Source organism: Gopherus evgoodei, chromosome 2 (assembly GCF_007399415.2).
Source record: "Gopherus evgoodei ecotype Sinaloan lineage chromosome 2, rGopEvg1_v1.p, whole genome shotgun sequence".
NCBI lineage: Eukaryota > Metazoa > Chordata > Testudines > Testudinidae > Gopherus > Gopherus evgoodei.
In genome coordinates, this window is record NC_044323.1 from 131,297,110 (window position 1) to 131,364,692 (window position 67,583).

The 67,583-nt window shown below is 45.9% G+C and overlaps 2 protein-coding genes across 5 annotated transcripts in view; both read right to left on the reverse strand.

The window, feature by feature from the left end:
• LOC115646157 (carboxymethylenebutenolidase homolog) overlaps positions 1–21,508 on the reverse strand; it is a 23,497-nt gene extending 1,989 nt beyond the window's left edge. Inside the window, exons 1-5 of one of the 4 annotated variants that reach the window (XM_030551700.1) lie at positions 21,412–21,508; positions 11,150–11,372; positions 9,646–9,753; positions 6,104–6,246; positions 5,493–5,584 (exon numbers count right to left, since the gene is read on the reverse strand). In XM_030551700.1, coding sequence (XP_030407560.1) covers positions 5,493–5,584; positions 6,104–6,246; positions 9,646–9,753; positions 11,150–11,364 — 558 coding nt within the window. In that variant the 5' untranslated portion in view covers positions 11,365–11,372; positions 21,412–21,508. The other 3 variants (XM_030551697.1, XM_030551699.1, XM_030551698.1) reach the window with 3 other exon arrangements.
• Positions 21,509–26,528: 5,020 nt separating this feature from the next.
• On the reverse strand, positions 26,529–53,033 carry LOC115646158 (carboxymethylenebutenolidase homolog). Its single transcript, XM_030551701.1, is given in 7 exon segments — positions 26,529–26,836; positions 34,663–34,754; positions 36,333–36,448; positions 36,450–36,473; positions 41,366–41,473; positions 42,373–42,595; positions 52,899–53,033. Coding segments are annotated over 6 exon segments (735 nt in total). The 5' UTR covers positions 42,588–42,595; positions 52,899–53,033; the 3' UTR covers positions 26,529–26,656.
• Positions 53,034–67,583: the final 14,550 nt, after the last annotated feature.

The following is a 67,583-nucleotide window of genomic DNA, read 5'->3' on the forward strand; positions in this document are numbered from 1 at the left end:
GAATTCTCATGGAAAAACTCTAACAGACTCTACACCTGAACTGCCTATTAGACTATAACCCCTTGAATTGATTCCAGAGAGACTTTTACAATCTAGCAGTTTATTCCATCACTGCTATGATCCTGAACTATTAATACTGAAAATCACTTGTATGTATATTATCCTTTAACCAATCAATAAACTTCCTTTTTTTCCCCTTTCTTTTTATATTATTAAACCTTTAGTTTTTAGTTGCTAAAAAAAATGGCATCAGCTTGATTATTGGGTAAGATCTGAGACTCATGCTGACCTAGGGCTGAGTGTCTGGTCCTTTGGGATTGGTGACCTTCACATATAGTGAATCCGGTTTTCAGTAACCTCTCACTATATTAGACTTGTTTGCCTAGATAAAGGCCAAGGGCTGGAATGCTTAAAGGTTTCTTTGGTTTCTTGTTAACCAGTGTGGTGCTACAGAAGCTCTTTTGTTACTGGCTTAGTGAATCTAAATATAGACTAAACCACCATTTGGGGGATTGTCTGCCCTATTTCTTGCACTCTGCCCCAAGTGTGGTGTTCTCAGTGCGGCCCATGCAGGCATGGGGTCATACATACAAAACATACTGACAAGTCTAACAGCCTCTGAGGAGTTAATGTAAAGATCACATTGTTATTTGTTACAGGTGGGATATGTACCAATGTTTAAAGTTAAAGCTGCAGAAGCATTTTCATTCATGAAAATTGCAGAACTACTAAGTGTGGTATGTAACTGTAATGAGGTGGAGTGGCCTTATTCAAACACCGAGGGGATTAATTCACCCTGTTGGACACAGCTAGCCCCGCTCCTTCCCCCTTGCAGGAAGTGCAGGGGCAGGACAGAAAGTCTAAGGGCAGGGCCTGGCAGTGCAGTGGGGGTTAGATGAGGGAAGGAACCAGATATCCTTTCCAGGAAGCTGAAACACCCACAGAGCTAACAACCAGCTGCGGCAGGCAACGATGCTCGTAAGTCAGCCTGGGGAAAAGGCAAGGCATCCAGACCAGACACACAGAGAGAGACATCCAGCGCGCAGACAGGGAACCAGGCCCCAGAGACCATGGAGCAATTCAAGCAAACACCAGTAGGAAACAGGTCAGGGAAAGGAGACACTGGACCTGTTGTGTTGCCAGGAGGTGAAGCAGCGACCTCACATTGCCCCACCAACAGGATCACCCATCACTTCAAGAACCCTGGGCTTCGAGCCAGGGGAGCAGGGTGGGCCCAGGTCCCCTTACCCTGCTCCACACTCTGCGCTCGTCCAGCCGCTAACCCCTAGGCCAAGGGGCCTGAGCCATTGCCTGGTTATTGCTCAGCCCACACTCCAGGGGTCTGAACTATTGACTACTTACTCAGGCCATGCCCAGAAGGCCTGAGCCCTTGGGTATTTATTGCCTCAGCCAGGAGCCCAGAACCACAGACTTCTTACTGGCTGGCCCAGCATCCATCCAGGAGGCCAGAGCTAGCATATACCCAGATGCTTGGCCACAAACCAGGATGACTAACTGCCCCACTTGGAACAAGCACCAAGTTCCCACTGCCACCGAAGGGGGCGCCCCAGAGGAGACTTGAGAAACCTTACCGTAACCTATCACTTAAATCAGCTCCTGTACTAGATGTCTGGAAGATAACTAATGTAACACCAATTTTTTTAAAAGGCTCATAGTCGATTCTGGCAATTACAGGCAGGTAAGCCTAACTTCAGTACCAGGCAAAGTGGTTGAAACTCTAGTAAAGAACAGAATTATCAGACACATAGATGAACACCATTTGCTGAGGAAAAGTCAACATGGCTTTTCAAAAGGGATATCATGCCTCACCAATCTATCAGAATTCTTTGACAAGGTCAACAAACATGTGGACAAGGGGGATCCAGTGAATACAGTGTACTTGGACTTTCAGAAAGCCTTTGACAAAGTCCCTCACCTGGCTCTTAAGCCAAGTAAGCTGCCATGTGATAAGAGGGAAGGTTTTCTCATGGATCAGTAACTAGTTAAAGGAGAGGAAACAAAGATTAGGAATAAATGGTCAGTTTTCAGAATTGAAAGAGATAAATACTGGTGTTCCCCAGGGATCTGTACTGGGACCAGTGCTGTTCAACATATTCATAAATGATCTGGAAAAAGGGGTAAACAGTCAGGTGGCAAAATTTGCAGATGATACAAAATTACTCAAGATAACAGTCCGCTTTGGACTTAACTAAGAGTTACAAAGGGATCTCATAAAATTGGGTGACTGGGCCACAAAATGCCTGATGAAATTCAATGCTGATAAATCCAAAGTAATGCACATTGTAAAACACAATCCCAACTATACATACAAAATGGACTCTAAATTAGCTGTTACCACTCAAGAAAGAGATCTTGGAGTCATTTTGGATGTTAGCAATCATTAGGAAAGGGATAGATAATATAATGCCACTATATAAATCAATGGTATGCCCATACGTTGAATACTGTGAGCTGTTCTGGTCATCCCATCTCAAAAAAGATATATTAGAATTGGAAAAGGTACAGAGAAGGAGAACAAAAGTGAGTAAGAATATGGAAAACTTCAATATGAAGAAAGATTAAAAAGACTGGGACTTTTCAGCTTGGAAAAAAGACACCTTTAGGAGGATATGATAGAGGCCTATAAAATCATGAATGGTGTGGAAAAAGTGAATAAGGACATGGTATTTACTCCTTCATATACACAAGAACCAGGGGTCACCCAATGAAATTAATAGGCAGCAGGTTTAATACAACAAAAGGAAGGACTTCTTCACACAACGCACAGTCAGCCTATGGAACTTGTTGGCAGGAATGTTGTGAAGGTCAAAATTATAACAGGCTTCAAAAAAAGAATTAGACAAGTTCACAGAAGATACCATCAATGGCTATTAGCCAAGATGGTTAAGATGCAGCCCCATGCTCTAGGTGTCTCTAGCTTCTGACTTCCAGAAGCTCAGCATGGATGATAGGAGATGGATGACTGGATGACTGCCTGTTGTATTCATTCCCTCTGAAGCATCTGGCATTGGCTCCTATTGGAAGGCAGGATACTGGGCTAGATGGACTATTGATCTGACCAATATGGCCACTGTTAGATCCTTATTCTAAAGGGTTTTCTACAGACGTTTATAATGATGGGCTGCAGTTTGGCACATCTGACAACTTGTGAGTGAACGATACCGAAAGCTTTAGGCAAAAACATTGCAGCCAAGTTTTAGTATGAAGCAAGTGCAACTGAGATCAGGGAGAAACATTTGAGACTTTTTTTGAGTAGCTCACCAGAAGGTGGTAGAAATGGGACATTTGGCTGTGACTCAATTCCTAAATCACCAACGTGAATGCCAGTAGTTCTATGAAAACCAGTTTTAAATTTTGAAGGCTTTTAGAAAGTGTACTTTGTGCATGCACTCTGGTTTGTATTATAGGATAAACTAAAACTATCAGATAACAGTATGAAGCTGGAGCATTTGCAATGACATTTGAAGACAAAACACCCGGTGCATGCGAGTAAACCAGTAGAATATTTTCAAGGAAAGCTTTCTGAGTTCCAGACTGGCCAGCTTAAAATTAAAAAAAAAACTTCAACTATTTCTACAAAAGCATTAAAAGCTTCATATGCTGTCTCCCTTCTTGTAGCAAAAGCAAAGAAGCCATACACAACTCCACATGATCTGATTCTGCCTGCCACTGTGGCACCTGTAGGAAACATGCTTGATAAAAAGGCAGAGAATACTCTCAAGAAAGTACCCTTATCAAATGACACTGTGTCATAGAATAGAAGACATGGCTGAGGATACTGTCTCAACTTGTAGAGAAACTTAAAATGGCAAAAGCATTTGCCCTTCAGCTTGATGAGTCCATGGATATTAGCGGAGAAGCCCAGTTGATTTCTTACATTCGATACCCTGAAACCACATATCAACAAGCACATACCATGCCACAAAAGTATAAAGGCAAACTCAAGTGGAGAGGACATTTTTAAACTGACTTATTTTATTTTTTTTTGGGGGGGGGGGGGCATGATTTGAGTTGGAATTTATGCAAATTCATCTGGGACCACGGCAATGACTGGGAGAGTGAACAGACATGTCACTGCCTCCCACAAGGAAAAGGCTCACAAGTGAAAAACAGGCTCAGGTATCACACTGAAATGTAAGTACGATATTTATATTGCAATCAATTTATTTTATATTGATATGACAAAAATGAGAAAGTACGCACATTTTCAGTCATAGTGTGCTGTGACACTTCTCTACTTGTATGTCTGATTTTGTAAGCAAGCAGTTTTTAAGTGAGGTGGAACTTGGAGGTACACAAGACAAACCAGACTCCTGAAAGGGATACAGTAGTCTGGAAAGGTTGAGAACCACTGCTGGAGTTGCACATGCCTGGAGAAGCAGAATGAGCAGAATTCCCTTTATAATGTATAGATATGTATAGAAGCATGCAAGGCTCTGAAGGCGTCATGCCTCCTTCCTCATGATATATGAAGATAATGTATGGAATGAGGCAATGGCTCATTGCCTTATTAAGCACCCAAATAGTGCTGGACAGGCTACAGCTGTCTAGAAAATAGTGGCACAAGAGATAATTTTCTTTTTTAAAAAGTCTTGCTATTTCCATACAAACACCCTTACATTCAAATAACCAAACTTTGAAAGTGAAGCACTCAAAAGCTAGGAAATGCAGATTTAAGGTTGCCCATGCAACAGTAACACTGCCCCCTTGTACTTATGCATCATAAAATAGTTTTAAATTAGATGATCACATACTATTTTTTCCACAAGGCCTCAGTCTCTTTCACCACATGGCTCTGATGGTGAATGAGGCTGGGGAAGAATACTGCATCAGTCACTACTGAAGCTATGTGTAGTAAATGAGGCAGGGGTCCACAGAACACAAATGTCAAATACATCTACAAAAACTAGGCCCCCCAGTCATTGTCACCAAACATCCTTCATCTCGCTGTCCCCTTCTCAGTCCCTATTCAATACCTCCATCCCCAGGGAAAGCTTGGGAAAACAGCCGAGTCTTTCAGTGTCATGAGGGTTGCCTAAATCCATGCTTTTGTGAACCAAGGTGGGATGCGAGTTCCATAGCCAGCGAGTCTGCTCAGAGAATGCCCCATTCCCGATTACAGCAGGGTGACAGCCTTAGCAACTCCAAAGGATCAAAAATGCTATGACATCTCAAGAGAGGGGTGAGATTTTGGAAAAAATTGTTACCTGTTTTACTAATACCAATTCGGAGGGGAAAAGGGCAAAAAACTTTTAAAATGTCATTTTCTGATTTGTTTTCTTAGTTCTCCACTCAGCTTAGATAATGAAAACACAGCTAGTCAATTTCCACTTTCTTCTCTCACTCTCTGGTTTTCATGCACTACCACCAGGTTGTTCTGTGTTTCAGCTTCCAAGACTGACGGGATGGGTTCAAGTCCAAAAAAGAAAACAATACTTATCAACAGAGGTTTTATTTAAAAAGCAACTTACTTGGTCAAGAGGAATGACATCATCTTTTTCACCAAAAATGAAAAACGTAGGCTTCAGTAAATTGTATCTGTCATCGGAGTCCCTGATTATTCCTAGGGAGAAAAAAAAATAAAATCAAAAAAAGTATTTAAAATGTAGTGACACAGCTTCCAAGATGAACTGTATATTCAAACACAAAGTTTCTCTTTACTTCAGCAATATTCATTTCTGTTTCATTATTCTAATGTTTCTGCACCAAACACTAGGTGTACATCAGCTTTAAAATCACACAATTTAGAACACAGCTAAAAAAACCCTTTGAGACATTCAAGAGACTAAATCCCCTTTGAACTAACCCCTCAAGCAAAAGACTGAATATCTGAATTAATAAGATTTGCAAGTTATCCTGTGGGCTCCATTGGATCAATGGGGGAAGAAAATTCTATTGGAAACAGCCAAAGAATTATAATCTGGGACTGTTAGCAAGGTTAACTCAGCTGACCTCAGCTTTTGGGATAGAGCATTTTGGGATAGAGCATCAAGTTGAAAGAAGGCACTGCTGGCCACCTTAGTTAGAACTATTACACATATGTAAGTGAGCCTGATTGCATTCCCATGCATTCTGCACTTACCATAGACAGACACACCTGCCTTTAACTCAGGATATTTCACCATCAGGTGATGTACGACAATTCCACCCCAGCAAAATCCAACAACACCAATCTTCTTTGCACTGCATTGCTGCTTTAGATACTTCAAGACAACATCAGCTTCCCTACAACATATAAACAAAAGTGAACTAAGGAATCCATAGCAGAAACACTTCTTGAAAATCAGAAAAGTACATAAAATTGTCCCCACCTTCTCCTAATGTGTTTTTAATTTATATCTGTTTTTTTTTAAAGACAGATATCGTAGCCAAGGATTAGGGGCTGGTAATCTAAAATGCGGTTTGACAACCATAGCTCAGTTTCCAAAAAGAGATGAGTATTTAATATAATTAGTTCATCCAGAAAGGGACAAATGAGAGGAAGACATGAATCACACACATTGGAAGGAAATACAAATGTGTGGAAACAGAATAATTTATTACACTACATACCTCGGAGGCAGAAGAATTAAAACTGATCTGTGAAGATATATACAAGATAAGAATTGAGCTAAGTATTTAAAAAAAGTGGTAGAGCAGTCTCCAGGGAATGCCCTTAACTAAACAATTATTACGTTGATAATAACTGTAATTTAGCTCTTACACAAAATGTCTGTTGTACTGCAGGAAGGGAAGTGTAACAAATCTGGAAAAGGTCTGCATATTGCTCTATCAGGTAGTCCACCAACACCAGCTAGCCCAGAGGGAGACATGACCATTGCAGAAGTATTACAGGGAGCTGATATTGTGGGGGAGGGGGAAGATGTAACATATGAGACTACACCCTACCCAAACAACTCTTTACTTCAGACACTATCCGTACTCCCCTGCACCTGGGCATGTGAAATATATATGAGACCAACACAAAACTCTACCACCAGCTCCTCAGCCCTAAAACCTCCAGTGAAGAGCCAGACACCCTGTCTGTCCAATTGGGAGCAACATTTAGAATATGTAAGCTACAGGGAGGAAATGCCAGGCAGAGCCTAACACAGGGGTCAGCAACCTTTCAGAAGTGGTGTGCCGAGTCTTCATTTATTCACTCTAATTTAAGGTTTCGCGTGCCAGTCACACATTTTAATGTTTTTAGAAGGTCTGTCTATAAGTCTATAATATATAACTAAACTATTGTTGTATGTAAAGTAAATAAGGTTTTTAAAATGTTAAAGAAGCTTCATTTAAAATTAAATTAAAATGCTGAGCACCCCTTCTCCAACCAGTGGCCAGGACCCGGGCAGTGTGAATGCCACTGAAAATCAGCTTGCATGCCGCCTTTGGAACACTTGCCATAGGTTGCCTACCCCTCGCCTAACACCTCTTACCCTGAGCCATTGTCTTGTGCAGAGGAGGTGTGATGCTCTCCTGCAAGCAGGTAATGACAGCAATGAGCCAGGAGTATGCTGGATGTGGATCAGTTGTGTCTTCCATAATCCCCGCACTGCTTAACAAAACCCTGACAACCCTCACCCCCTCTCAAAATCCCAAGAGAGAGATGCTTTTCATTGTACCCAGAAGAGTAACAAATCTGGGCTCTGAGGAAACAACGGGGAAGTGAATTCTAAGGCCAAGGACCTTCATGGAAAGCACCCTGCCAACGGCTCCTTCTATTTATACTCCGGAGACATCAACTCCAGCACCTTTGCTGATCACAGCTGTAGCAGTATGGCATGAGTGGGGACGAGAGTGGGGGTGGAGGAAGAGTCTCGCAGGCAACCAATAGAAACTAACACCTTGAATTCCCTTTGAAGCTTATTAGAAGCTAGTGCAGTGCACTGGTGTAGTTGTGCTTCCAACATGCAACTTAATAACTGCGGCATTCTGCACCAGCTTCAGCTTCCAAATGGTCCCAAGGTGTAGCCCTAAATGTAGCATATGACAGGAATCTAATCCTGAGGTGACAAAGGCATGGATATTTGTGGCAATATCCCCTTCATCAGAGAAAAATTTCTTGCCAGATGCAAATGGAATAAAACGCTGTTGGTTACTGCCAGTACCTGGGCACCCAGGAGCAGCTCAGAATCTAACAATGCAACAGTTTTATAAATAGTGGTCACGCTCTCTCCACGAGAGGTACTGGTACAAGTCCTGCCAATTCTTCTGGCTGCTTCCACTGGTCACCAACATTCTCTCATCTTGTATGGATTGGGTTGCAGCCAACTAGCTGTCATTCAAGACCCTTTCTAGTCATGGAGTAACTTGTCCTGTTGTTCCAACCATGTCATTGAGATGCAGCTCTAAGCATCAGCAACACACTGAATAAATCAGACTCCATATCTCCTCCCATAGCCCCCATGTACACACTGTACAAGAGAACTGACAATACAAACCCTGTGGTACCCTGTAGGAGAGAGCTTTTGAGGCAGAGGAACAATTCCCCAAAACTATTCTTTGAGATCTCTCAGAGGTACGCACAGAGTCGTACAAGAGCAGCTCCATCCACCCTGCCTGGACGCATAAACTAGCCAACAAAATCTCATCATCAAAAGACTGTTAAAAAAATTGGCACAGAGACTATCAACTAATGCTTTACCCAGATCCAGACTGACAGAAGTCAAGGCCAACTGAGGAATCAAGAAACTGCCACAGCAGCCCCACCACAAACTTCTCAATTACCTTTCCACAAAAGTGGGAAAAGGGACACAGCTCTACAGCTCAGCAAAGTTGATATCAAGCGTAGTTTCTTGAGCAGTGGCCTCAAAGTAGCATCTTTCAGAGCTACTGAAGCTCTGTCTCTCACCTCACCTATCACAGGGATACCCTGAAAATCTTAACTGACAATGTACCAGTGCTTTCCTATTGGCCTTACTCCGCCAAGGAGAAAAAGGGTCCGACTCACAGGTTTTAGCATGGAGCGCCTCAGCATCTCCATTATCTCAGTGAGCAATGCTAGCTGAAACCCAAGCAGAGAAGACTCAATGTCTGTCCCCTCAAGTTATTTTCTTTCTTCCTTGCAATAAACAATTGAATCCAAATCCAAGCAATTTTGTCTGCAAAATAATATGAAAATTCTTGACAGTAAAAAAAGATTGTATTCTAACTGTACATACTAACTCTTAGTGAAGATTCATCCAGATGTCAACCACTTGGGACAGTTATGCAGTGCACAGCTTTTCAGAAACTGTGGTGGAACTAAGGAAACCTTTCCACACCACTCTGGCATATAATCTTAAAATACTGATATGTTTCAATTGGTCAGTCTCAGAAAGAGACTTCTGCCTTTAGCTGTCTCCTCTCTCACAGGTCATTTATAAGCCCTGGTGACCTGCGAGGAGGACACAATGTTTAGCAGCTATTGCATCAACATCAAAAGACTACAATAAAGTCCTACCAATAAATGATAGAACTCTCTCCTGGAAGAGCAACTTCAACCCCCCTAAAGCAGTCTGGCCCCTGCCACCACCAAAGGTGGACTGGTTTAAATGATCCGTCAAGCTGGTAGGCGAGGTGCACCCCAATCTCAGACCAAAGAAAAGAATAGATGATCCAAGACAAGGGAATGGAGTATCCATCCCTCTGACATCTTACTTGTCTATTTTTCTGGCATCTCGTGTTTTCAGCCATTCACCAAAGGTAGACCAGTCATCAGAAGGATTCCAAGGTTCTTTTCCCACAAAAAAGTCGGGGCAGATGGCTCTGTATGAAAAAATCAATAAGTTCACTTATCAAATCCTGAGATGTTTAAACATGAGCTATACGTAATGTCGCTTAAATCAGACTATTATTTGGAGACTGCACTACAAATACTAAACAGATTCCTCTCCACAGAAGCAAGCCTGTTGAGATAACACACGGTATTTTCCTTAATGAGGGCCCTGAAATTCAGACTCAAGGGCTCTCCGTCCCAGTGATGCTCTGGTGGGAGGAGCAGGAGGGTGGAGAGCGCTTAAAATAAACTCCTGTGTTCCTGCCACGAGATGGTAATGTGCCAGTCCAATTCTACATGGAATGCCCACCCTGCTCACATCTCTTTGTACGCAGCCAGTTACCTTACAGGAGAGAGAGCCAAAAGCTGCCTGCCTGCCAGCTGTCCACTCTCTCCTCACTTTGCGAATGAAGTGCAAACATCAGACGATCATAAATTAATGGGCAGTGGAGAGATACTGAGCTACAGACCCAAGGTGAACAAGCTCTGGAGCATACACAGAATTCAAGCAGAGAATTCTTTTCCTGCTGATTGACACATTCAACCACTAGATAAACCCCAACCAGCCTTTAGGATAGGCACTAGTTCCAAAACCAGATATCAGTTTCTTGAGATTAACAATTGTCCTTCACTGCCATTAATTTTAATACCATTTTCCTCAGTGGGCTGCAGCCACTGAAGGGGGCCAGCACTCGAAGCCAGAACATTACAAAATTTAGGTAAAGGCCCACTTTTCTGAAGTAGAGTTCAGGATTCAGCTCCCCAGGTGTGGTTGTAATTACACAGTAACTCCCTGTTTACAGCACATGGATTTGCTAGAAATTGGTACCCCACTGTTGGATTTAACTCCTATGAACCTCAGAAACTTGGGACAATCTGTTTCTAGCTGGGAGCAGGAGAAAGAAGGATTGTATGCAATGCACTAGGTGTGCATATGTTCCATTACATCATTATGGCAAAAATTAAAAGAAAAACCATCATGCAGATGACTGAAAGATGTTTTGTTTTAAAGAGAATCTGCAAAACCTTATATGAACATGCACTTATTATCACTGTTTAATTAAATTTCAATGAAAACTGTTTAATTTTTTTAATCACCCACATTGTTGTACATTCAAACACAACAGCCTTGATATTTCTCAGAACTCTGCTTGGTCAGCCACTATGTTCAGAGAATTGCTGCAGTCTATGCAGAGGAGACTCACTGTATACTGTGGTCTCTCGAAGAGTCCACTTTTTCTTCTTTGTTCTAAAATAAGTCATTCAGACTGAAAGTATAAGGTTGCTCCTTGTGTATGGAAGACACCATAGACCGGGTCATAATTTGGGCCCAGTGAATGTGAGAATGTCTCTTTAAGAAGAAAAGAATAAAAAATAATTGCTTACATGTATCCATTAGCTGCAAGCATATCAGCCATGTATCTGGTATTTGGGAGTTGCCATCCAAATATATCTTGAACCACAATCACAGCTTTTTCCGTGCTGGCAGATGGTTTGCAAACATACGCCTTGATGTGCTCAACTTGCACTTCATGCCCAAGGCCCCCATACTCAAACCTGTCTCCAATGTCACATGGACAAGGACTCGCTTCATTGGCCATCTGGAAATCTGATGCGAAGTTAAAAGGACAAAGATTCATATATCTCAAAGTACTGTAACTGACCTCAGTACAGGGCATCACTGCAACTGCCATAGTACACAGTGCCTTCTAGGTGTCTGATAACAGGGTGTGCTGTGTACCCCCAGCTCAGAGGCATATGGTATAGGCACTCCATGCACTAGGCTCTACTGTACAGTAACTCCTTGCTTAACGTTGTAGTTATGTTCCTGAAAAATGCGGCTTTAAGCGAAACGATGTTAAGCAAATCCAATTTCACCGTAAGAATTAATGTAAATGGGGGGTTAGGTTCCAGGGAAATGTTTTTCACCAGACAAAAGATTTTTTATATCTAGACACAGACACACAGTAGAAGCTTTAAACAAACAATTTAATACTGTACACAGCAATGGAGATGGGGTAAATGGGGGGAAGGTGCAGGAGCAGGGGGGAAGGGGATACCCCTCTCTCTTCCCCCCTGCACAGCAAGCAGGAGGCTCCTGGAGAAGCAGCTCCAAGGCAGAGGGCAGGAGCAGCACATGGCAGTGGAGGGAGGGACAGCTGAACTGCCGGCAATTGATAGCCTGCTGGGGGCTGCCTCGCAGGGAACTTAGGGGAGCGGAGAGCTAACAGGGAGACTGCCAGTTCACCCTGGTTCCAAGCCCTCACCAGCTAGCTGCAACAGGCTCAGGGGAGGCTCTAAGTATTTTGCTGCCTCAAGCATGGCAGGCAGGCTGCCTTCGGCGGCTTGCCTGTGGGAGGACCCCGGTCCCGCAGATTCGGCAGCACGCCTGCGGGAGGTCCGCTGAAGCCACGGGACCAGCGGACCCTCCACAGGAATGCTGCTGAAGGCAACCTGCCTGCCGCCCTAGCAGGGACCGGCAGAGCGCCCCCCATAGTTTGCCATCCCAGGCACATGCTTGGCGTGCTGGTGCCTGGAGCCGCCCCTGAATGGGCTGCTCTTCCTGCAAGCAGTGGACAAAGCAGGCAGCTGCCAAACGAAGTTATAAGAGAGCATTGCACAACTTTAAAAAAAGCATGTTCTCTAACTGATCAGCACCATAACAATGAAAAAATGTTAACCAGGGTGACTTTAAGTGAGGAGTTACTGTACAGAGGCCACTCATCCAGTACTGAACTGGGCAGTCCTCTTTTTGAGAGGTCTATCACCTGTCCAGTATTGGGACAAAACCACATTCGGTTTTGTCCAGTATTGGACAGAGATGCCACTCCGCACCCTCTGGCTCTTATACATGCCCATGTGGTATTCCAGAAATGTAAGAGTGGCCACCTTGCTTAACAGGCTGTAGCCCTCAGTGGGTCCTCATAAATGCTCATGAAGTCCATGTGTAACAGGAGAGAACTATATTGGGGGGAAATAAATACCATGAGTGAACTCACTGTAACAGCTACAAAATTCAACCCACAGTTCCCAGCTCTGTGCCTGGGGCAATCCACTGTAAGTGTAACTGTGTTTCATTGAGATCCCTCCATACCATGCTCTGGCTACCCATATGTGTAGCCATCTCACATCTCCTGCCTATAGGCTGAGGCCCTGTATCATCCTACTTTTGTGAGCCCATTGTCCAGCCTTCAGTCCCAGTTCTCATTCTGCCTGGCACTCACCCTTTCCTCCACACAGACGTCAGCCAGGCCGCTGCTCCTGCTCACTTGCCTGGTCCCTTCAAATCTCAGCGTGTTACTTCCTTTTCCTGTACCCAAGATATTACAGACAGGGGCAGATCCAGGCACCAGCGCAGGAAGTGCATGCCTGGGGCGGCCTGCCAGTCGCTGTGAGGGAGGCATGGCTGTGGGAGATCTGCCGGTCTCACGACTTTGGCAGCAATTTGGTGGATCACCCACAGAAACGCCGCCGAATCCACGTGACCAGCAGACTGCCTGCAGGAGTGCCATCAAAGGCCGCCTGACTGCCGTGCTTGGGGCGGCAAAAAACAGAGCCACCTCTGATTACAGAGCTGTCTTCTGGCTAGATCCTTTCCCGCCAACTCAGCCAGAGTGAGCACTAGGTACCCAACAATGAGCCAGCAGGTCTGTTACACTTTTCATCTAACAAACTGAGTAGAAATTAGGCTTGTGAAAAAGGAGTCTGATGTCATCAGCTGTGTCTCAAGGTCCCTGCAGAACCAGTTGGAGGGAAACACAGAAGCTCTCTCTAGTTGGCTCCTCTCAGGAGATGTCTCTTTCCCAAGTCCACATGGCTGGGAGAGAGAGTAGCAGGGCTACAGGGGCCTTTGGAGAGCATGGGGGAATCTCCCCTCACAATTCTGCCTTGGGCAATTTCTCTCTGAAGCTAATGAGGCAAATATAAAGTGAACCAGGCTTTATATCAGGGAAATAAAGAATTCAAGCACAAAGATGTGAATAGCCAAACACCTCCCTATCAGGGCTGGATTAACACAGGGGCTTTAGGGGCTGCAGCCCAGGGCCCCAGGCTAAAGGGGACCCGGCACAGCAGGGCTCAGGCAGGCTGCCTGATTGCTTTGGCCCCACACCTGGAAGCGGCCAGCTGCTGGCATGTCTCTGCAGCCCCTGGCGAAGGGAAGAGGTGGCTCTGCGTGCTGCCCCCGCCCCCAGCATTGTCCCCACAGCTCCCATTGTGCGTCCCTAGGGTTACCTGCCAGACACATGCCAGCAGCCGGCCACTTTTGGGAGCAGCGTGGGGCCACGGCATGCAGGCAGCCTGCCTGAGCCCTGCTGCACCACCTGCACCTCACACCTCCTACACCCCAACCCTCTACCCCAGGCCAGAATCCCCTTCTGCACAAAACTCCCTCCCAGAAAGAAAATATGGTAACAGCTGTAAGAAGTGGGCTATTCTGAATTAACTCAACTATATTCTACATGTTTTAAGACTGAAATGTAACCACAGAATGGCTTTATGTTAATTAAAAGGCAAGTTTAGTACAGCGTTAATAGCCTTGATGCCACAATTGTGATCGTTTTGTTTTAAATTAGGAAAAAAAGACTTGTTTACAGGGGCCCCACAAAATCTAATAGTCCTGGGCCCACAGGAGAGTTATTCTGGCCCTGTTCCCTATACATTTGTTTTCCCACAAACAATGGAAGAAGCCACCCCTCTTTATTACTTAATAGCTACTGAAAATCGGCTCCACCATCATACAGTATGGGGCCAACAGGGCCTTTGGGAATCCTGGGGGAAAACTGCCTCAAGCTCAGCAGCTGTGGAAGTGAACCTGAGCTGTGTTTCTGACTGGGTCAGTTGGAGAAGGTAGACCACTCAAATGGTGGGTGAACACCACCCCTTTAAAAATAAAACTAAACAGTAAATGGATTTTGGTGAAATCCAGTTTAGGCAGAGGGTGAACACCTCCTTTGTTCCACCCAACATGGAGTTGGGTTAGAGTCCCAGACTCCCAGCAATACTAGAAACTGGAATATCTCCTATCCCTGCTCATTCACCTCATTCCCTCTTCACACCAGTTTTACCCACCACGCCTTCCTTCAGCCTACTTCCCCTGCTCCACTACTCCAAGCAAGTAGTCCCCTCCCCCTCAGCCAATCTCTCATCACAGAACACTGGCCTACAAGGGATACAGGCCGGAGCACACAACAAACTGAGGTAGCAGCTGCCACCATTTGGGAAGAAACTACAGTCCCCAAGACAATCTGAAGACAGACTCCAAGTTGCTAGATAGGAGGCACTTCAAGGGTTCTCTTGCCTATTTGGCATGCTGCTGCTGCTCTTTGAAGCACTGGAGGAACATGTTTACTGGCTGCTAGCATCCATTTAATGCTGTTTCTTAATTGATGTGTATTGGAGTTGCACAGGGTGTATCTTCTGTTAACTACGTTTTTGTTTGATGAACTTAATTTTAATGTGAATTTGTACAATTTGGTTCATTAAAATTTAACTAACAAAAAATAAATTATTCCCGTGAGATAAATCCAGCCCTCTGAAATTAATGCTGACTTATGGAGAGTGGATTCCATTAAGTAGCCTGGTATACCACTACTTTTATTTGTTTCTATGGTAGAAAAAAAAATCGTATTTGACAATGAATACCATGCATATAATACCCACAGGATACACTTCACACCTTGCTTTTTAGAACTGGCTGGTTTATTAAATTCTAATAATATCCCAAAGGCATCATCATTGTGCAAGCTTTGGGAAGCGCTTGTCTAGCACAGGGGTTGGCAACCTGCAGCATGCATGCCAAAGGCAGCACACAGGCTGATTTTTAGTGGCACGCTGCTGCCAGCTGGGGTCCCAGCTGCCAGCCCCACTCAGCGCTATGCCGGCCTGAATTACAGAACCCCAGACCAGCTGCACGATAAACCGCTCAGCCCGCTGCCAGTCTGGGGTCCTGGCCACCAGCCCCATGCCAGCTGGGGTCCCGGACACCAGCCCCACTCAGCCCGCTGCTGGCCTGGATGGACGGAACCCAGGCTGGCAGGAGGCTGAGCGGGGCTGGCGGCCGGGACCCTGGCTGGCAAGGGCCAGCAAACAGAACCCCACAGAGCGGCTCAGCCCACTGCCAGTCTGGGGTTCCATCTGCCACCCACACTGCCAGTCTGGCACACAAAACCTTTTTCTGGCATGTACAACCTTAAATTAATGAAGACTTGGCACACCACTTCTCAAAGGTTGCCAACCCTGTCCTAGCATGTTGGATCTTGCAAATAAAAACTTTTATGAGTGTGAAAAAATACAGTAGGATCATGCTGTGTCCGTATTTGTTAGCCACAATCAAGTAATTGATGCTCACTAACCGTGGTGTTTCAAAGAGGGTCCCGAATTCTACATTTTCCACAGAACTGCTGACTAGATTACGACAATGCACTGTGCTTTGGTGTAAACTTAAACACAATTCAGTGGTTTCATCTGTTACAAAGAGCTGCCAGGAACCCTCTAGTCATATTATACCTATTACAGCCAAAGGGTTAGTTGTTATATTTAAAGCCCTGAATTGCTTATACTAACTACCTCAGGCCTGGTCTACATTACGCATTTAAACCGATTTTAGCAGCGTTAAACCGATTTAACCCTGCACCTATCCACACAACGAGGCCCTTTATATCGATATAAAGGGCTCTTTAAACCAGTTTCTGTACTCCTCCCCGACGAAAGGAGTAGCGCTGAAATCGGTATTACCATATCGGATTAGGATTAGGGTGGCCGCAAATCGATGGTATTGGCCTCCGGGCGGTATCACACAGTGCACCATTGTGACCGCTCTGGACAGCAATCTGAACTCTGATGCAGTGGCCAGGTAGACAGGAAAAGCCCCGCAAACTTTTGAATTTCATTTCCCGTTTGCCCAGCGTGGAGCTCTGATCAGCACGAGTGGCGATGCAGTCCCAAATCCAAAAAGGACTCCAGCATGGACCGTATGGGAGATACTGGATCTGACCACTGTATGGGGAGACAAATCTGTTCTATCAGAGCTCCATTACAGAAAACGAAATGACAAAGCATTTGAAAAAAAGCTCCAGGCTATGATACAGAGTCCATAGCACAGTGCTGCATGACAAGCGTAACAGAAAGCCAAAGAATCAAATGGATGCCCATGGAGGGAGGGGGTACTGAGGACTCCAGCTATCCCATAGTCCCCAGCAGTCTCGAAAAGTATTTGCATTCTTGGATGAGCTCCCAGTGCCTGTAGGGTCAAACACATTGTCCGTGGTGGTTCAGGGTATAGCTCGTTAATTTACCCCCCTCCCCCGCCGTGAAAGAAAAGGGAAAAAAATCATTTCTTGACTTTTTTATATGTCACCCTACGTCTACTGCATGCTGCTGGTAGACGTGGTGCTGGGGAAATGAATAGCAGCATCCTCTCCCCTTCCCTCTCTGATGGCACCATACAAAAAGACTGATAGCTGTCCTCATCATCCTGTGAGTGCTCCTGTCTGGCCTCAGGTGAGGTCAGCTGGGGGCACCTGGGTAAAAATAGGAATGACTCCCAGTCATTCCCAGTAGATGGTAACTGTCTTCATCATAGCAATAGGGGCTGAGTTCCATCAGCCCCCTCCCTTTCATGTCTAAAGAAAAGATTCTGTACTGCCTGGACTATCATAGCAGAGGGATGCTGGGCTCCTCTCCCCCGCACCGTTTAATGTCCTACCTGGACTATCATAGCAGCTGGAGGCTGCCTCCTCCTCATTTTATCTCACTAACAAGTCAGTGTTTCTTAGTCCCGCATTCTTTATTACTTCATCACACAAATGGAGGCACACTGCAACGGTAGCCCAGGAGGGTTGGGGGAGCAGGGAAGCAACAGGTGGGGTTGTTGCAGGGGCACCCCCTAGAATGGCATGCAGCTCATCATTTCTGCAGGATCTGACACAGAGCGGCTGTGCTTTCTGGTACACTGGTTCTCTAGTACACTTGCCCCATATTCTAGGTAGGACTGACTCTATTTTTAGATAAAACATAAAGGAGGGAATGATCCGGGGAGTCATTCCCATGTTTGTCTTTGCCCCACAGCTGACCTCAGCCAGGGGCACCCATGACAGCAGCAGATGGTACAGAACGACTGATAACCATCTCTGCTATCTTGCAAAGGCAAATGAATGCTGCTGTGTAGCACTGTAGTACAGCATCTGTTAGCAACATCCAGTAGACATACGGTGACAGTAAAAAAAAGCTGAACGGGCTCCATAGTTGCCATGCTATGGTGTCTGCCAGGGCAATCCAGGGAAAAAGGGAGTGAAATGGTTGTCTGCCGTTGCTTTCACGGAGGAAGGAATGAGTGATGACATTTACCCAAAATCACCTGCGACACTGTTTATGCACCATCATGCACTGGGGTCTCAACCCAGAATTCCAATGGGTGGGGGAGACTGCGGGAACTATGGGATAGCTATGGGATAGCTACCCACAGTGCAACGCTCCAGAAGTCGACTCTAGCCTCGGACCACGGACACATACCACCGAATTAATGTGCTTAGTGTGGCCGCGTGCACTCGACTTTATACAATCTGTTTTACAAAACCAGTTTATGTAAAATCGGAATAATCCTGTAGTGTAGACATACCCTCAGAGAGCCTCCTCCTGGCCAGTATATGATCTGTGGGTCCACCTTGTGGACATTTCTTGGAGTGAACAAACACATGACATGTTTGTCACATTGCTTAATGCACTACTAGTAGGTACTCAGATACTACAGTGATGATGATGGCCATAAGAACCTAAACTGAACAGAACAGACAGCTTTATTGTCCGAGACCAACAGCAAGGAATTATCATATGAAGGTCTTCTACATTATAGAATACGCCCCATCAGATGCTCCATCATAGCTCACGTTTAGCGATTGTTAGAACTCAAGGCATATTTATACCGTTACATGCAGGCCTTTAATGAAACACTGGCAATTTTAACTTTAACTAAAGTCCGATTTGCCACAATGTTGATGTGGACATGATTCAGGACTCCTGTTTTTCCATTGTTGCAACCAGGACAATGTGACAACACATTAAACAAAATCTTATTCTTGCCTTCAGGCAAGTCGTGCTCCTGTCTGAATAAAAAATGGAGTACAGGTAAAGGAATGCAATTTGGGGAACATGTACATGGAGTTTGCACACTGCCTGCAAGCTCCCGGACGGTCCCCATGCACAAAGTTTTGGGAGTTAGAGGTGGGGCAGGAAGGAAAGGGACCAGTGGATCAATCACTATGCAGATCCATCAGCCATTAGCACTTCCAGAGCTGGGACATGGGAGCAACTTCCCAAGGGCCATAGCAGCCATGTAGATGAGTGGACTCACCCCTGCAGCACCTCTTGCTGGTGACTTCCGGGAATTGGCTCAATTCAGCTCTGGAGCGCCCTCTGCAGGCTGGTGATCTGTCTGTCCTCTGGTCCCCCATGTCCCTCCCTGGACCCGGTACCCTTTTACATGGGGTGCTTCCCCCTGGCAGTAACCCCTTTCTCTCAGAGTCTCCCCTCCCCAGGGAACCCCCACCCTCTATTGCCACCTTGCCTCAGTATATGGCTACTGCCAGTCATTGTCTAGCCCCATGCCCTGGGGCAGACTGCAACATCAGCCTACTCATCACAGGCAAGGAGGGTTTGGACCTGCTGCCTTGGCCTAACCCTGGGCTGCCCTCTGCAACCCCCAGTACCTGTTAGCCCAATGCAAGGCTGCAGCCTGGGGCTTTCCAGGCTAGAGCTCCCCAGCCTTTCCCCAGCCCTGCTTCACTCACATACCTTGTCTCTAGCTCCCTGCAGCCAGGCCCATCTCCCTCTACAGCTAGAGAGAGACTATCTTGGTTTCTGGCTCACAGTCTCCTATGGGACCAGCGGGTCCTGACTGGAGCATGGCCACAGCTGAGCCCACTTTCCCCAATCAGCCCAGGCTTCTTGCCCCAGCCACAGCCCTCTCCTGGGCTGTTTTAAGCCCCTCAGGACAGGAGCAGGGGTCCACCCTGCTACAAGCCATTACACAGGAGCTCTGCAGCTGCTTCACAGTCTGGTAGAGGGGAAGGGGTGATAATTGCCTTCTCCCAAATACCTCTGGGAATCCCCTGCACTAAACCTGGCCAATCAGGCTCGGTGTGTGCAGGACGATTTAGCCCTTACAGCACAAATAGGTTTCACTGATTCATAGATTACAAGGCCAGAAGAGATCAATGTGACCATCCAGTCTGACCTCCTGTATAAAACAGACCATAGAACTTCCCCAAAAATAATTCCTAGAACATAACTTTTAGAAAAACCACCAACCTCAATTGAAAAACTGCCAGTGAGCTCTTCTGCAAAACTTGTTTATGTAACCTTACTGGTCAGTGCAAGTTATGTGTTGGCCTCTGTACCTGATCCACAGAAGATAGGAGTTTGTTACAGCCTCTGATTATAAAACTTGGATCTTAAGTGCAAGCCATAGAGACTCCTGCTTTTAGCTGTGGAGGTCCCCCATGATGGCCAAGGTGGAGCTGTCACACTTACAGCCCTTCCCACCACTGTCATTCTGCTGTGGGGATACAGACTGTAGGAAAGATACTATATTTATATTTCCAAGATGTGTTTTAAAGTGATAATTTAACAAAACTTGCCAACAGGAAGACAGTCTAAACTTGGGATTGGTAACAGTATGGACAGGCTGGCTGTCTCCCTTCTTCTGTGGATTTTGTGCTTAGTTGAAAACCAACAGAAACATTTTGCCAGTGACTCCTCCACACACACACACACTTTCTTAGGAAACCCATTTTACTTGCATTATTAAAAAGCCGAAAGAGATCAGGGGGCTGTTAAGAGACAGATACTGTTGTCCGGATCTAGAGGAAACTCTGTTCTCGTAGAGCCTATCTGGATAGCAGGGCTGATGATCAGGCAAGGCGCTGAGTGCCCCAGGGCCCAGTCACATGAGCGGGCACTGACATGCCGGTCCCCTGAAGGCCAAACCCGGTTTGCTGGAGGGAGGAGGGCACGTCTTGGTACCTGGGGTGGCACTAGGGTGACCAGATGTCCCAATTTTATAATGACAGCCCCGATTTTTGAGTCTTTTTCTTATGTAGGCTCCTATTACCTCACACTTGCTGTCTGGTCACCGTAGGTGGCACAGTGACCTGTGCTTCTCCCAACCCGCTTCGTTTTAATGTGAACAAAACGCAACAACACCCCGTTGGCAGCTGATTGTGTTTCCTGCCTGCCCCTGTGATCACAGCGGGGCTCCGTTCATACCCGCGCGTTTCCCTCGCAGCGCGGCGGCAGGCGGGCGGGATCGGGCCGTATCCCGGCTCTCCTGGGCACCCAGCCCACAGCCACAGCGACCTAGCTTGAACGTCGGACATCCCGCTGCGGCACTGCGGAGGGCGTTCCCAGGAGACGGGTCCAAGCCCTCGCTGGCCTGAATCTGCCCCCGCCCCGCAGGGGGAGCGGCCGCTGCGTGGCTGCCCCCTACCCTGGCTCCGGCCCCGTGGGGGCCTCGCTGCTGCGCCCCGCCACCCACCTGGAGCGCAGGGCGCCGATCGCCACTTCCACCGCCGAGCGCTGCCAGACTGCGCCCCGCGCAGCTAGCGGGGAGCGGCTCACGCACAGCAGCGGCCGGGCGGGAGTAGGAGACTTGCCTGGTTCCCTGGCGAGGGCTGCGTTTTCTGCGTGCTCCTGTCCACCCCCTTCGCTCCGTGGCCTCTGGCAAGGTGCATGCACCCCGCCCAGCACCCCGCCCCCAGCACCTCGGTCCCCACTGCCCGGCGCCTGCGCTTGCCAGTGCTTACGACACAGGCACCAAACCACCGAGAGAAATAGGAGGGAGAGGGCAGGGGGGCCCAAGCAGGGTGGAGTCTGCGGCTTCCCAGCATGGAACGATCTAGTAAGTAGGAATGGCCAGATCGGTCAGACCAATGGTCCAGCTAGCCCGGTATCCTGGCTTGTGAGGTGACTGCTCAGCTGTTTCAGAGGGAATGACCGAACAGGCAATCACCCAGTGAGCCACCCCGGGCAGCCAGCAGGCAGAGGTTGAGGGACACCCTTGTGCCCTTAACTGAATAGGGGGCAGCCTGTTACAGCCCTGCACGGCCATATAATCGCTGCTAGGCTCTGTCTTCGGAGCAGATGCTCATTCCTAATGGGGGCGAGCCGTGTCACCCTCAATCTGCTGCCTCAGTGATTATGGCTACCCCCAAATGATTTAACTGGGAAATCGCTTGTGAGTAGCCTTTAGTTCTCCATTTTCAGCACCCAGGAGAAAGAGCATGAGTCTGACTCCCACTGGTGTAAAAAGAAGCAGTATATACAGCCTAGAAAACAGAAATGGAAGCAGCAGTGAGTGACCAATAAATGAGGCAAGGCAGAGGGAAATGTGACTGAGCTACTGCTGGGACTGCATGGGGGTAGGATTTTCTGAAGTGCCTAGGGAATGTAGGCACACCAGGCCCGGTGAAAGTAAATGGGAAATGCTCCTGTCACCCATTGTTTGAAATTTCCTGCCCGAGGAACAAAGGGCTCTCAGTGGGAATGCTGGTGCATTAAGATGGAGTTGTACTTCATCTAAATCAAGATTTCCCAAATTTACCACACCAGTGCCTCTTTCCAGATCAAGAAAAGCTTCCTGACCCCTCTCTCCAATACCTTGTGCAGCAGAATTTTTTATGCGTTGCCATGCAAGAAACAACTACTAATTGCCTGAGCAAAGCTGGTCCCATTCAACTTGATGGCATTTTTCTGCTTGTCTATTTGTCTCGATGTAACACTATTTCCAAGATTTTTTGATAAATGTGCACATAGAGCACATTCATCTACCCCCCACTGAGGGAAGAGTTCAGCTGCTGATCACTCTAGAAATATTCCATTTCTACTCTGAATTCAAAGAGCCAAGTTAGCATTTCATTTTGTAAGAGATGCTTTGCTTCAGTATGAAGAGGGAGCTACTGATCGGGCCAGATTAACCTTTTGTGGGCCCAGCCTCAAATATATTTGTAGGCCCCCATGGGACACTACAGCAGGAGTGCCGGAACCTCTTCTCCCTGAGGTCCTGCCCCACCCTATCGTCCCCCGACAACAGACCCTGCCACTCACTACTCTCCCTCTTCCCCCTTCCTAATCACTTGATCCTCTCCATCTTCCTCCCCACCCCAGAGGTTTAAGCAAAGTGAATGAAGCCATTGTATGCTTTGCCTTTATATATCCATATACTTCCTTTCTGACAAACAAGAAAATTTAATCACATGGACCAACTTCCAAGAAATGCAGGCATAAATTTGCGTCCCCATAAATGAGCCTAGTTTGGTCCTTCATAACTCCATGCAATTTTTGACCATTCAGTGCGTAACACTTTCTAAAACCAGACCTTAATTACATTTATTACTAAATAATATCTTAATCTGATCAAAGAGTAGTATTTAATTTCTTGGGCATCCGAAAATCAAAGCCTTCTGGGCATGGTAACAAATTCTACATAATTATAAAACAAAACTGTATATTGTGTAACTCTTCTGCCCCTCTGAGCTGGCAGCAACAAGGGCCAGGTTCAGTATCAAGGGGTTCCGTTTCAATAATACAATGCAAAACCAGCTCGAGCCCCCACCCAGTGACCTGAAACAATTACATACTACCACCCCCGGGCACCTCCAGGAGGCAATACTTCCCCTCTCGCAAGCACAGAGTTTGAGTGTAGCAAAATCCTTTTAATAAAGAAGGGAAACAATGTGGCATCACATTGGGGAAACACCACAAACAGGATTCATAATATAAACCATGAGAAAAAGACCCACCAAGTAAGTTTGGTAATGTCCTTTTCCCCTTAGGGTCTTAAGTCCAATCACCCCAAAGTCCAACAACCCAAAAGTCTCTGTCCCTGGTCAGTGCTGCCCCAGAGTTCAAAAGTTTATCTGCAAAGTTTTACACCCCCCCCCAGCCTGGATGGAAATGTGGGGGAGCACACACACGGTGTTAAGTGGCACATTACGTGGGCCGGGGCCAACTGCCCCGCCTCTCCGTGGAGTTTTGCTGCAGCCTTCACCACGACCAGCTCCACTCCACCAGCTGTGCTGTTCCTCCAGCCGACCTACTCCAACCATCCCCACAAACTGCTCCACTTCGCTCCACTAATTTGCTGTTCCATGGGCTGCTCCAACTGTGCTGTAAACTGCTCCACTCTGCTAGCTGCTTAGCAATAGATCTTCTAGCTCCCCTACTCATTAACACAGCACTCAGCTTAGCAAGTTCAGCTCTTTTAGTGATTTCAGCTTATAGTAGGTGAGCCCCAGTGTGGTGTACTATTGGCCCTAAGTGAATTCAGCTCAGCAGCATCTAGATAGACTCCTAATGGAATCAAAATTAACTCTACTCTTCAACAGTAGAAGAAGGTGTAATTGGTATTCCAAGCCCTCAGAAGGGGCCCATACCATCAGATACACATACCAGTCCCTAACCTCTCTTAATTCACTGAGTTTTGGAACCTATGTCTCTTGTCTAGCGAGTGCTACTTAACTGATGGTGAGGTCCTCTGTCATAAAACAGGTTCATAGTCCCTCATTCACATAATCATGGTAACAACACTTTATTCCTCCTGCCCCAATAACAGAGAAATTGAAGATCCCACAGCTGTCAAAGTGACCATTTTAGGCTGCCATGGGCTCTGCTAGGCGGGTTGGGTGTGCCTATGAAAACAAGATCAGCCCCTGAAATTCTTTTCCACATTTGCCATAATTTACCACCAGATGTCAGGGTAGAGCTCATCCTGACTCTGCTTACAATTGTATATATACCAGAGCAGGATTATAGTTAAAAAACTTGCAATTTCAATATCTGCGCAGAGATAAAATGCACAACTTCCAGTAACTACAGTAGAAAAGTCTGATGCTCTTCTCACTGTGCTGTAAAGGGTGGGTTGGTTTTGTTTTGTTTTTTGTTTTTTGGCCTTCATCTATAACTATTCCTTAATTTCAGGATGGGGGACCCCAGGGTTGGGCTGTGGGTCAGGAGTGAGGGGCATCAGTAGAGCTGTGTGAGAGTCCAGGGCCTGGCTATCAGGGGGCTGTGGGTCCGGAGTAAGGAGCACCAGCAGAGCTGTGGGATCCCAGGGCTGGGCTGGCAGGGGGCTGCCTGGCTCAGCCTCTGGAGTGCGAAAGGGGCAAGCACAGTGGGGCAGGCAGGGGGTGTTAGTGCCCTGCCAGAGCAAGGTAGGAGTCAGGAGCAAGTACTGTGGGATGGTGGGGGACAGATAGGATCCCCCAAGGCAGCATGGAGCTGGTACCTACCTCTGTCCGCCAGAGCAGCGTCCTTGGGAGTGAATTCTCTCTCTCTCCAACTGAGCTGCAGCTCCTGCAGGCAACAGCAGCTGCTCTTCCCATCCTCCTGGTGGGGAGGCTGATTATGGTTACTCCTATAACTGGACTATTGACCAGACTTTCCAGTAAAAAAACAGACATCTGACAACAGGGGCACTGGAATGGGGTGGCCATGGAAGGGCACTTTTTTCCTGCCTTAAGTGCGACAGGATTGAGAGGCGGTGGAGAGGAGCAAGCGGTGGGCAGGCCTTTGGGGGAAGATGCAGAGCAGGGCTTGGGAAAGGTGGAGTGAGGGTGGGGCCTCAGAGGAAGGAGGCAGTTGGGGCAGGGCCTCAGGGGAAGAGGTGGAATGGGGGTAGGGCCACAGTCTGGGCACCTGTGTGGGCCCTTTCTGCAATGCCTGGCAGCATTGTAAACCCAGTACTGGCTGCTGATGAAAGATTCCTATGTCATCGTAAAGTGATACAAAAAGCAAAGAAGTATTGGCACTCTTTAAGGTGGTTCTTTAAGTCTTTAAGGCAATTCAGTATTTTAACAGCTTAAAGGAGAATTTTAATAAGTTTTCAGGCTTTCCTTTGGCAGCAAGAGTTTGACAGTGCATGAAACAAACAGTGAAGCTAACATGACATCTGATATATCTAAATGATTAAGGAGACCTTATTGTCACAATCAAATACTGAGGCACTTTTGAGGTGTCATTTTTAAGGATGCAAAATACTTTTACAGAATTACTAAAAAAAAAAATTGTGCACTAATGCTAGCTTCTGACTCAACCATGACATGAGCATATTTCTTAGAGTGGAAGAATTTTTTCCAGTGCCTTAGTGTTCTGAATGAATTTATAATGAACATTCAACTGGTGTCATTCATGTTTGCAGAACAACACCTTTTGACCGTGTCTGCAGTAATTTGATTTGTCTCTTCTCATCAGTCGCTCTCTGTTCACCATACTCGGTTAGACTGCTCCTTTCTGTTACACAAACAGCAAATTCTACTAAGTACAGCAATATGTCTTGTATGTTTTTTTAGTTGTTAGTAAAAAATGTTTTGAATTATTAAAAGAAAAAGTGGGTATTGCTGGTGTCCAAAAGAAACTTCCTGGGACATCATATAGAAAAAACGTGACTGTGCTGGTGAAATTAGGATGTATGGTCATTTTTGTCATGATAGTATAGGTCAAAGGAGTCCACACTCAATGCATGACCAATTTCCATCCGTATTAATTGTAATTAAAATATGATCATTAAAAGAATTTGCCCCATACAATATGGAGTACTTTTTCCAGCAGATTATAACTATATTAAGATATGCTGAATTTGAACAAGTTTTTAATGCTTAATGATTTCTTCATTCAACAATGATTCAGGATGAAATCAGATTATAAACATTAAGAACTACAAATGAAAAAGTTACTATTTTTAATTACTGTAAATTCTCTACAGACAGTGCAGATTTTCTTTTTCAAAGTTATAGGAATAGGACCTTTATATTTTCTGTAAAATATAATTCAATCAAGTACTACTTTTAAATCCCCCAAATATATTACTTTATTTTGTTTTACAGACCAGACTTTATATTTCTGTTAAACATATGTTTTCAGCCAGTTCATCATATCCTTTCTTGCTTCTTCAATGTAAGGTTTATCTCGAGGTTTCATATCATCTGGCTTTAACTCTGCAAAGCCATGAATTTGTCCAGGATAAACTTTAATTCTATATTCAACTTGACAGTACTGTTTCAGTTTCTTCTCCAGTAAGATGATCTGCAACACAGAGCATCCTTCCATTATTGTGTTAATTTTAATTTTTGTTTAACTGGTCAACTCTCAGTTTGTCCATTGTTTGGCTTTCTGGAAGATGTGATCAGTATCTTCTTTACTTATCTAACTCTCAGGCCAGATTTTATTACCCAAGCTCTTTATACAGGCTCTTTACTAATAAAGAAGAAAACTTATATTTGAAATATGACTGAGAGATATGAAATAAATGTGTTAGTCTTTAAGGTGCCACAAGACTCCTCATTGTTTTTGCTGAAACAAACTGACACAGCTACCCCTCTGAAATCTGAGAGACATGGCAATTTCCTCCCATATCCTTAAAAAACCTTAGTGAATTACATCTTTGTATTTGGTACAATGAACCCCAAGGATACTAAGTTTAGGTATTATTGTGGGCCAGGATTGTATGTAATCTCTGTAGGGGGAGATCTGATATAAGGCCTGATTGAGCAAAGGACTCTACTGAACAATGTGTCAGATAAGAATGAGCTTTTGGGACAATACATGTGAAGTGGATTTCCTGGGAAATAGCTCAGGCAAGGTGAATGCAAATTCTGCACCACCGGTTATGCAAAAATCTAGCCTTTGAAGTTACACCCTAAGGAGCAGGCCTTTGTAGATCACATGTTATGTGAGGCTAGTATCACAAGCCCACGTTGTGTAAAGGAAAGACTGAACTATTCATGGTTGTTCTGGCTCTGAATCTGAGACAGTTATGAACTTGTAACCATGGGGAAAACCCAGTTGTGAGTTTTGAAGGACTGATACCTACCAGATCCAGAGGCTGGAGTTGAGGTGATCTCTGGTGAGCTTTTTAGCAGTATGTAGATTCTTTTATTGTTTTTACTATGTTTGCTCTATAATGCTTTCACCATAAGAATAAATGTGCTTGATTAGAAAAAGATGTGGTAACTCATAATTGCTGGCAATTACATTGTTCTTAGCATTCAAAGAGAAACCAAAGCGCAGACTCTGTCCTATTTAGGCAATCTGGCTTGCTGGGAATGTCACTGAGTAGACCAGAAATGGTGCAGCTTGATGAACCCCTGTCAAAAGGGAGGGGCTAGCTGCCTTGAGTACAATCCTGTCTAAGACCCTCCTACTGCTCCCGCAATCACAGCTACATTCTATTTTTAGTGCACTAGCTTGATCAGAGCTAACGTGGGTATGTCTCCTCGAGCTGGAACTGTGAATGTACCTACAAAAGCAGCAAAGAATCCTGTGGCACCTTATAGACTAACAGACGTTTTGGAGCATGAGCTGTTGTGGGTGAATACCCACTTCGTCAGATGCATGTAGTGGAAATTTCCAGGGGCAGGTATATATATGCAGGCAAGCTAGAGATAATGAGGTAGTTCAATCAGGGAGGATGAGGCCCTGTTCTAGCAGTTGAGGTGTGAAAACCAAGGAAGGAGAAACTGGTTTTGTAATTGGCAAGCCATTCACAGTCTTTGTTTAATCCTGAGCTGATGGTGTCAAATTTGCAGATGAACTGAAGCTCAGCAGTTTCTCTTTGAAGTCTGGTCCTGAAGTTTTTTTGCTGCAGGATGGCCACCTTAAGGTCTGCTATAGTGTGGCACCATCAGTTCAGGATTAAACAAAGACTGTGAATGGCTTGCCAATTACAAAACCAGTTTCTCCTTCCTTGGTTTTCACACCTCAACTGCTAGAACAGGGCCTCATCCTCCTTGATTGAACTACCTCATTATCTCTAGCTTGCCTGCATATATATACCTGTCCCTGGAAATTTCCACTACATGCATCTGAAAAAGTGGGTATTCACCCACGAAAGCTCATGCTCCAAAATGTCTGTTAGTCTATAAGGTGCCACAGGTTTCTTTGCTGCTTTTACAGATCCAGACTAACACGGCTACCCCTCTGATACTTGACACCATGCAAGGCACTACATTTAGCCGTATGGAGTGGAAATCCATCAACCCCATGAAGAAGCTTGCACAAATACAGACAGATATCATCTTCCTTTCCAAATGCAAACGGATGGACATCATACCAAATGAACTAAAGGTAAAAAATCCACTGCTGTCTACATACTACACAGACCACAGTGAGAGATTATGCCATACTCTATCAAAGAAACTGAGGAACCACCTGATCAGCATCCTATACAGCAAACAGGAAAACATCAAAAAAGAGCTCTCCAACCTGGAGACTCTCATTAATAACCAAACTTCCATACAAACGGACTTCACTAAAATAAGACAGGAGATCTACATTACTCACTTCACCTCTCTACAAAGGAAAAAAGACTGTAAGCTGTCTAAACTCCTACCTGCCTAATGGGGCCACAGCCGTGGTACCCCCAACCCACCCAGCAATATCATCAATCCATCCAACTACACACTCAGCCCAGAAGAAAAGTCTGTCCTATCTTGGGGACTCTCTTTCTGCCCTGCCATCCCCACCAACATGATACAGTTCTGCGGCTATCTGGAAGCCTACTTTCGCCATCTCCGACTCAAAGAATACTTTCGGGACAACACTGAACAGCGCACTGATACACAGGTACCCTCCCACCAACAGCACAAGAAGAAGAACTCCACATGAACTCCTCCTGAGGGTCGAAATGACAGTCTGGACCTCTACATTGAATGCTTCCGCTGACATGCACAGGCAGAAATTGTGGAACAACAACATCGCTTGCCTCATAACCTAAGTCGTGCAGAACGCAATGCCATCCACAGCCTCAGAAAGCACCCAGACATCATCAAAGAGGCTGATAAAGGAGGTGCTGTTGTCATCATGAACAGGTCTGACTACCAAAAGGAGGCTGCTAGACAACTCTCCAACACCAAATTCTACAGGCCACTTCCCTCAGATCTCACTGAGGAATATACTAAGAAACTGTAACATCTACTCAGGACACTCCCTACACTAACACCGGAACAAATCAACATGCCCTTAGAGCCCTGACCAGGGTTATTCTATCTACTACCCAAGATCCACAAACCCAGAAATCCTGGACGCCCCATCATCTCGGGCATTGGCACTCTCACTGAAGGACTGTCTGGATATGTGGACTCTCTACTTAGACCCTATGCCACCAGCACTCCCAGGTATCTCCATGACACCACTGATTTCCTGAGGAAACTACAATGCATTGGTGACCTTCCAGAAAACACCATTCTAGCCACCATGGATGTAGAGGCTCTCTACACTAACATCCCCCACACAGATGGAATACAAGCTGTCAGGAACAGTATCCCTGATGATGCCACAGCACAACTGGCTGCTGAGCTCTGTGCCTTTATCCTCACATACAACTATTTCAAATTTGATGACAATATATATCTCCAGATCAGTGGCACCGCTATGGGCACCCGCATGGCCCCACAATATGCCAATATTTTTATGGCCGACCTGGAATAACGCTTCCTCAGCTCTCGTCCACTCACGCCCCTTATCTACCTACCCTACATTGATGACATCTTCATCATCTGGACCCATGGGAAGGAGTCTCTGGAAAAATTCCACTACGATTTCAACAGCTTCCACCCTACCATCAACCTCAGCCTGGACCAATCTACACGGGAGGTCCACTTCCTAGACACCATGGTGCAAATAAGTGATGGTCACATTACCACCACCCTATACCGAAAACCTACTGACCGCTATGCCTACCTTCATGCCTCCAGCTTCCATCCTGGGCACATCACACGATCCACTGTCTACAGCCAAGCACTGAGGTACAACCGCATCTGCTCTAACCCCTCAGACAGAGACCAACACCTACAAAATCTCTACCAAGCATTCTCAAAACTACAATACCCGCACGAGGAAATAAGGAAACAGATACAGAGCCAGACGTGTACCCAGAAGCCTCCTACTGCAAGACAAACCCAAGAAAGAAACCAACAGGTCTCCACTGGCCATCACATACAGTCCCCAGCTAAAACCTCTCCAACGCACCATCAGGGATCTACAACCCATCCTGGACAATGATCCCACACTTTCATAGGCCTTGGGTGGCAGGCCAGTCCTCACCCACAGGCAACCTGCCAACCTGAAACATTCTCACCAGTAGCTGCACACCGCACCACAGTAACTCTAGCTCAGGAACCAATCCATGCAACAAACCTCGATGCCAACTCTGCCCACGTATCTACACCAGTGACACCATCACAGGACCTAACCAGATCAGCCACACCATCACCGGTTCATTCATCTGCACATCCACCAATGTAATATATGCCAGCAATGCCCCTCTGCTATGTACATCGGCCAAACTGGACAGTCGCTATGGAAAAGGATAAACAGACACAAATCAGATATTAGGAATGGCAATATACAAAAACCTGTAGCAGAACACTTCAACCTCCCTGGCCACACTATAGCACACCTTAAGGTGGCCATCCTGCAGCAAAAAAACTTCAGGACCAGACTTCAAAGAGAAACTGCTGAGCTTCAGTTCATCTGCAAATTTGACACCATCAGCTCAGGATTAAACAAAGACTGTGAATGGCTTGCCAATTACAAAACCAGTTTCTCCTTCCTGGGTTTTCACACCTCAACTGCTAGAACAGGGCCTCATCCTCCCTGATTGAACTACCTCATTATCTCTAGATTGCCTGCATATATATACCTGCCCCTGGAAATTTCCACTACATGCACCCACGAAAGCTCATGCTCCAAAACGTCTGTTAGTCTATAAGGTGCCACAGGATTCTTTGCTGCTTTTACAGATCCAGACTAACACGGCTACCCCTCTGATACAATGTACCTACAGTTGCACATGCATGGGCCACATGTGAAGGGAAATTTCATTTTTAATGTGTAGACCTGTGCAGATGCCTGTGCAGTATTATCTATGAAGGTGAGTATGTAAGCATTGTAAAGAAGTCCTGCTTCCTTTTGTACTATATATATTACATTAAAAAAAAACCAATCCTATGTTAAAAGAACGTTAAGGTTGCAAAGTCAACCACTCAGAAATTAGAAAATTAAGGTCCCCTTTGCTATCTTAATTCAGCCTCTTTGTGCATATGCATTATGATACAGTTTCCAACTACATTATCACATACTATTTTTCCCACAGAACCCCTGCCTCATTCAGTAAACAGAATGAACCGTGCTCTGGGGCTGAATCAGGGTTGGGTAGCAAAGGAGGCAGTTGTCTCCTTTGTTGCAGAGTTTGGAAGGTCTGTTAGTTGGAAGGAAGAGAAAGGAGGGTCTCAAAATAATGTGTTTGTGTAATTAAAGAATGTAATTCCTGTGCACAAGGGGTCTGAATTAAGGTTGCATGAGCAACTGTAAAATTTCCTTTACTTTGCAGTCAGAACATTCTTTTTATGTATTTTTTTCAGATGTAAATAGGGAAGTGTATGGAATGAAGCCTAGGTTTGGTGCCTCACCAGAGCACATACAGTGCAGGACAGAAAGTTCCATGGCTGTGCAGCACATTGCAGATGATGGAAGCTTTTAGGGGATTTTTTGTTTCTTTATTTAAGAATCTAGGAATTTCTATTAAAAAAGTAAATTTTAAATAAAACTTGAAAAATAAAAGCACTTAGAAGAAAAATTAAAGGTAATGTGTCCTGTGCAACTTCCCTCTTGTGTGTATGTACTACAATGCAGTCTTTATGTAATCACATACTAAGGGTATGTCTTCACTACCGGCCAGATGGGTGGGCAGCAATCAATCCAGCTGGGATTGATTTATCGCATCTAGTCTAGATGCGATAAATCGATCCCCGAGCGCTCTCCCATCGACTCCTGTACTCCAGCTTGGCAAGAGGCACTGGTGGAGTTGACGGGAGAGCAGCATCAGTCGACTCACCGCGTTGAAGACACCATTGTAAGTCGATCTAAGTACGTCAAAAGTTGTGTAACTTAGATCAATGCTCCCCCTGAGTGTAGACCAGGCCAAAGAGTCCAAGCCTTATTCAGTTTGCAGGGTGGGTGAGATAGCATTGTGTAGTGAATGAAGCTAGGGAAGAGTACTGTGTCCTTCGCCTTAGAAATTGGACAGTATGTAGTGAATGAAGGTTTTGTTCAGTCAGTGCAGGGACAGCCATATCTGAGGCATGGATCCACACATTTAAATAATACAAATAAAAAATAAATATAGATCAGCTTCTTCCTTCACTGAGTACTATCCATACTACCTAGCGAAAAGGCAAGAGTTCTACTAAACAAAAATAATGTAATGATCATGTAATTAAACAATGTGGGTGAAATCCTGGCCCCACTGAGTTCAATACCAACACTAGAATGGATTTCATCCTGTGTCCTAATGCATACGGATAAGGGCACAAAGTTGTTCATCCAACCTTAATTTTGGCATTTCCTGTTGTGTAAGTGTTTCATTTTACACCTCAAGATTCTCTTAATGCAGTTTTTGTATGGAATTTAGATTTTCCTGATGTATCTATTCCATGCTGTAGGCACATTACATGGATTAAAGATCACTCTTATGAAAAGATGTCAAGTACATCTGAGAAGAATAGGTCTCCTATACTTTGTTCCCAAAAGGTCTCCATCTCATTCTCTCCAACTCATCCCCAGTACAGTACTCCCACTCCCCAGGAAAAACCTGGGGAAACAGCTAAGACTTGCAGAGTGTCAGGATCAATACCCAAATCCAGGCTCTTGCAAATCAAGGTGAGAAGCAAGTTTCAGAGTCAGGGAATCCTTTCTGAAGCCCTGATCCGGAAAAGCACTGAAGCATGTGTTTAAATGCTTTCCTAAATAGGGATGGACTCCTGAATTGGGGCTTCAGAATGTCCTGCTGCCAGTCTTCTCCCACTTATGGATTATTCCTACAGCATAAACTATGGTGTTGTGATGATGTGCCATCACTGTCACTGCACAGGCAGGGAATTTATGTGCAGACCAGGCTCTTGACTCCTATTTATATACTTATGTGGCCCTTGTCATGATAGTATTTTAGTGCCTACCAAGCATTAGTGAATTTATCCTCACAGCACCTTTGTTAGGCAGGGAGGTATTACCCTCATTTTAAGGAGGGAACCAAGGCATGGTCACCCATGTCTCCACTGGGAAAATACATTATATTAGGAAATGTACTCATGTACTAGATAGCATACTGGAGTGGGCCTTAGGAGAGCTAGGTTCTATTCCTAGCTCTGCCCCTGTCCTTGAGCAAGCCACTTCCTTCCTTGTACCTCAGTTTCCTCATCTATGATGTGGAGATAAAGATACTGACCTCCTTTGAGATCTGCTGATGACAAGCGCTATATAAGAGCTAGATATTGTTAATTATAGCTAATCTTACATCATTCCTTTTTAAAAAAAACACTATTTCCTCATCTAGCCAGGGCCCAAGGTTTACAGGCATGTTAAATAAAATATATTCATTACCACTTTTCTAACCTAGCGCATTTTCCCAGTATACCCTGGCTGACTAAGTGACCTGCTCACAGTCACTCAGAGAGTTCTGGGGCAGAGTTGAGAACTGAACCTCTGTCTCCAGAGTCTAAATTCAGTGGCTTAACCCTGTGCCCTCTAAGAGGCAGCACAAATATCCAAGTGGTTAAAGTGTATGGTTTGTACCCACTGGACATGTTCATCCCTTGCTTGCTGTGATACAAAGAGGCTGACCTTTGGCCCCACCATGTTTCTGTTCAGTCTCCCTGAAAGAGAAGCTATACAGTGGCTTCTGTGTAAGCTCAAGGAGAAGTTAAAATATAGGCAGAAAAATCCTACTTCTCTGCTCTCCTACCTCCCCATGGGCTTCCTGGCAGGCCAACACAGATATCCAGTAACCAGAATTGTGCCTTATAAGATAAAAGCATGTCAGGAAAAGAGAAATCTGTTTTGAGACAAACACTTACTTGGTCATATGAAATGGTGTGATCTTTTTCCCCAAAAATAAAAAACGTCGGGTTCAGCAAATTATATCTGTCATCAGAGTCCCTGATTATTCCTATAACACATTTTGAGAGAGTATTTAAATCATGTGACACATCTTTCAAGGTGAGCTGCAAATTTAAATACAAAACTTCTATTTGCTTCAGCAATATTTATTTTTCATTATAAAAATGTCTGTCACAAATGCTACGTGCACCCGTAGATCAGCTTTAAAATCACACAGGGTAAAATATAGTGTAAAAAACCCTTGGATAACCTCAAAAGGCTCAGCTTTCCTCAAGCCAACCCAGCAAGTGAAAGGATTGCATATTCAGGTACATGGGCCTGGCAAGATAGCCTTAATGTCAACAAAGGTGGGTTATTGGGACCAGTGAGGGCAGCAAACTTTAGAGTAAACAGCCCCCTACTCATCCCAAAATTTGGGATGGATCATAAGGAGAAAGATGATATGTAGAATAGACAGGATCCAAGATGGATAGAGCTTTAAAAATCAGCAACTCTTGGCAATGGCTTCCAATTGGGGGTAGTTCAGTCTATGGAGCATCAATATGTAAGAAGCACCACAAAGCAAATAAGAGAAGTTGCATTCTGCAGTCAATGGAATTTGAGTGGTCACGAGACTGACATTCAGCACTTTACAGCAATCTAAACTGGAAGTGGCTAAGGCATGGATAAATGTGGCTAGGCCCATATCCAAAAGCAAACGCTGTACCTTTCTTGCCAAGCCAAGGTGAAGGAAAGCACTCGTGGTTGCTGCTGTACCAGGGAACCAACATGGCTCCCGCATTGTGCAACTCCTTAAAAGTTGGCAGATGTACTCTTCCCCTTAGAACAGGCAGCAGAAGTCCTCTCTGCCATCGTCTGTGCCAAGTGTCCAGTCTAACTTCCTGAAATGTTCCTACTAACTAGGCTCAGCTGAGCATTCAGCACATGAACAACGGACAACTTACCTTTTCTCCTTCTTTCAGACCATTTATATCCCAAGTTATTTACTTGTGCTCTGGGATATCCCAGTATGCATTATGCCAAATTGCAGAGAACCCTGCTGGAGCATAGAGCCAGTCAAGTTGAAATCAGGAAATACTTGTTTCTTAGGGTTAGTCTTCACTATGGGCTTAATCGGTGCCACTGTGATTGATGCAGCGATATCAATTTAGTGAGTCTGGTGAAGATGCGATAAGTCGATGAGAGAGCGCTCTCCCATCAACATAGCATAGTGTAGACACCATTTTCAGTCAATATAAGTTACATCAACGTAAGTTACATAACTTAGTGTAATTTACAACAATTTACAGTGTTAGTGTAGACAAGGCCTTAGTATATTTCACAGATTAGCACACGTTTTTCCCCAAAGATTTCAGGGAAAAAAGATTGCAATTTTCCAAGCAGTTATGGAGCTGGTGAGGACATTTGATGAAAAATGACATTTTCTCTTCTGTGAATGTCTAAAATACTGGCTGTCCCTTTTGTTAGTGGGAGCATACAGCACATATTGCTGAAATAAATAGTTATATTTAAATCTGCAGCTGACCTGTAAATTGAATACTTTAGAAATCTATATAGAGCAACATCTAAAATATGTACTCCACATAATCAAGTGAGCCTGCTCAAGTTTACATGCAATCTTCACTACCGTAGAGGGACACCCCAGTCTTTAATTCAGGATTTTTCAGCATCAAGTGATGTACAGCCATTCCACCCCAGGAAAACCCAATGACACCGATCTTCTTTGCACTGCATGCTCCTTTAGATACTCAAGACAACATCAGCTTCCCTAAGACACATAAACAAAAGTGAACTAAGAAATCTATAGTAGAATCGCTACCTGAAAAATCTAAAAGAAAAACACAAAAGTACATAAAATTGTCCCCATCTTCTCCTTCTGTCATTTAAATTATTCCAACCCCAGATTAGGTACTGCTATTCTTAAATGTGGGTTTGCAAGTATGGCCTTAATTCAGAAGAGTATCCCTATATTGGACAGCAATTAAGCATGTGCTTAAATAAACATTTGTTCAGTAGAACTTAAGTAGAGTATATTAATCATGGACTGAAATAATTATCTGAATTGGGAGCTATCGTGCCATTTCCAGGAGAACTGACTAAGAATTACTTACTCCAGAAGGGAACTAATAAGAACAAGCATGCAAGCAATGTGCAAATGTGCAGTAATAGAATTGTATATGATGGATTGCGGGAGCAGAAGAGCTTAGCTTGATTCTGTAAAAATGAAAAACTTATTTGGGTAAACAAATGACATGACTATATTATGACCCACCTCATACTTTGTGATGTAGCATAAAATAACTCCAGCCAAGACCACCTTGACAGAGTGTTAAACAATTATCCAGCTAACATTTTTCCAAAATTAAATAATAACTATACACAAAAAGGCACATGTACTGCATATGAAGGCTAATGTAACAAATTTGGAAAGTGTTTTTAATGTATACCATGTTCAATTCTTTTTTTTTTTAATTGCAGAAGTCTCAAGAGTTTGAAAAACATTTTACTATTTTTCAGAAGAGTCTAATTTTTCAGTTTTTAAGTTTTAAATGTAATTGCATATACTAAGCTAGATTTTCAAAACTCGGTGCCTAAACTGATAGGTAAGTGCTTACATATCTGCACATTGTGTTGGGAAAGAATTCTAAAAAGTAAATGTTCAGCAACTATCTGTTCTGAAAATTCAGTAATATTGTTATACGCACAGATACTGGGATCTGCGTAATCAGAAGCTGTACTGGCAGCAATAGGGGATAGGCCAACTGCACTGAGCTACACATAAGAGGTTATGGAAGTGCTTAGTGGCCCATCAGTCAATGTCATCAGAGCAGATGGGTGTCACTCTGGCTTTATTGTCTATTTCTTGAAGTTTCAGACTCTCCTGATGGACACTGAAGAACTAACAGTGCCTTCCTGAATTCAGGAGCTGGTTTGTTGCAAATGTCAGTATGGACTACAGATAACTGTACCTGCATTTCATCTTCTGTTTAAAAGTGATACATTTAGTCAGAAGTACTTAGATGTCTGCCTCAAAGTACTTAGAGAAGAGCTGCAGAAAGGACCTGAAAGCTCCCTCTCAGAAATCAAGTACTGGCATGCAATGACAAGATACTAACTCACTAGTGTAGGTACACACTGTGTAAAGTGAATGTTTTGGAAGATATATCAAGGAAGCATCAGATACATGTGACGTATGTTAGAGAGCCCTCTCATGGACACACTGAATCAGCATTCAGCTGATCATTTCCTCTGCAGGCATCGATATTCCCCTGCCACAAGAAACATCCTCTTTAATATGTTCTAGGGTAATCCTGCATATTTTGCTTAGGAGCTGTGCAGGAGAATAAATCCTATTATCAGCAACTGGAGAAGGAAAGTGTCACGTGAGATGGGCAGACAATGGCGGACAGAGAATGGGAGCATTTTACTTGAAGAAGTAATTCATGGAAAACTTTGCCTCCTTTCCACCTGTAGTTTGGAGAAAGATCAAAGCCAGCCTCAGTACCTATGGATACAGGTGATATAAAATAAAAAAATAATAATAATTGGAGATATACCTCTCTCCTAGAACTGGAAGGGACCTTGAAGGGTCATCTAGTCCAGCCTGCTGCCTTCACTAGCAGGACCAAATACTGATTTTTGCCCCAGAACCCTAAGAGGCATCCCTCAAGGATTGAACTCACAACCCTGAGTTTAGCAGGCCAATGCTCAAACCACTGACCTATCCCAGGGGGGGTGAAAGCTGTTAGACACCACAGAAGTAGTCTGGAGGACATTGGGAAGTGGCTAGTACTCTGCAGCGAGATTAAGAAGACAGCATCTATATGTGCCAAAGCCAGAGAAAGGCGCTATGGTTGGGGAGAAGAAGAGGTCAAACTCTCTCTCAGGAAGAGACAACGATGCTACAATCCATCCAGCAGGTGGGGATTACCTTCTCATTCGCTTTTCCTACTGCTACTCCTGAAACTCACTCCAGCCAAGAGTGGGGCGTTTATCAAAAATGCCTCTCACCAAGTGGCAAGATTTGCAGCTCCACAAGTGAAAGACAGAGCATTCCCAGGTGTGAACACAACAGTCTATCCCACTGTGAAGCTCAAGTCACAACCCTTATAAGGTTAACAGAGCACAGCAGACACTTTACCCTGCCAACCAGGGGCAGCTCTAGACATTTCACCGCGCCAACCACGGCGGTATGCCGCAGGGGGTGCTCTCCTGGTCGCCGGAAGGGCGGCAAGCAGCTCCGGTGGACCTCCTGCAGGCGTGCCTTCGGAGGGTCCGCTGGTCCCGCAGCCCACAGGTCCCACGTGCCTGCGGGAGGTCCACCGGAGCCATCTGCTGCCCTTCCGGCGACCGGCAGAGCGCCCCCCGTGGCATGCCGCCCCAAGCACGTGCTTGGCGTGCTGGGGCCTGGAGCCGCCCCTGCTGCCAACAGTGTCATTCAAGCAGGTGTCTGACGTCTGTATGTTTCTCAGTAATAAAGATTCCCCCCCCCCCTTTAGACCAGAGCAATCCTCCTACAAGAGTCCCCTGGTGTGACCCAGGACCTCTCCAGAAGCAACTCCAGCTACCCTTGAAGAGGACATGTCCATTGCAAAGGAAGAGACAGGAGCCAATAGAGGAGTGATACATGAGCTGAGCCTTGACACCAAGCTGATAGCCTTCACTTCACTACTGAGCATAAGGAGGAAATTACTCCAGTGCACCACCAAGCAACTCCAATTCCAGCCCCACAGCATCTATCCCAACACAGAATTTTATCTCTCCATTTGGCCCCAACTCTGCAGCACAAACGATCTGGAAGCACAGCCAGGCAAGGCTCAGCATCTCTTCCTCCTGAGACATTGCCCACTACAGAACTACAACCTTTTCCCCCATCCCACTATCCTGAATCTGATGAGCAGGAAACAGCCATTCCCATCAACTCCCCTCCCATGGCACGTGCTCTTCCCCAGGTCCGGCAGGAGGAAGGGGTAGAAATTGTATGGAAAGACCCTGACTCAGGAAGAGACTTGGCTCTTTTGAGGAAGCAGTGGTGGCATGGTGCCAAGAGCAGCAGGGACTCTGGATGCAGGGGGCAAGCCCCAGGAACTGTGTGCAGAGTAGACTGCAGCAAAAGCTGAGGCACAGGGTACAACTGCCATACATTGCCACTGGGAGCAGGTCTGTGCAAGACTTGTAAAGGAGCAGCAGAGACTGGGGAGGGAGCCACTGCAGAGGGGTCCCAGTGAGACACAACTCTAACAGATCTGGCCTGGAAATCTGCAAGTCCCTATTTGCTCTGAGGGAGACTGGATTGGAGACAGCATCCCTGGCAATAGGCCTGAAGACTGGACTGCCCCCAGAGGCCTAGACAGGAACTGCTTTTTTTCACTTTCAGCTCAAACTGTTTAAGCCACTGTACCTAGGGTATCTGCAACCGTTCTCTTTCTTGCCAAATATCTCTTTGCTTTAGCCAAACATTGGAGTGATTATTGGGATGCACCAGGTTTAACACCTACAGGGTCTAGCAGCTGAAGCCCCTTCAGTGTTTGCCCCAGTCCCGGTACACCCAGCATGCTACTAGTACCTTAGAGGTTTGGTGTGCCCTGGTCCTGGGTGGCTATAGTAATTATGCTGCCATCTCCACAAAGTGGGAGAGTCCAGACTCACATCCTACTTTCAAGAGACACTCGCACACATCTGGGTGCCCAGCCAGCAGGAGACCACCAGGGCATTGGTCAGATAAATAGTAAGTTAAAAAATAAGCACCTTTCATGGCCCTTTTACATGTAAATGAAATCCATGCAATTCCTTTCACTCCTAGTTTTCCCTCCCTTTCTGTAATCCTTCATCCATATCCTTACACTTTTGAAAAAAAAAAGCACTGCGTGATCACACAGTTTTGAAGTAATCCTCTTTCCCTTTCAGAAGGCATCTTTTGCAGTTCCCCCCAGGCAGCCTTGAAGCAGTGACCTGCCCCAAGGAAGAACATGGTGCAGCAGCTCTCCTCTCTTAGTGTTCCCAAAGATGGCCTAACTTTTCAACCTTTAACTCCTGTTATGCTTCCTCCCTCCAAGGCTTTGTCTACTCTGTAATCCAGAGGAGTGATTGCAACACCATAGATAGGTAGATTAAAGCAAGCTTGAACAACAATAGCAGTGAAGCCAACATGAACGGGGGCTATTTGAATATCTACCCAGAGTCCTGGGCAGGCAGGGCCAGCCATTGCAGCCACCCATATTGCAGCAGCTTCACTGCTGTTATTACTCAAACTAGCTTTGATCTAGCTACATCAGAGCAAGCCCATGCAGCTGCCTAAAGGCACATAAAGGGCTTGGCTACACTGGCGCTTTACAGCGCTGCAAGTTTCGCGCTCAGGGGTGTGAAAAAACACCCCCCTGAGCGCTGCAAGATACGACGCTGTAAAGCCTCAGTGTAATCAGTGCCGCAGCGCTGCAAGCTACACTCGTAAGGGATGTGGTTTATGTGCAGTGCTGGGAGAGCTCTCTCCCAGCACTGGCGCTCCGACCACACTCACACTTCAAAGTGCTGCTGCGGCAGCGCTTTGAAATGTCAAGTGTAGCCATACCCAAATTCTCTTTCATTGCTACATTAAGTCCATATCTTTATGTTTAGGTGCCCATGAAGCTTTGAAATTTCCCGCATAAATATACATCTTACTTATCTACTTTTGTGGGATCGCGATCTTTCAACCAGTCACGAAACTCAGCCCAGTGATCAGCGGATGTCCAAGGTTTTTTTCCCAGAAAAAAGTCTGGGCAGATGGCTCTGTATGAAAAATAAAATTGAGTCAACTTTTAGGTCCAGGCAACAGCAGCAGGGAAAATCTATGGACACCGAAATATTCATTCATCCTTATTTTGCCCCATAATGGTCACCCACATGGTTAGTGTCAGTATCAACTCCTAATCATCATGCTATCCCAGTAGTCAGAAAATTACTTAGCAAGATTTAGTAAGACTGAGTATCTTTCCCAGACCTGAAGAAGAGCTTTGTGGAAGCTTGAAAACTTGTCTCTTTCATCAACAGAAGTTGGTCCAGTAACAAGTATTACCTCACCCACCTTGTCTCTCTAAAAATATAGATAGTGTTTCTGTAGAAAAATTAACTGATGCTATATCACCTTATCTTTAAAAATCAAATCCAAAGGCTAGTGCATTTAAAAGAAATCTTCATCGCTATGCACACTCACTCTCTCTCATGTTACATCTTTGCTAGTGAAAGCTAGAAGAAATATTGTCATGGCTAGGCTCAAAGAAGTTTTGTTTTAAAGAGCAGTTGCACAACCTAACATGAATATACACGTTTTGTTAGTATTTCTAATTAAATTTCAGTTTAAAAGAGTTTCAGTTTTTTAAATCACCCACACTGCTGGACACTCAAATACAGCAACCTTTTGTTAGTGCACTGCAACTTGACATTTCTCAGAACTCTGCTTGTGCTGCCATTATGTTCTGAGAATTGTTGCAGCCTGAACTTAGAAAACCTATTCTACACTGGGATCTGTCAGGGAGGTACCACTTTTATGTGTCCTTTATTCTTCGATAAGTAATTCAGACTGAAATGACATGATTTCTCCTCGTGTATGGAAAACACAATTTGGAAATTTGAATCTGGTGAACCTGAGTGTGTCTCTGAGAAGAAATCAGTAAAACAATAATGCTTACACGTATCCCTCAGCTGCCACTAGATCAGTTATGTATCTAATGTCTGGGAATTGCCATCCATATATGTCATGAATCACAATCACAGCTTTGTCCGTAACAGAAGATGGTTTGCAAACATATGCCTTGATATGCTCCACTTGCTCTTCATGTCCAAGGCCCACATAATCAGTTCTTTTTCCAATATCATATAGGAAAGGTTGAGCATCTGAAGTCATTTGAAAAACTAAAGTAAAGTAGAAATGAAAAAAGATATTAAACTATTAGCATAAAACAAATTAAATACAAGTTGGATTTGCAGAAAATATTACATTGAGTGACATTATAACATTAATTAATAACTTTAATATGTCATATCTAAAAGGGAAAATTAAAATTGAATGGTAATGTTCCAAAATGAGAAATTTTTTGAATAGGTCTCAACCACTCATGTTAGTAACCTGAAAATAAAGAAAGGAAGATAAAAAAAAATCAAAGTTAAAGATTGACATACACAACTTAAATATTTGGGGCATATTTCTGATCTCACTCCTTTTTACCCTTATGCAATGCCATTAACTTGAAAGCAGTTACTCCTGATTTCCATTATGTGAAAGGAGAAACAGACCCATTATAACACAATTTGATGGTGAATCAAAGAACCTCACATGAAGAAAATGCTGGAAGTTGTCAGTAATGAGGCATGTCGATTTGGACTGGTTATCTTGTGTTATTCCTACACTTGGTCAAGTTCATGGATAGTAAACTGCAAATCAGGAAGTATATATCCGATAGTTAAGGATACGATTTATGTCTGGTCTACACTACGTGCTTAAACCGAATTTAGCAGCGTTAAACCGATTTAACCCTGCACCCGTCCACACAACGAGGCCCTTTATATCAATATAAAGGGCTCTTTAAACTGGTTTCTGTACTCCTCCTCGATGAGAGGAGTAGCGCTGAAATCGGTATTGCCATGTTGGATTAGGGTTAGTGTGGCCGCAAAGCGACGGTATTGGCCTCCGGGCGGTATCCCATAGTGCACCATTGTGACTGCTCTGGACAGCAATCTGAACTCAGATGCACTGGCCAGGTAGACAGGAAAAGCCCCGCAAACTGCTGAATTTCATTTCATTTCATTGCCCAGTGTGGAGCTCTGATCAGCACGAGTGGCGATGCAGTCCCAAATCCAAAAAGAGCTCCAGCATGGACCGTACAGGAGAAACTGGATCTGATCGCTGTATGGGAAGACAAATCTTTTCTATCAGAGCTCCGTTACAGAAGACGAAATGACAAAACATTTGAAAAAATCTCCAGGCCATGATAGACAGAGGCCACAGCATAGTGCTGTGTGACAAGTGTAACAGAAAGCCAAAGAATCAAATGGACACTTATGGAGGGAGGGAGGGGTACTGAGGACTCCAGCTATCCCACAGTCCCCGCAGTCTCCGAAAAGCATTTGTATTCTTGGGTGAGCTCCCAATGCCTGTAGGGTCAAAGACATTGTCCAGGGTGGTTCCAGGGTATATCTCGTCCATTTACCCCGCCTGCCCCCCCCCGGGAAAGAAAAGGGAAAAAAATCATTTCTTGACTTTTTTCAATGTCTCCGTGTGTCTACTGCATGCTGCTGGTACAGCGCCACTGAACAGCAGCATCCTCTCCCCTCCCCTCCCCAGTGGCAGATGGTACAGTGCAAAATGACTGATAGCCATCCTTATCATCCTGTGAGTGCTCCTGGCTGGCCTCAGTGAGGTCAGCCGGGGGCGCCTGTGTAAAAATAGGAATGACTCTCGGTCATTCCCGGCAGATGGTACAGAACGGCTGGTAACCGTCTTCATCATAGCAACTGGCGGCTGAGCTCCATCAGCCCCCGCCCCCCTTTCATGTCTAAAGAAAAGATTCTGTACTGCCTGGACTATCACAGCAGCGGGATGCTGGGCTTCTCTTCCCTGCACCGTTTAATGTCCTGCCTGGACTATAATATCAGCTGGAGGCTGCCTCCCCATCATTTTATCTCACTAAAAAGTCAGTGTTTCTTATTCCTGCATTCTTTATTACTTCATCACACAAATGGAGGGACACTGCCACGGTAGCCCAGGAGGGTTGGGGGAGGAGGGAAGCAACGGGTGGGGTTGTTGCAGGGGCACCCCCTAGAATGGCATGCAGCTCATCATTTCTGTGGGATCTGTCACAGAGCGGCTGTGCTCTCTGGTTCTCTGATACACTGGTTCTCTAGTGGGCTTGCCCCATATTCTAGGCAGGACTAACTCTATTTTTAGATAAAACATAAAGGAGGGAATGACCTGGGAAGTCATTACCATTTTTGTCTTTGCGCCCTCGGCCGACCTCAGTGAACGCCAGCCAGGAGCACCCATGATAGCAGCAGACAGTACAGAAAGACTGATAACCGTCATCTCATCACCAATTTACAATAGCATGGCAGACTGTAACCATCTCTGCTACCTTGCAAAGGCAAATGAATGCTGCTGTGTAGCACTGCAATACCGCCTCTGTCAGCAGCTTCCAGTACACATACGGTGACAGTGAAAAAAGGCAAAACGGGCTCCATGGTTGCCATGCTATGGCGTCTGTCAGGGCAATCCAGGGAAAAAGGGCGCAAAATGATTGTCTGCTGTTGCTTTCATGGAGGAAGGAATGAGTGACGACATTTACCCAGAATCACCCACGACACTGTTTTTGCACCATCATGCATTGGGATCTCAACCCAGAATTCCAATGGGCGGAGGAGACTGTGGGAACTATGGGATAGCTACGGGAAAGCTACGCACAGTGCAACGCTCCAGAAATCGATGCTAGCCTCGGTACATGGAAGCACACCGCCAAATTATTGTGCTTTGTGTGGCTGCATGCACTCGACTTTATACAATCTGTTTTACAAAACCGGTTTATGTAAAATTGGAATAATCCTGTAGTGTAGATGTACCCTTAGTCATGAAGCAGGGCTGCCCAGAGGATTCAGGGGGCCTGGGGCAAAGCAATTTCGGGAGCCCCTTCCATAAAAAAAAATTTGCAATACTATAGAATACTATATCTCATGGGGGCCCCTGCAGGGCCCAGGGCCTGGGGCAAATTGCCTCACTTGCCCCCACCCCCTCGGGTGGCCCTGTCACGAAGGTCATGGATGTCGTGACTTTAATGAACCTCTGTGACTTATTTGACTTCAAGCCCCTGTGGCGGTGGCAGGGCCGCAGCAGTCAATGCCCCTCCTCCTCCCGGTTATTTTTAGTAGTAGTCAGGGACAGGCCACAGGCTTCCATGAATTTTTGTTCGTTGCCCGCGAACTGTCCATGACTTTTACTAAAAACAACCATGATAAAAGCTTACCCTTAACTATAGTCAGTATATGTATAGCAGACATCCGCCTTTGTAGGCTTATATCACAAACCCAAAAAGTTTCTCTCTAGCTGTGGAGGAGGTAAATTTGAGATCAACATCAGAGAAACGGTAATTCCAGAATAAAGATGTGACTTAAGGTTGGTCCATTATCAGACCATGATTTGAAGGTCTTGGCCAGACTTAAACCATTTGGGCTGAATTTTTCCATGATAAATGTCTGCCTCGGGCTCAATTTTTTTTGGAAAATTTCAGCAAAAAGGGTCCAGCCATTTCTGAAAAACAGATTGGGGAAAATATGTTTTTTTGCCCATGTTAAAAAACTTCTTACAACTGTTTTACTGAGAAAGTTTAGCATCCTCATGCTTTGGAGCAGGGGTTTGAAATCTGTCAGGGGGTGGCCATTGTGTCATTGACGTGCTTTTTGCCATTCTCATAAAAAAACAGCCCACATTTAGTGAGTATCTAAGCCTCTGAAAACTCTTAGTTCACATGTGCTCAGTAGACACTTGTCAGAGTTTGGCAGCTAAATTCTCTGAAGATTCCATCAGCATGGAGAATGCTTAGTCCCAGGACCCTAGGGGCTGAGCAGGATTTTCACGACAATTGCTTCTGGTGCTAGGGGCTACTATGGCTCTGGAACTGAGAGCAGGGAGTCTGTCTTCCCTGTGTTTTCAAGACTTCCCCTCCTGGTGCCCAGGCTGTGTGGAGAAGGAGACAACCTGACTCAGGCAGAGAAAAAACAGACCCGGGGGGACGGGACAGGGGGACAGCAGTGGCAGTGAGAGAGTAGATTGGGACAAGGAATTGTGGGGAGATGAACCTAGAGATTGAATGTGGGGGTTGTTGGGGGAGGGGAAACAGATAAGGATCCTTGCGGTGGGGGTAGAGACTGAGTATGGTGGTAAGAAGGGGAGGAAGACTGAGGATCCAAAGAGGAGCCCAATGTGGGAGGCTGGGCTGTGCAGTGCAGTGCAGGAGACTGGAAGGGAATCCCAATGAGTGGGGAAGACTGGAATTTGAATGGGAAGACCAGAGTGGGAGAGTAGCACTAGCTGGGAAAGAAGACATTCTTTAGTTACATGATCACATCCCATTTTTTCCACAGGACCCCTGCCTCATTCAGTGCACGGGATGAATGGTGCTTACTGAACAGCTATTCATTGTGTTTTCTCCTCACTGTTCAATGCATGACCCCAGAACTTATTTACTGAACACTATTCAAAACAAACCCTGCTCTGAATACAGAATTATTAATTTCCTCATGGGCTTATTTGTGTTGTTTATCACTATAGTAACTGAACGCTTCATAAACATTTATTTTCTCAACACGTCTGTGAGGTGAGGTGTATTATTAGCCCCAATTTACAGCTGGGGAATGGAAGCTCAGAGAGATTAAGACAAAAGATGCCCCCACCAGTTCTTCAGGGCAGCATTCAACTCAGGGGCGCCATTTAGGGAAGACAAGGGGCAGGGGGTGTCTACCTCACCCCCAACTCCCCCCGAAGGTTTTGTAGAGGAGCTCTACATCCTAGCCTCAGGCAAAGCTCTTAACTACAGAGCAGTCTGAGTATGGAATATGACATCTGCAGAGGAGAGGTGCTGCTCCCAGCTTGTGCTTCTAGATCAGGGAGTCAGTATTTTGTTTACAAACAGAGGTAGCATGATTAAGATAAAACAGGGCTGAATATTAAATTAAGGATCTTACGAAATGAAAGTCCTTAGATAAGCCTGTAAAACAGGAATTCCTCTGTGGGGCAGGTGTGTGTGTGAGTTGAAGAGAGAATGCACGGGACTCAGAAGAAATACAGCCAAGGCCTCTGAGCCAAGTTTACATTCAGAAAAGAGGGAAATGTGAGGGGGATGGGTGAAAAGAAGGGGCCAAAACCCAGGGATGGGCTAAAAGTGGCATAAATAAGTTCCCATTCTGTCTGTGGTACTTATATAACCCCATCACCATAGTATTTGAGTGCTTCACAATGTCTAACCTATTTCTCTTCACAGCCCCTCTGTAACTTAGAGCAGTGCTGTTACCCCCATTATACAGACAGGGCACTGAGGCACACACAGACTAAAGGCCAGATTTTCAAAGGTATTTAGGCACCTACTGGGATTTTCAAATGCACTTCAAAGGTTTGGTGCTTTGTAAACCCCACTTGATGCCTAGCTGCATCTTTGGGTACCTAAAATGCTTTGAAACTCTGTCCCTAAGGGACTGATCAAGGTCATACAGGAAGTTCCAGGGAGCAGCGGGGGGAGGGATACAGGTCTCTGAGGGCTAGCTCCCTATTCACTGGACCAGCCTATCTGCTGCATGCTGCAAAAAAAAAAAAAGAGGACTCTGATAGATGGGAGCAAAACCAAGAAGGCCAGTTCTCTGAGACTCCAGCAGTGGGTCCCAGGCAATTGAGAAGAATGTCATGGTTGATAGCATGAAAAGCAGCACAGAGGTCAGGAAAGATGAAGAAAGAGCAAGAATGAGAGTCAGATGAGAGGAGATCACTTAATTCCCAAGAGGTTGCAGGTTCTGGGTTGTAAAGCAATGGCTTTTATGAAATTTAACATTTTAATTGAAAACCATTTTGTTTTGTCATTTTTTGTTCCGAGTCTGAGAAAAGGAATGAATGAGAAAGTCTTGCATGAGTATCATATATGTTTATGCCTCACATTCTTAGGGTTTCAGATGTATTCAGGCCAATTCCAGAGAAAAGAACAGAAAACTCATCCACAGAGTCCATAAAGTCGATGATTATTGTCATAATTTGTGTTATTCACTGGGTACCATCTGTGTGCTCAGCACTGTTCAGAATATGCCAGAAAATATAGTCCCTGAGCCAATGTGTATAAAATGTGTAGCCCTGGATAAGATAACTCTGATATTTAAGTATGAAGTGTATAGTTATTGAGCGCATATTAATATCTCTGAGTGGAGGCACTGACGGCAAAAGGAGTTCTACCTGATTAAGGACTGGAAGATCAGATCCTTCAACGCTTTTTTCAAGAGGCAGAGCTGCCCAGAGCTCCCGTGCCTGTTTATTTTCCTTTCCTGCCTGCAGTGGCCCTGATATACCTCAGAACACTCAAGTTTTTCCTCAACTTTAAAATGTGAAATTTTCTTGGTATTTGGTTTAAAATATTCTCCTGTGAGAACTGCAACTCAATCACTGTAGTGTTGTGTTTTAAGAGCCTTCTGGAAAGTAACTAGCCTTTAAACCAAGGGTCAGCAACCTACGGCACATGTGCCAAAGATGGCACGTGAGACGATTTTTCATGGCACGTGGTGGCAGGCTGAGCCGCTCAGCCTGTCGCCAGTCTGGGGTTTCGGCCGCCGGCTCCTGCCAACTGGGGTCCCACCGCCAGTCCCACTCAGTGCCCACTGCTGGCCTGGGTGAAGGAACCTCAAGCCGGCAGTGGGCTGAGACCCCGGCTGGCAGGAGCCAGTGGCCGAAACCCCAGAGCAGGGGCAGGCTGAGCCGCTCAGCACGCCGCTGCTCTGGGGTTCCTGCTGCTGGCTTCTTTCCAGCTGGGGGCCCAGTGCTGGTCCCACTCAGCACCCGCTGCTGGCCTAGGTGAAGGAATCCCAGGCTGGCAGCAGGCTGAGACCCTGGCTGGCAGGAGCCAGCGTCCGAAACCCAGAATGGTGGCGGGATGGAGGCAGAAGCTTGGTCCTGCCAGCAGCCAAGCTCCCCCCTCCCCCGCTTCTTTCCCCAGAGTGCTGCTTTCCTGCCCCTCCTCCTCTCCTTCCCTGCACCAATCAGTTGATCGCCCTTGCGATGGGGAGGAGGAGAAGCTGAGCTGCAGCATGCTCGCTGCTCCAGGGAGGAGGCAGAGAAGAGGTGGGGACGGGGCCTTGGGGAAAGGGGTGGGGACGGGGCATATCCCCTCCAGCCCCCTGCCATGACCCCCCATGAGCTGAGCACCCCAGTCCTCTGCCCTGACCCCTGCACCCCCTCACACACACCCAGCTCTATGCCCTGACTCCTGAACCCCACTCCCACACACAGCCCTCTGCCCTTACCCTTGCACCCCCCACAACCCCAGCCCTGACTTCTGCACCCCCTCACACAGCTCTAGCCCATTCTGACTCCTGCACCCTCACATATATCCAGCCCCCCCACACGCTGTGCCCTGACTCTTGAACCCCCCACATCCCCACCCCCACCCTTAGCACCAAACAGGAGCTCCTGCACCCCTCACCACATTCCCACCTGCACCCCTCGCACCAAGTGGGAACTGTCCCAGGTAAGCGCTCCACACCCAAACCTCCTGCCCCAACCCTGAGCCCCCTCCTTCATTCTAGCTCATGGCCAGACCCTGCACCCCAACCCCCAACCTGCTCCTTCACCCCCAATCCTATGCTCAGTGCACTCCCACCCTCAGCTCAGTGCAGAGAGAGGAAGAGGATGGGCTTGAACCAGGGAGAAGGTAGGTACCCACTGTATGTGGGCAAGGCCAGGACCCCAGACTGGCAGCAGACTGAGCGGGGCCTACAGCCGGGAACCCGGCTGGCAGAAGCCGCAGACAGAACCCCAGACCAGCAGCAAGCTGAGCCACTCAGCCAACTGCTGGTCTAAGGTCCTGGCCGCCGGCCCCACTCAGCCCGCTGCCGGTCTGGGGTCCCGGCTGCTGGCCCCTTGCCAGCTGGGGTCCTGCAGGCCTCGTTCAGCCCACCGCCAAACTAGGTGAATGGAACACCAGGCCGTCAGCAGGCTGAGTGGGCCGGCAGCGTAAGATCAGAATTTTAGTTTAATTTTAAATGAAGTTTCTTAAACATTTTGAAAACCTTGTTTACTTTACATACAACAGTTTAGTTACATAATATAGGCTTATAGAGAGAGACCTTCTAAAAAAAAAAGATGTTAAAATGTATGATCGGCATGTGAAACCTTAAGTTAAAGTGAATAAGTGAAGACTCGGCACACCACTGCTGAAAGGTTGCTGACCCCTGGACTAGACAATCATAATGGTCCCTTCTGACCTTAAAGTCTATGATTCTATGTCCCTGTCCCCCAGAGTCCCCACTCAGGGCAGGTGGAGGAGCCACGGCTCCCCCTGAGTTGCCCACATGGCTCATACCATGGCCGGGCTGTAGCTCCAAGCCCCCTCCCTCCCTGGCCGAGCAGGTAAGGCAGAGCCACATGGGCATCTGTGGGGAGCCAGCATGAGTTGCAAACCCTACACCTCCACCTACCCTGGGCCAGGCAGGGAGCCCAGGGGACAGGGACACAGGCCGGGGGATGCTCTCCACCCCTCCCACATAACGGCAGGTGGAGGGTCCATGCGGCTCCCACAAATACCCGAGTTCCCTGGCCAGGTGAGCTCCACTAGCTGCTGGCTGGCCAGGGGGTGAGGCCTCAGGGGGAAGAGAAGGGGATGGGGGCAGGGCCCGCCAGGGGAAAAGTGAACAGGACAGGCCTGTCTGTTTTCAAAGAGTGGGAGGGCTATGGCCCCCTGGCCCCTATGTTCTGGCACCCGGATAGGCTTTAAGTCTAGCAGACAAAGGTATAACACAATCCAATGGCTGAAAGTTGAAGCTAGACTAATTCAGATGCTAATAAAGGTGTAAATTTTTAATGGTGAGAGTAATTGCCCATTGGAACTATTTACTAAGGGTCTTGGTAGATTCTCCATCACTGACAATTTTTCAATCAAAGTTGGCTGTTGTTCTAAAAGCTATGCTCTAAGAATTATTTTGGGGGAGTTCTATGGCCAGTGTTGTATGGGAGGTCAGACTGGATGATCACAATGGGCCCTTCTGGCCTTGTAATCGATGAATCTATAATTCAAGGACTGTGTTAAGATCATGCCTGGTAAACAAGTGAAATGTGGGACCAAAAATCAGTGAACCAAAATTGGTTTGTCAGAAATTAGGCCTAACTGGTGGACACAGTAATGAAGGGATGGGCTATTCCACCCATCACTCCCTTTTGGGGATTCTGAAAAAAAATGATTGGGGTCACGGGGGGGGGGGGGAGAACTGGCTACCATGGCATGGCACTAGTTGGCTGAGGCTATGTCTACTCTGTGAGATAGAGGTGCGATTCCCCTGCTAATGTATACATACTTGTCCCAGCTCTCACCCAGCTACTGCAAGTATAAGTAGCTATGTGGTCATGGCAGCCCAGGTAGGAACAATAGAGGCATGGCTGAGCCATGTTGAGTACAACCCCCCCTGAAAATGGTATGGCTCCTCCACTGCTGTTACCCATACTACTGCAGCTACTCTTCTGTTTATACTGACATTAGTTCTCACCAAGCTACCGCAAATATGTGTACCTGAGCAGGGGAATCATACCACTACCTTATAGCATAGACATAACCTAAGAAATGGGATTGGACTTTAGCAACAGCAACAACAACTAACTTCTCTTTTCCCCAAAAATGACAGCTATTACTACCTAGGAGACTGTCAAACAAAGGCTTTTTTCCTACTAAAGACTCTCTCTAGCGAAAGGTAAGGGAAACAGGGATATTGGTAAAATGAAAGTCTTATTGAATACTTTACATTTCAAATACTTGAACTGTTTTTCCTCCTTTTCTGTATCTTTAATAAAAGACAAAAAGAGTTTTTAATGGCATCCTTGCCATGGTATTAAGCAGGCTGAGATCTCTGTATACCAAATCCCAGATCTTTTTTAACACTATTTAATGTTGGACAGTGACAAAGTCATGTTAACCTCTTTGATTCATTGAGCCCATATATTTCAACTAAATTAATGTAATAGTGCCGAAGAACTATTAAATTATTATTTAAAAAAACCTAGACATTTCACTATTCAATAAAGCCACATTCTACCCTTGATCTATGTGCAAACCCAGCCATTGACATCAATGGGAAATCTGCTGTGGGTTAGGGGAGTATATAGACATAAATTTACATCCCAGCCTACAGAGCATAATTCAAAATGAAACTCAGCCCTTTCCCCAGAATGAGTCAAACACCCCTTGAAGGGCTGTCTCCATTACTCCAGATCACCTGTCCAACCCTCACTGCTCACAGCAAGAGAAGTACAAATCTTATTTTACAGTGGTGATTTTTGTCCAGTATTTTGGTCATTTTCAAGGAGACATTTCCAACCTCACAGTGGTTTCAAATGTGCCCCCCCATCCTCATTAGACCTGTCCTGCAGTTGGAGCAGCTGCTGCATTTCTCTGCTCTCAACACATTCTTAGTGGAAGGATTTTCTGTGCATTACCTGCCGTTCGATCCCAAAGAGTAGATCACACTGTTCTCCTCTTAAGCTAGAAACCTGCTCAATGTCTCCAAATAAAACAGGAGAAAAAACAGCTCTGCTGCCAATACGTTGTTGTTGCTGCCGCTGCTAGCACACTGCAGCTCTCCTGTGAAATTTGGAGGAGGAGGCTGAGAACCCAGCACTCTAGTAACCCAGACACAAAGAGGGAGGAGACACACCTTCATGGAGCAAGGCGGAGCTGTCTGGATTCCTATTCATTTGTCTCTCACACTGCCTTTAACTTTTTTTTTTAGACTGGTTGGAGTCTGCTAAACTGCATGTACTGAAAATTCCCCTTCCTATATTGTCTCACACTCACATATTTTTTGGATGTGGTAATTATCTGCCCTCGCACACAACATTTATTCTGGCAAAGTGACTCTGACATTGTTTTCCTTGTACTATTCAGCAATAGTTTACTTTTTTGCAGCAGGCAGATTAATGGAATAACCTGATTACTACCAGCATGCTCCTCACGGACAAGTCTCACGACACATCAGAGAGACTCAGGACCTTATATAGTATCTTTATCAGAGGTCACTCTGCTTGTGCAGAATACCTTCTGCTCTCTTTCTGACCCTAAGTGAACACTTATAGGTAGAAGCCTAGAAGGCATCACAGTGCTCATCTCAGGTCCATTTCATTGTGGCCCTTTACTATGCGTTATCATTTACACCCTGCGTGTTAATACAGGATGCTGCAAAATCAGAATGGAAGCATTTTACACCCACTTTGCACTGGTGTAAATGATTAGTTAAGGTGCAGAACAGTGGTCAATCAGGCATATCTTTTCTAGGGAGATCAGAGCTTTCCAAATCTGTTTGTAGATTAGGCCACATCTTCATGAGCAGATTGTTGCATGGAGCACCTCTCCTCCCATTCAGAATCCTGTAGACCATGTTCCCTCCCAGCCACGATCACATAAACAACTACTGTGGTTGCTGCAAGTGTAATGTATGGAAAAGTAATATTAGGAAACTATTTCATGTATTTTTAGATTCTTTAGTGCAATGTGGCAGCTAGAAATGAAGAGAGCCAACGCCACTGGACCCAGCAGCGTTCCACAAATCATGAGCAATGCTTTACTGAGCTCCAGTGGGCCAGACACACACACCATGGTTTAAGAACCACACAGCTACTTTTATTTTTCAATTTTATTTTGCTTGTAGCACCATGGTACCTAAGCTTGGAAGAAAAGTAGGTGCATGATATGAGAAACAAAAGGCACTTATCTCTTTTTCCTGGCAGGAGAGTGACTGTGCATGATGTTTGTTTGCTTGTTTGTTTTTGTTTTTACATTCTAAGATCCTAAGATTCTGTTGTTGGAAAGGAGAGGCGGGGGAAGGGGGATGGAGATCTTATTGGAAAGGTATATTTTACACTTTGATCTCAGCACCATCAAGTTTAATTCAGTCTGACCTTCTCTGGCAAGGAGCTCTACATCTGGGGTCATGCTGCCAAGGGGTTCCCACTGTCTGACACTCAGAAGTTGAATCTATTCAGCTGGAATGGAGTGGTCTATGAGAACCATAGTGCTGATACAATATGCAGAATTCTAGCTGCCGTATCTGTTTTTTTCAAGGTACTCGGCAAACTCCACCTCTTTCCCCAGGCTTCTGGGGAGAGAGGAAAGCTAAGGGCTGGGATTAATTTGTTCAGACATGCTCTGATGACAGGCTCTCCTCCACCTGAGATGTGGTGCTGTTCACCCTTTCTTTTCTTGAAGATCCACAGTGATACATTGTGTTTCACATAATTCCCCACAAATAAAGTACCATGGGTGTGGTTTTCCAAAAGGAAGTACGCTTGGGTGTGTGAGGAATAAAGAGTGCCAGTTTCACGTTACACTATCTGTTGATGCATCAGATAAGATGCACAGGTAGTTCCACTGTCAGTGGAAAAATATTCCCACACACCCACGATTTCGGCTTCTGCCATTTACCAGGTGCTATACTCGACAGGGGCTGGTTGCCTTTGGAGACAGCATTATAGAAATCTCCAGAAATTGTGACAATATTCATGGCCCTTCTTATTTCACTAGCTTTACCAATTAATTCTCTCTTGCTCCTGAATGCTCCCCTGCCTCATGATTAATTGGCACCATGGGAATCTCACCATCCTCCCTCTCAGAAGAAAGTTTTGGAAATGCATCATTCCCAGATGAGAATGTATCTTCAGATGCAGTGATCTTATCTGCTTTATCCTGTGAGGGAATGACAGGTGGTGCCATATCCTCTACATCCAAAAGAGTCCCACCTAGGCCTAACTGCTTACATTTCTCAGACCAAGTAGAATGCTATGGCCTGTCATGTAAAAATGCCAAGTGATGAGGATGATCAAGCCCACATTAGGACTGTCCATTAGTTTTAAGCCCTGGGCCTAAATGTGCCTTAGACAGACTTGGTTCCCCCTCCATTGTTGCTACGTGTACTCCAGCAACTCGTCATATGCTATCAGCATCAGTATCTGCAATAACTAAGGCCATGTCTACATCTAAAATTTTGCAGCGCTGGTTGTTACAGCTGTATTAGTACAGCTGTATAGGGCCAGCGCTGCAGAGTGGCCACACTTACAGCAACCAGCGCTGCAAGTGGTGTTAGATGTGGCCACACTGCAGCGCTGTTGGGCGGCTTCAAGGGGGGTTCCGGGAACGCGAGAGCAAACCGGGGAAGGAGACCAGCTTCGCCGCGGTTTGCTCTCGCGTTCCCGGAGCCACCCTGCAAACCGCAGGGAAGGAGACCTGCTTGCTCGGGGTTCCGGGAACGAGAGAGCAAACCGGGAAAGGAGACCAGCTTCGCCGCGGTTTGCTCTCGCGTTCCCGGAGCCACCCTGCAAACCGCAGGGAAGGAGACCTGCTTGCTCGGGGTTCCGGGAACGAGAGAGCAAGCCGGGGAAGGAGACCAGCTTCGCCGCGGTTTGCTCTCTCGTTCCCGGAACCCCGAGCAAGCGGTTCTCCTTCCCTGCGGTTTGCAGGGTGGCTCCGGGAACGAGAGAGCAAACCGCGGCAAAGCTGGTCTCCTTTCCCGGTTTGCTCTCGCGTTCCCGGAGCCACCCTGCAAACCGCAGGGAAGGAGACCTGCTTGCTCGGGGTTCCGGGAACTGGAAAGCAAACCGGGAAAGGAGACCCGCTTCGCCGCGGTTTGCTCTCGCGTTCCCGGAGCCACCCTGCAAACCGCAGGGAAGGAGACCTGCTTGCTCGGGGCTCCGGGAACTGGAAAGCAAACCGGGAAAGGAGACCCGCTTCGCCGCGGTTTGCTCTCGCGTTCCCGGAGCCACCCAGCAAACCGCAGGGAAGGAGACCTGCTTGCTCGGGGCTCCGGGAACTAGAGAGCAAACCGGGAAAGGAGACCCGCTTCGCCGCGGTTTGCTCTCGCGTTCCCGGAGCCACCCAGCAAACCGCAGGGAAGGAGACCAGCTTGATTACCAGAGGCTTCCTCCTTCCACGGAGGTCAAGAAAAGCGCTGGTAAGTGTTTACATTGGATTACCAGCGCTGGATCACCAGCGCTGGATCCTCTACACCCGAGACAAAACGGGAGTACGGCCAGCGCTGCAAACAGGGAGTTGCAGCGCTGGTGATGCCCTGCAGATGTGTACACCTTCAAAGTTGCAGCGCTGTAACTCCCTCACCAGCGCTGCAACTTTCTGATGTAGACAAGCCCTTAAGACTTAATAGTAATATAGCTGGGGGATGGACTTGTTCCCCGGTCTCCTACCACATAGATTATGACCCCAATCTGATAGCACGACACAGCTCGAACTAAATTAATTTCAAGAAATATTTTCAAATGTTACTACCCAAATGCCTATGTAAAACAATAGCAAGAGCTTGAAGCTGCTAATGCCTTAAGGCAACTATGAACTATTTCACAGATACTCACACTATGCCCTCAGTTGCTAATCGGGGATGAGGGGCGGGAAGGTTAGGGTTTCTTTGTGCAAGACCCAAGTTCTTGAGGTATTTAGACACACTTGGTCTGGTTGCCAGGCCAGAGTTTGTTGTCAGACTACCTTTCAGCCAGTATTAATCTGCCTTGTTCATGAATAGGAAAATACACACAAAGCAAGACTAAGGTAACTGGGGGTTGTTTCAACCCTCACCATTCCAAAATAATCCATTAACTTTTCAGGTATAAGAACTGCACTGCCAATTTACCAGGAGTCTGGGAGGACGAAACTAATTTATGCATGTCAAGTTTAATTTACACTAAATGCTGTTACTATAAATAGTATAAATACTATTCAAACTATAAACTAGGAGATCTTCAATTATCTGAAACTCAAAAAAGAGTTCTACAAAAAGTGCAAACTAGGTCATATTATGAAGGATGAATATAAACAAACAACACAAGCAGGTAGGGACAAAATAAGAATTGCCAAGGCACAAAATAAGATTAAACTAGCTAAAGACAAACAGTAACAAGAAAATTTTCTACAAATACATTAAAAGCAAGAGGAAGACCAAGAACAGGGTAGGACCATTACTCAATGTAGTGAGAAAGACAATAACAGAAAATGTGGAAATGGCAGAAATGCTAAATGACTTTGTTTCAGTTTTCACCAAAAAGTTTAGTAGGGATTGGACATCTAACATAGTGAACACCACTGAAAATGAGGTAAGGTCTGAGACTAAAATAAGGAAAGATGAAGTTAAAAATTACTGAAATGAGTTAGATGTCTTCAAGTCAGCAGGGCCTGATGAAATACATCCTAGAATACTCAAGGAGCTGACTGAGGAGATATTTGAGCCATTAGTGAGTATCTTTGAAAAGTCATGGAAGACGGGAGAGATTCCAGAAGACTGGAAAAGGGCAAATGTGGTGCCAATCTATAAAAAGGGGACTAAGGACAACCCAGGGAATTACAGACCACTCAGTTTAAGTTCAGCACCAGGAAAGATAATGGAACAAATAATCAAACAACCAATTTTCAAATACCTAGCAGATAATAAGATAAGTAGCAGACAGCATTGATTTGTCAAGAACAAATCATGTCAAACCAGCTTAATAGTTTTCTTTTACAGGGTAACAAACCTTGTGGATGGGGGTGAAGCAGTAGATGTGATATATCTTGATTTTAATAAAGCTTTTGATATGGTCTCATATGACCTTCTCATAAATAAAGTAGCAAAATACAGTCTAGGTCAGGGAAGGGCAAACTACGACCCATGAGCCGCATCCGTCCTGTCAGGCCTTTTAATCTGGCCTCCAAGATCCCACTAGGCAGCAGGATCAAGGGCTTGCCATGCTCCAGCTGGGTAGCGGGGTCAGGGGCTTGCCGCATAGATCCTACACATAGAGGCAGCCAGAGGTCTCTCTGCATGCTGCCCTGCCTCAAGTGCTTCCCCCCCCCCAGTTCCCATTGGCCAAGAACTGCAGCCAATGGGAGCTGCAGGGGGTGTGCCTGCAGACAGGGCAGCATGCAGAGCCACCTGGCTGGCACCATGCCTCCATGTAGGAGCCATGGGGGGTCATGCCACTGCTTCTGGGAGCTGCAGGAGTGGTGCCTGTGGATGGGGCAGCACACAGAATCCCCTGGCCACGCCTCTACGTAGGAGCTGGAGAAGGAGCTGCTTGAGGTAAGTGCAACCCAGAGCCTGCACCTTTGAGCCCCCCTGCCCCACCCCTTTGCCCCAGCCCTGATCCCCTCCTGCCCTGCAAACCCTTCAGTCCCAGCTTGGAGAACCCTCCTGCACCCCAAACTCCTCATTCCCAAGCCCCACCACAGATCCTGCACCCCAAGCCAGAGCTCTCACACCTCCCCCACACCCCAACTCCCTACCTCTGCCCAGAGCCCCCTCCCATCCTCCAACCCCCCCAGTCCCAGCCCGGAGCACTCTCCTGCACCCCAAGCCACTCATCTCCAGCCCCACCCCAGAGCCCACACTCCCAGCCGGAGCCCTCACCGCCTCCCACACCCCAACCTCCAATTTTGTGAGCATTCATGGCCTACCATACAATTTTTATACCCAGACATGGCCCTCGGGCCAAAAAGTTTGCCCATCCGTGGTCTAGAGGGAGCTACTATAACATGGTTGCATAACTGGTTGGAAAACCGTTCCCAGAGAGTAGTTATCAGTGGTTCACAGTCAACCTGGAAGGATATATCAAGTGAGGTCCCACAGGGATTTTTCCTGGGTCCTGTTCTGTTCAATATCTTCATAAATGATTTGGATAATGACAGAGAGTATACTTATAAAGTTTGTGAATGATACCAAGTTGGAAGGGGTTGCAAGTGCTTTGGAGGATATGATTAAAATTCAAAATGATCTGGACAAACTGGAGCAGTGGTCTGAAGTAAAAAGGATAAAATTCATTAAGGACAAACTGCAAAGTACTCCACTTAGGAAGATTCAGTCAGTTGCATGCATACAAAATGGGAAATGGCTGCCTAGAAAGGAGTGCTGCGGAAAGGAATCTGCGGGTCATAGTGGATCACAAGCTAAATATGAGTCAACAGCAGGAGTGAAAGTAACTTACAGGACTTACTGGTACTGCTGGAGTCCTGAAGGGGGCGTGGCCTCATCCAGAAGGTGTGTGGCCTCAAGATTTAAAGGCCCTGGGACACCAGCTGTGTCTGGGAGACTCAGGGCCTTTAAATCAACGGGAGCCTCCCAGCTGCAGAGGTAGCTGGGAGGCCCCCAGAGCTCAGGGGCAAATTAAAGTGCCCTGGGCTCCGGCTGCTGTGGGGAACCCTGAGCTTTGCAGGGCTGGGGCAGGTATTTAAAGGGCCAAGAACTCCTGCTGCTGAGGGGAGCTCCAAGCCCTTTAAATCCTGGCCCCAGCCCGGCCACTGGAGCCGCGGCCGGGATTCAAAAGACTCTGGGCTGCCTGCAGCGGCGGGGAGCTCTGAGCCCTTTAAATCTCAGCTGCAGTGGGGGGGTTAAAGGGCTCTGGGCTGACCGCAGCCGCGGCAGCCCAGAGCCCTTTAAATCTAGCCCCAGCCCAGCCGCTAGAGCTGCGGGTGCAGGGTCTACAGGGCTCTGGGATGATCGCAGATGCAGCAGCCCAGAGCTCTTTAAATTTGGCCTCAGCCCAGCCGCCGGAGCCGGGGGTGGGGGGTTTAAAAGGGCTGTGGGCTGACTGCCACTGCGGCAGCCCAGAGCCCTTTAAATCCGGCCCCAGCCCAGCCACTGGAGCCGCAGGCAGGGGGTTTAAAGGGCTGTGGGCTGCCAGCTGCGGCGAGGAGCCCAGAGCCCTTTAAATCCCTGCAGCAAAAGGCGGTGCAGTCCGGCACGGCGTAATGGCTCTTGCTAGTACACTGTACCGACTTGTACCAGCTTACTTTCACCTCTGGTCAACAGTGTAGTTTTGCCAAAGGATGTTTTGGGACTCTCAGAGGATGTGTATTGTGAACTCTCACCTTTATGCAAGGGGGGAGGTGTAACTAATGACAACCAAGCAGCAGGACAATTTTAATACTTCAGGTGGCATATGTAATTATGTTTATTAAAGTTACCTAATGCTTTGCAGGTATTTTCCAGATTATTCAGCAGCTCACCAATTTGCCAAACTAGCCTTTGGTGCCAAAATGACTGTGCATGGTGTCCGCTTCAGGTTAGTTGTTTTTTTTTCAAGTTTGATAAAAAAAAATAGCACAGCCTTTTAAAATGAGGTTATTGTGAACAAAAGGCAGCTTGTCAATATTAGAAAGAGTTTTTTATACAGTCAACAATGGTAGTAGCTCCATGGTTTAGAATAGGCACTCACAACCAAGATCGAAAGTGGTGATCGTTGGTCCTCTAAACACAAACAGGGAAATGCACAAGGGACCAGAACTGTCTGCATGGGCAACCTTTTTACAGGCATTTTGAAACCCATTAGTGCTTGATTCTGCAATCTAAACAAATGTCTTTTAACATATTTTTGCATGTCATATGCCTATTGTACTTACCTGTCATTTTATTTCTTCCCAGCTTTTTGCCATTTTATACAAAACAAACTAAAAAAATAAATACTACACCCATGAGTGACTAAAAATCCCTTCACTTCTCAGTTACTGAGCTTTCAATCTGTTCCCTCCCAGGATGTCATCCTTTCACTATTTCGTCAGTCACCAATAACTCTTCCAGGCAAGGTAGATGAATTTCTGATCCAAAAAACACGCAGGAAACAATTAGTGTTTACAAATAAAAAAATGAAATAATTCAGGCCTTCTTATAATTCAAACACATCCACATCCATCTCGCCTTCAGAGTACCTTTAAAATGTGTGTGTGGTAGAGAAGGGCAGTTAACTTGTGAACTGAACTACTTTGAGGGGGTCTACCCTAGGATTTTACATCAGTACAGTAGGGGTATGAAAGAGTCATAGCTGTGCCAAGCTAACCCACAGTGTAAACCAGTGCTAGGTCGGCAGAAGAATTCTTCCAGCAACCAAGCTACCACTTCTTGGGGAGGGGGATTAACTACAACAAAGGGAGAATCCCTCCCATTGGACACTTCTACACTGAAGTGCTAAAGCAACACAGCTGCATCACTGTAGCATTTTAAGTGTAGACAGGCCCTGAGTTGCAGCAATCATTGAGAGAATAACTGGGAACCTTGTTACAACTACCAGCCCTGGAAATTTACTCAGGTCCCTGGGTTCTTTCCTGTTCAAACATTACTATTGATGGAACAACAGCAGAGAAAATTCCACCTTCAGTTACAACAATTACAACCACATTGTCTTAAATTTAACTCTTGTTGTCCTCTCAAGAGTGGGGCTTTAAATTACCAGAGGGAGAGAGCAGTGGTTCTTTGGGAGTGTTGCCTCTGTGGTTTCACACTTGGAGGATGCATTGCCAGGTACCAGAGTTTCAGAATCTTCTGGAAAGCAGAGCCCAGAAAGAACAAACCAGTACCTTCTTGAGGCAATGATCATTCAAAGCCCACATTATAACAGACATATGGCCTTAACTCCTCAGCTCCTTCTGCTAAATCTAAGATTCTTGAGAGGAGAACTCTGAGGAAGAGCTTATATGGTATTCAGGGACCCCAAAAAGACATTGGATTGCATGTGTTTGAGGGTCCCCTTAGATTTTGGAGAGTTTACATGATTTGTCAGCTGGGATGCAAAAGTTTCATATCCTTTAATTGAGGCCTTGTCCACACTCAGAATTAGCCTTAAGTCTGGTCATCGGTAGCTACTACAGCTCAGAGAGAGAGCAGAAATTTGTACTGATGGAGTTTACCCTGGTTTCCAGCAGAAGCAAGATCCACAAATGCAATTCATGATTTTCCTTGTGTATGCAAGGGGTTTAGACTAGTACAACTACACCAATGATTAAGATATGGGCTAATTCTGAGGCCTGTCCAGACTTTCCCCTTACTCTTGACTACCTATTGGTCTACCATCTCCTAAATGAACTTTCAGTCTTTTGTATCCTAACCGAAGGGGTCAGGTTGTTGACAAACTCCAGTACCTAATAAACAATCAGAATAATAGAAGTCTGTGTTAAGCAGGTGTTTAAAAGTTTTGAACAGTCTGAGAAAAAGCCCTTCTTCCCTCAATTGCTCAGCTTTAGATTCCTGTCTTGCAAATACTGCATGGGAGTAACTTTATGCCCACGAGTAATACCTCTGAGTTCAATGGGACTACTTGTATTTATAGTTACTCATGTAAACATATGATTGCAGGATTGGTTGCTAAAGGCTTGTCTGTGGTAGGAATTTATCCCAGTCAAAGCCATCAGTGTCAAATCCCAGTCTATGCCAAACAAGCACAACATCATGCTGCCTACAAAGGGCCTTTATAAAATCACAGAGAAGCAAAGGACAAAAGGCCCATTTCCCCTGTTGGGGTCATCTTTAGGGGAAAATTCAATTACTGAGAGCATAACTGAGTTTAAATCTCTGTTACGTACAGAGCTATTTTATGGCTAGGTTTCATTATGTTGTGGGTGGTTTTGTATGTCTGATGGATTGGATGGTTTTCTTAGGTGCTATGGCCTTCTTAACATGTAGTACTCCTACAAGTTCTACTAACTTACCTGAAAAAATCAGTATATACACTTTTTCAGGGCATGCCCAACCTATTGCAACACCGAGCGCTTAAAGACTGCTTGTAAATTATATTCCGATGAGGTTTATTTGAGACTAGAATAAAGCTAGTAATTTAATTTTAGAAGTAGTAAAAGAACATATCCATTCAGTAATTAAGTTTTAGTAACTCAGTTGTTTAGCATTGATTTTATGTACAGTAATAAAGTTATTTGCAATTTATTTAGCAATTGTCATGGCATTTGCTGCCTTGGGTTAGGGGGATGATGGTGGAGCTACAGTACTCACACTTGGCCTAAATTAGTACCTTTTACTTATCTGACCTCAGGAGCTAGGCAAAGTTACTTTTTATTGTATTCCGTATTTCAGATTATAGGCACAGAGAAGGCTGCCGACTTTCCCCAAAATGAGATTGTAATAAAAAGCTCATAAACTAAGGTCAGAAGGGACCATCATAATCATCTAGTCTGACCTCCTGCAAATTACAGGCCACAGAATCACACCCACCCACTCCTGTAGTAGACCTCTGCTGAGTTACTGAAGTCCTCAAATCATGGTTTAATGACTTCACCATTTACACTAACTAAACCTGCAAGAGACCCATGCCCCATTCTGTAGAGGAAGACAAAAAACTCCCAGTGTCTCTACCAATCTGACCTGGGGAAAAAATTCCTTTGCAACGCCAGATATGGTGATGTAGCGGGGTGGTTACCCTATTCCTGGCCTAAAGGACTTAAAACAGCCCTGGGAGAGGGTTGTGGCAGGGAAATCAGCTACTAGGCTTATTGAGGGAGAAGCAGCAGCTGGGCCATGCCCCAGTCAGGCCTCAGCTGACCTTATATAAGAGGCTGGGAGCAGGGCCGGATTAACTTTTTGTAGGTCTGGCACCAAACATATTTGTGGGCCCCCATTGGAGAAATAGGGCATATGATAGGGAGCGGTCAGCAGAGTGAGGGGCCAGTTGGGGGCAAGTCATGATCCAAAATATTCCCAGGTGGCCATTATGTTCCTCACTTGCTGGTTACCCAACTTGAGACTCTTGGGTATGATTTCTCAAAGTGCTGAGCACTCAACTCCAGCTGAGTTCAGTGGGAGCTCTGTTCTCAACACACATAAAATGGTAAGTACTGTGGGGAAAAAAAACAAGCTATAGACTTCTCAAATTAGTCATCCTATACAGATGTAACCTTTCTGCCGGGCCAAATTGATAGCAGCAAGGGCTGGGTTCAATACATGGGGTCCCTTCCCTACAACGTAATGCAAAATCAGCTTGAGCCCCCACCTAGTCACCTGGGAAAATTTTACACATGCACCCCTGGGCGCCTCGAAGAGGCAATACTTCCCCTCTCACAAGCACAGAGTCTCAGTGTAGCAGAAAATGTTTAATAACATGAGATAAACAACATAGCATTAAATTTGGAAAACACCTCAACTAGAGTTCATAGACGAAACCATGAGCAAAGACCGACCCCAGGAAATTGGGCCGTGTCATTTTCCCTGGGCTCTTGAGTCCAGCAACCCCAAAAATCACCCCAAGACTCCAAAGTCCAATACCCCAAATGTCCCTAGAGTCCAGCAACCCAAAGATCACCCACAGTCCCAAAAGTCCCGCAACCCAAAAGTCTCTGTCCAGGATCAGTTCAGCCCCAGAGTTCAAGAGTCTATCTGCAGGGTTTTTCCCCACCCAGCCTGGGTAGAAAGGGACCAATTGCCCTGCCTCTCCGTGGGGTTCTGCTTCCGCCATCCCCACAAATTGCTTAGCTCAGCTCAGCTCCGCTCCACTCTGCCAGCTGCTCTGCTCCACCAGCCGTCCCGTGATCCACTCCAGCCATCCCCACAAACTGCTCAGTCCACTCACTCTGTGAGCCACTCCAAACATCCCACAAACTGCTCTGCTCTGCCAGCCATCCTGTGATCCACTTCAGCCATTCCCACAAACTGCTCGGCTCTACTCACTCCATGGGCACTCCAACTGTCCCCACAAACTGCTCTGCTCCGCAATATAGCTTCAGGCTCCCCCACTAGTTAGTACAGCACTCAGTGCTCTTAGCTTAGTAACTTTAGCTTTTTAATGATTTCAGCTCATAGTAGAGGAGTCCTAGCGCTGGTGCACCATCATCCCAAAGTGAGTTCAGCTCAGTAACCTGTAACTAGATTCTTAAGGGAATCAAAAATCAGCTCTGATATTCAACAGTGGGGAGAGAAGAAGGTGCAATTGGTGCTTCTAGCTCACACAAACCACCCACACCCCCAAGTACAGATACCTGTCCCCAACCTCTCTTCATTCACTGGGTTCTGGCACCCTTGTCTAGCGAGTGCTACTTCACTGATGGTGAGATCCTCTGTCATAAAGCAGTTTCATAGTTCTTCGTTCACATATTCAGGGCAATAACACTTTATTCCTCCTGCCCCAATAACAAAGAAATTGGGGATCCCACAGCTCTCAAAGTAACCATTTTAGGCTGCCGTGGGCTATGCTAGGCGAGCGGGTGTGCCTATGCAAACACGATCAGCCTTGGAAATTCTTTTCCACACCTGCCATAATTCACCACCAGATGTCAGGGTAGAGCTCATCCTGACTGCTTACACAGACATCTTTAACAATTGTCTTTAATCTCTGTGCTTTAGCTGCCCATATTTAAAGTGGGGACTATAATATCATTTCACCTCACGGGGGTGCTGTGAAGATAAATTTGTTAATGTTTGTGAGGAACTATGGGTGTATGTCTCCCAGCTAGTGCACTTTCACAGAGTGGGAGCAGCAGAAGGGGCTAGACACCCTGAAAACAATCCTGTTTGCAGGGGCGGCTCTAGCTTTTTTGCCTCCCCAAGCACAGCAGGCAGGCTGCCTTCGATGGCTTGCCTGCGAGAGGTCTGCCAGTCCAGCAGTTTCACCACCAAATTGCAGTCAAATCCTTAGGACCGATGGACCTCCCGCAGGCACAGTGCCAAAGGCTGTCTGACTGCTACCCTCGCAGGGACTGGCAGGGCGCCCCCTGCAGCTTGCCACCCCAAGCAAGTGCTTGGAGCACTGGTGCCTGGAGCCGCCACAGCCTGTTTGACACCAAAGGTACCTACTTGTGGCAGCTAGTCCCTCTCACTACTCATGCTGCCGTGGCTACATTTCTATTTTTTGGATGCTGGCTCAGTCAGACCTAATAAGGGTATGTCTACTCGAACTGCAAATTATACCTCCAGCTACAGTATAGATTTACCTTATTATATCACAAGCACATCATAAAAATGCCCATGAGAAATTAATAATATTCAGAGCAGGGTTTGGATGGTGTACAGAAATGCACTGAAAGATGATAAAAATAAATAGCTTACCCATTCAGTGAGCACCATCAATTCTTTGCACTGAATGAGGCAGGGGTGATGTGGAAAAAATCATATGTGATCATCTAAATAAAGACTGTATCATAATGCATACTCAAAAGAGGGCTGAATTAAGCTTTCACAGGCAATTCCTAAATTTTGAGTGTTTGATTTTAAGAGATCATTAAGGTGCAACATAGCTTTCTTTAATGCAATTTCCTAGGTTTTTAAAAATCTTTGAAACTAGAATTCCATCATGTGGAATCATATTGAGCTCCCTTCGTAGGTTATCAGCAGGGTTGGGCTTTTTAAAGTCATAGCACAGACAACTGCTACTTGAGCTAACAGAATAACCAGTAGCAGTAGTAGGCTGTTATCCTTTATGTAGACCAGCCACTAGTGGGTAATGAGACACTTTGCCATTGGATTTCAAAGCTATTTGCTAGACAGCAAAGGATTGTTGAGATTCAGGAATGTGTTCAAGTCCAGTTTCTGTTTACAGACCCTTCTGTCCCATCCCTCACAATCAACTCTCCCTGTCCCCAATTCCTGCCCGTTACCTCCTTTGCTGCAGTTCCCCTTGGCTCTGCAAGTCCCCACACCACACTTCCTCTTTTCTCCTGACCTCTCCACAGCTCCTGCTCCTCTCACTTCTCCTGCCTTTCTCCCTCCTTTTTTCATATCTATCTCCCCTATCTGCTGCCTCCCTGTGCTCCCATCCCTGTCCTCTTATTGTCTCCTGCTCCTAACCCTCTCCCCAGCTTATATCCCCTCTTCCTCAATTTCTCATCCCTTTGCACTGAAGTGAAGCATGCTGGGTGGGCACCAGCAACAGCAGCATTGAGATCACCGGACAGACAGTCTCCCTGCTCTCAGTTCTGGTGCCTCGTGCCATAGGCTACACTACGCTGCATGCCTTTTGTGGTGGCATATTCAGTGAAAAGCAGGCTGCATCCACACTGTGGTGTGTGGCCACATGTGCCAATCAAAGGAGCTGGCAGGGTGGAGGCAGCAGGGAAAGAATCAGCAGTAGGGAGCTGCCAGGGCTTTTCCCCACTGCCTCTCCACTGACAAAGTCTTTCCCTGCTGCTGGAGTCACCCTGTGAAACAGAGAGGCTCCAGCAACAGGGAGCTGCCAGTGCCTTTCTCTGTTGCCTTCCCACTGCCAGAGTCTATTCCTGCTGATGGAGCCATTCCCTGAGACAAGGAAACAGAGGCAGCATGGCAGCAGGACACTACACTGCTAAAAACAGCAGTAGATAGGGGATGCATTGATTGGGCGAGTAGGGTTCATAGCCACAGGATTTAGGCATGTCCTTACTCTGTGACTAACTACACTGCTATTTAT